The sequence below is a fragment of the Sabethes cyaneus genome, chromosome 2, assembly GCF_943734655.1.
Source record: "Sabethes cyaneus chromosome 2, idSabCyanKW18_F2, whole genome shotgun sequence".
In the NCBI taxonomy this organism is placed as follows: Eukaryota; Metazoa; Arthropoda; class Insecta; order Diptera; family Culicidae; genus Sabethes; species Sabethes cyaneus.
Genome location: NC_071354.1, coordinates 229,436,814 through 229,498,789, shown reverse-complemented (window position 1 = coordinate 229,498,789; position 61,976 = coordinate 229,436,814). Strand labels below are relative to the sequence as shown.

Here is a 61,976-nt window from a genome sequence, read left to right as displayed (position 1 = left end):
AAAATTTTTGGAAATTGAATAAGTTCACGAAATTTGAATAAAATAGGAGCACTTATAAATTTTGATAGATTCTTTTTTCAAGAAATTGCTGAGTAAGTTGTTCCTAATATGAGTAAGTGCAAGTGAAAGTAAGTTGTAAAAAGAAATAATATTCTTTAACATATACATTGCGTAGTAAAGGTCTGTTAAATGCCATATTGTTATAAAGTTACAAATCATGGTTTAACTAACGTATATTCTTCAATAAACTTGTTATGAGCAAAATGTTAGAATTATTCAATGCATTAATACTTTAATTTGTTAGGAAAATAGATCAGCATAAGCCGACATCACAGAAACGAAGCAAGCAGCATGTGAAGTCCGCAATTGATCTCAACTGGAACTTTTTCTCGTTTCTTCATATGGAAAAATGGGTCTGTATGCAGCGGAATTATCAGCAAATGTAAAAGATTTAAAATACAGTAGACTCTCAGAAAAGTTAACTCTCTGAAAAGTTAATTGTTCAGAAAAGTTAAGCGTATATCAGCTCTCATGCAACGCTCTAAAAAGTTAATTTTTGCCTTAACTTTTCTGAGAGTTTGAATTTATTGGTTGTCCAAGCGTTTCTTCACACACGTGTGTTTACCTTCTATCTTTATTTCTCATTTTTCGGCTTATTGTCACCTTTCCACAGTTTCATACAGAGTCGCATCATAACTGGGATTAAATTAAACTCTTGTATCGGACAGTTGCAACAATAGTTCAATACGGGCATATAGTTACTTCAGGATTTTTGGAAATATACTGGAAAAGCGCAAACTCAGATTGAATTTTAAATGCAAAAGGAACAGCAAGGAACTAAAAATTAGCGCGAACGCTTATTTTTAATCAAAACGTAGACTACGAAAAAACAAAAGTAAACTAGTGTAACCGACTGTTTTAAACTTAGTGAAAGGTATTATTTTATAAAAAAAACTATGAAACTATAATTTGATAAAGATATTGCTACATATTTCTTTCCATTACAACTTCCAGGTACATAAAAATATGTATCCTATATCCCGGAATGCATTTTTAGCTTTTGTATTCATCTCTACTCAGACTACTCAGACTACTCAGAAAAGTTAATAGTTCGGAAAAGTTAATCGACCGATTCCCCAATCGATTAACTTTTCCGAGAGTCTACTGTATTGAAACTGAAGACAAATAATTTTTTTATTTTAACTTTTATGGGCATTAATCAAAATTTAAATTCTACCAGACGATAGAGCTTTCAATTTCAAGAAACTCTTCCAAGGGTTCGATAAACTTAAGACCAAGTTTTCCCAGGCAAAACTATAGTGCGCACGTTTTTTTTTGGTTTTGGGCTATTGTGCGCGCGAGTAAACCGTGTTACAAAAGTTGGCGCGAGTGTTCGAGGGTTAATATCTTTTGACCGGCAAAACCAATTCTTATGAAATTTCGCAGATACATTCGCAGTGTCAAAACCTTTCGTTTGATACTAAAATAATTGAAACTTGCTACATTATCTTAACCAAAATTATTATAAATTATTGTTAATTTTGATGTGTTGTACACGATTGTCCATAAATTTCAAATTAAACGTCCAATCAAAAAACAAATCAATAGTGATCTATTAGGCTTATTGCCTCTCAAATGAGACTAATAGCACAAAAATCGGTTTAGCCATCTCTGAGAAACAGGCGATAATTATTACCTTGTCAAAACAGGTTTTTTAAGGTTAACTTTTAAACTACTTGCCTGTTCTCAATAAAACTTCTTGACAATTTTTATATTATAGCAAGAGCTTTCATTTGGTACTAAGATCATTGAAATCGGTTGTCTAGTTCCGGAGAAAATCGTGTCTGGTAGTTTTCACATTTTTACTCATAACTTTTAAACAAAAAGTCGGACCATGAAACAACACAATAGTGATACACTAGGCAATAGTACCTTTCAAACAAAAGTAAAATCGAACGAATCGGTTCAGCCATCTCCGAGAAACAGGCGATAGAAAATGAAGCGCACACACACACACACACACACACAGACATTGCTCAATTCGTCGAAGCTTATCGATTGGTATATGTGACTCGGCCCTCCGGGCCTCAGATCAACTTTGTGTTTTTCGACCAATTTTTAAACGTTTGTTATAGTATAACAAAGGTAAAAAGGTCGTATACCCAGTAAAGCAACCTATCTAAATCAAACTTTTACGAACATTCAAGCAAATACGGATCGGAATATTCGACTTCGACCTAGGTGACTGGGTCTGTCCAGTTAGCTTTGACGTACGTATCTTGGCTAGGCGGTGCTCCTAGAGTCAGTAGAACCGTTGCACTAGCCCCGCAATTGTCCTGTCCTCTGAGCCGTCTGTGAAGTCTGTCGATAAAGAAGGGTCAAGTCTTGAAGACGTTTATACTTAAGGCTCTGCTTTGATAGGCGACGAAACAAGAACGACGATATTTTTGAGCTGCAGATCGCTGAGTTTCGCAGGTAGCAACCAGGTGCTGCTCGAACAGCTTGAAACGCGCAAACTCTGCATCGTAGCTGTACAAAAAATCTGTAACAAATGAGAGAGGGATTAGAAGATCTGCGGCAGAAACGCCCAGTTTTATCAGAACGATGGTATTACCAACGAACTGGAAACGGGCTTTGCAGTGTTGGGCAGAATGCAGGATCTCGTGGTGGATTGGAAGGCGATCTACGCAAGCATGTGTCTATTGAGGATAAAGGGCATTTCTTCGATTACAGCATCATCAACGTGCATTGCCCGCACAAAGATAGGTCACATTCTACGCGTGGTTGGAGGCAACCTACGACAGCTGTTGATCAAGATCGTCGGTAGAGAAGAAATGTGTAGACCGGTGATAGAACCCTGCAGCCTCCCCACCGACACGAACTTCGCAGTTTCTCGTAGCCTGTTGATCCGTCACACCTTTTTCCCACGCGAAGATATCCCGAAAGCCACCTGGAGATCTCTTGGTGAACATACAATGATCCAGAATGACCACATGGTTGACAGGTGGAAGCAGTTTTCGACGAACCCGTCTATGGCGAAGAAGGAGGCGCAATGAAAGTTAACCTAGGAGTGCCCACCAAAGATAGTAATGCCCCATCTTCATGAAGTCAAACAAGAAATCGGATTGCTGAACACCAACAAAGCCGCTGGCAAGGACCAACCGAGACCGGAAAGCGCTTGGGTTATTTCTAAGATTTGGGAGGATGAGAAGCTACCGGAGGAATGGATGGAAGGAGTGTCAATCCTATCTATAAAACGGGTTATCGACTCGACAGCCACAACTATTGCTGTATAACACCGCCTACAAGGTACTCTCCCAGATTTTGTTACGCCTGTTGTCACGGATAGCACTTTTGCCATCCGACACGGAATGTTGTGCCCTCGGGCCCACACATAACATCTTTGCTGACTTCAAAGCAGCATACGACGCAGTCGATCGAGATCAACTATGGCAAATAATACACGAACACGGTTTCCCGGATAAACTATCGCGACAGATCAGAGTTACATTGGTCAGTTACACTCGGTCCGAGTGATGTGTTTCGTGCGCATCTCGGGGACACTCTCGAGTTCCTTTGAGACGCGGCGAGGGTTCAGACAAGGTGACGGCTTATCCTGCATACTGTTCAACAACCCTCTTGAGGGGGAGGGGGAGGGGGATTTGACGAGCAGGTGACTTTGATATCATAGCCAGGAACTTTGCGACGATGGAGGCACTCTATGCCAGACTGAAAGCGGAGTCTAGGAATAATAAAATAAATGCGTCGACGACCGAATACGTGAAAGGAATCGTCTCAAAGGAAACAAACGCATGCTTCCCACGGGCGGTAATCGTTGACGGCGACGAACTAGAAGTGGTAGATAAATTCGTGCATTTGGGATCGCTGGTGACCGCGGACAGCAACACTAGTAACATTGCATGCCGTTTCGATTGGATCTTTCAACAAACTACAAGTCGTGCTGTTCCCCAGTTCTCAGTACGTCGCCTCGAAAGGGAAATAATACTGATCATATTGGTGCAGATGCACACCCGTTTACCTAGTGATAAAGTATTTGGAATTAGCAAGTTTAACCGCTCATAATAACAAGAAGACTAGAATCATCCTATACCATTTGCAGCTGGCCATCCGCAACGACAAACTTTTGGAAAAGTTACATATAGCTAATACTATTAGTTACTAAACAAGACAACTTTTGTTGATTCGTGAATTGTGTTAAGCTGTTCGAAAATAATTTTAAATTCGTAACGCTTATTCCAACCAATTACGGAGCGAGTGTTTCTAGTTACATTGCACGCTTGCTCAAAATTGGTTTTAAATTTATGTTTTGCAATGATGCATAATTTGAGCTCCAACTCAGTACATTTCCTAAACAGTCCATTAAAATACCTCTCACTAGCCGCATCAATACTTAAAATCGGTCTAGTGCAGTGGTTCAAAAGGAAGGTAAAAATTGCGTTTTTGGGAACACCCAACTAAAACTAGGCCACCATATAAAAAATTACGGGTTTTATCATCGGAGTATTTTTTTCTGTGGAACAGCTAAATAGAATGTTTCATGGGCGAAATCAAACTCACTTTTTTACATCTATTGGTGGTTTTGAGTTAAAATGATAAAAGTGAATATTGTTAACGGCAGTTTGAAGAGAAACACTGCTGGATAATACTCAAAACCATCGTTTCACTTGAATTTATATAAATTGCGTTCGCGTTATTCGACAGATAGTAAACAAACCCCGGATGGATGTTAAATGGGTGAACTGCTTTCATTCGTGACAGCACCAGATTTGGATAAACAGTTAAAAATTAACCTGACTAAAAGATCATCAATCAGCTACCGTTCTCTGCGCCATGGTAGTTTTCTTACCATTGTGTATTTCGACGATTATAATACTTGACAGCAATACAATCAAAAGTATGTTAAAACTTGCAAGCAACTACGTGATGCAAAGCAGCAAACTAAACACCCAAAACCTATTTTAGGATAGGCAGTCGCTAATTTTTGAAAGTGGTTCCTCACCGTCAGCTCTGGAGATTTCTGATTTCATCCCTTTGTTCTGTCGGACCGGCGGGGGCACCGGGTAAGCTTTGAGAATTGCTACGTCACGCCAGATGCACGAATGTATTGTCAATCACGTTTTCATACAAGACTTCAGTTTCAAATAAATTCAAACAACGTACCGAAGCAATCGGTTAAAAGTAGGGGATGGTTGGGCCCTTCGCTATGACGGTTTACGTTCAGGACATCAAGTTGATCCAGGTTCAATGGTCCACCAGTAAAATCAGTTGAAGACTTTATCAAAATTGCTTATTGTTATCAACTTGGTCTAGCTTTCTCCAATCACTTTTTTTGTTCTAAAAGGTATCATCAGTTGCTTGATATTTATGCTGAAACTACACAGCAAAACAACTGGCAAACATTGCAGAAAAACACGGCATTTTACAGCGTTCGCCTTAGTCCTTAGCAACAATCGTGACAGCCGGAAAGTATTTTTTCTGCAATGGCGTAATACCCACAGGAAAAAACGAAAAGGTATTCCTTCGGTAAGCGCTTGGCGTCCACCGATTTATTTTTTACGATATCATTCGTCGTAAAGATTTTTGAAGATTCGTTTCTCCATTTGGGTTTTTTTCCTTTATATGGGGGTTCACTGGTGTCTTTAACAAAACGTAGTCTCATCCGACCGCAGTATCTAGGCGATGATGCAAGCCAGTTTTGCCATCCTAATTTTGTTTGTGTTACGGTAATTAATTGTGCGTCCGCAAGCGTTTCAAAAACGTAAATGGCTTCTTCTCTTGGGTAACATGTTACTTTTACTAACCTTATTTCTATAAACATTTCGTCTTTGTTGGTTGCAAAATTGAAAAACAATGGTAGCTTACTGTGGAAAGAAAAATGTCAATCTTATATAAATTTATACTAATGTGGGCGGCACAGGCAATGATTTAATTGCAGATTCAAATAATACCATTCATGCTTCGGAGGCACTGCACTAATATGAGGTTCACTTCTTCCAGTCAAGTACAAAGGTAAAATATCCAACCATTTTCTCTCAACTTTTCAGTAAAAATTTAATCCTATCAAACGGCTATGTATAAAAATTCTTATACACTTAAGATATGAGCATTGAATACATTCTGCTTTGTATTGGTACGTGAACTACGTGTGTGTGTCACTGTCTTGAAATACGAAAAAAATCTCACCAAATCTCACTTGAGTATTTACTTTTCATCGTTAAAATATCCTCTCTTCTCCTCGTTAATCTTAGAATTTCAACCCAGAATAATGAAAATACATTCAAAACCACTTTTTTCTTATTATGCAAACAAAAACGTGTCATATATATTATTATTACTTTCCGCCTAACTTCTACGTCGCGTGAAATGCGCTCGATCTGATGTTTACAATACTTACCTTCCTGTCCGTGCGTTCCGCACGGTCTCTCACGATATGATACAGTTTTTATTGTCTTTCTCGTAGGGATGATGGCTGTGGCTGTGCTGCAGCTGTTTCCGTTTCCGGGCACAGGCGAGCGAATTGTTTGGCATGTAGTGGATCCGGGTGCCGCCGTACGGCCGCCGCATCGGCAGCTCGTACACGTCGTCGTCGGCACTGGACGACGAGGACGAACAGGTCGAGCAGACGCTGCGCGAGTCCGAATCGTCACCGTCGCGGTTCGGTTCCCGGTGGTCCAGATCGGTTACCATTTCCGAGGGGCGACCGGCGCGCCTATGGCGCGGCGATCGACGGTTGCTGCTGCTGCTGCTGCCGGAGGCAACACCCGATTGGGATTGAGGTTCGTGGTGCCGATGATGGTCCCGATGGTAGGAAGCTCCGGAACTCGAATGGTGGTGCTCCGTTCGTTGGCTGTGATGATGATGATGGTGGTGGCTGCTGCTGCTGCTGTTGCTGCTGGATTTACGTTTCGATTTGGAGGAACGCGTCCGGGGACCGCCGGTCCGGGTGCAATAGCCTTTCGAGCGGGGCAACGAATCCTGAAAGTCGCCCTCAAAACGTACCTCTTTCTTAATAACTGGAATGGCGAGCGGAGAAGGGGAGATCATTAGGTTTTATACATAGCAACAATTACGGGGTTTCAACTATTCGAAAGGAACTGTGAACGGTTCTATTCTGTTAAATAGCCTAGATAATAGAGTGATTGTGCATGGTTATGGTTAAACTATTACGATATTAATTTTACGAGCTCCAATTTGAGGTAATCATTGAAACCGTTAACGTTTTCTATTTGTCAGCAAACCTTTTATTGTTATTTCTATTTGTCAACAAACGCTCTGGTGCTCGAGTCGAGAGAACGGTCTTGTTTCTGTTGTTAAACAGGTTACGGCCCTAAATCTTTGTGTATGCTATTATTATTGCCCTGATTATGGTTGAGAATGGACAGCATGAAACCGTGGTGGGGTTCAACCATAAAAACACAACCGGTTCAAAGTTCCGATTTCAATCAGCATGAATTGCGCTGCATGCTGGTATGTATGTACTTGTTAGCGAATAAAAAAATTTAATTTCTTGCCTTCAGTTGGGCGGACAATTTGATTGTTTTGTGGTTGTAAAAAAATGGTTCATCGATATTATATTTAAGTTAATCGTAGAGTGGCAGAAGTCGGTTGTAAAATAATCAGACTGCTTATATCAATAAAGTCAGTTGTTCGGGGGGAATTATGTAATTTCCCTGGTGCATTCAAATTTATTGCCGCGCATGTACGGTAACAACGTTAACGGTAAACAGATAATAAACTCGTTTCACAATTTTTACGGTCGGCTTTGTAATGTTTTAAACACAGAAGTAATAAAATCAATCTCGAATTACCTATTGGCGGCGGGGTCGGGAGTTCCACGATCGAGTGGGATGCATCGGAGGCATTCTGGATGCCATCGTCCGGATCTATTGCACTTGATTTGTCCAACGGGCTAATGTCGTCGTAGGCTGGCTGCGGGTGGTGGTAATGGGCGGGAGTTTGTTTTTGTTGTGGCTGCTGCTGCAGCAGTTGCTGGGTCAGTTCCGGCATCGAGGAGGTCAGGGCAGGGTTGGTTTTAGCTATGCTGGGTGCGATCGATAGCTGACCGTGGTGATCGGCTTGCCAGTTGTCCAAACTAAGGCTAAGATCGGTCAGATCCAGTGGCTGCCGGCTGCGGTCTTTGTTCAACAGTCGGGTCAGTTCGGGCGAGCATTGCGGAATTCTTCGATGGTTGGAATCGAACGGAGGTAACGAATCATGCTGCTGCGATTGGCTATGGTGGTCCACGAGGTCACTTGGTTCGTTGTAGGGAATCGTCCGACAGGAGACGGGCGAGGTAGCACCACTTCCGGTGTAGGTTTGTACATCGTTATCTGCTGAAAGGGAGAAATGCGTCTCGTTTAGTTCGGTCGCCGGAACCGAGCTGGAGACGTTGGTGGATAATTCCGTGTGCGAGTATTTGGCAGGACTGGAGCTGGGAGTGCTTCGTTCGCTGATGGGACTTTGCAGCGGTTCGGGTGACTTTGGCAAATGCGGTGGTGGCTGCTCGCAGCCATCGTCCAGCGGCCGATGACTGCTGCTCCGCAGGCGACTTCGCGTGGGCAGAACAGTGGGAACCGAACCGTCCGAGGGCGTGGGTGGCTCACCTTTACTGCATGCTATGGAGCAATAAATCTCCCCTCTACGAGGTAAAAATGGTCGTCCCAGCAGCGAGCATCGACAGGTACTGCAAGCAAAGCAATTGTCCGTTGCGTGCCAGTGCTGACCATCGTGGCTCATTTGACCCTGATCAACACCGATTGGCTCGCTACAGAAATCGCAGTATTCGGCAAACATGGCGTCGAAACAGTGCAGGCAGTATGGCTTGCCATCGCGCATAATGTACCTAAAAATAGACGATTCATTACCGATTGGTTACGGGCTGCTAGCAAGCAAGAACTTACCGTTGCCCACCGAGCTGCTTGTCGCATTCGAAGCAGGCAAAGTGTTTAATATGCCATGCTCGTCCCTCCGCCTCCGTACACTCATCGGCCAGAATAATCTACAAGATCAAAAACACACATTGAATTTTTTGAAATTCCCGTGGAAATAAAACCCGAAATTACCTCATCGCACGCCGAACACCGGGGCTTCAGCGTCTCCGCGTGATGTCTCCCGCAGTACAGCCGAGTTTCCCGGTGGAAATAGATCAAATCGACCAACAGTTCTTTGCAGACGGAGCAAACAAAACAAGCCGGATGCCAGCAGGTACCCGGATCGAACCGACTGGCGTAGACACCCATGTCGCCGGAGGAAACACATTCGCCGCACTGTGAATGGGAAAAAGGAAACATCGTCGTCAACTTGCGATGATGATGTGACAAAAACAACGCAACACTTACGCCATCGCAGATCTGATTCGTGGTGAGCTGCTTCACGGTACCCCTGCCGAGGGCCTCCCGCTTTCGCTGGGCCGAGAAAAGTTTCAGCTCCTTGCGCTCTTCATCGGTCAGTGAATGGCAGTATCGCACCTGCGCGGAAAAAAGAGAAAAAAAACAACAAAAACCGATCAGAAAATATTGACTTCTCCACGCGTTTGTTTGTTTGTTTGCTTTTCGCATCGCACGGTGGATGTTTTCTCCGGCTTAACGGGTGTGCCTCCCTGGAGGCACTCGAGCCAAGCCGAGAGAAGCAACGAATTTATTATTATTGTTATTATTATTATTATTTGCCTAACCGTTTCTTCACCTTACTTTGCTATGTAGTACACAAGTGGCGACATTGACCACATTGAATGCATTACATTCCGCGCCTGTCAAAATTCATCGACAACTCAAATCGCAGCATGCTGCGCATGCCCGCTTACCTCGTTATCGTGTGGAGGAAGCTGCTGGAGCAGCTGACGAACCCGGTGACGCTCACCGATGCTGTTGACGTAGGGAACCTTGTCCTCGGGGATGGCCGAGAAGTACAGATGGACCTGCGAAGAGAAAATAAAAAAAAGCATTGCGTGATTAGAAGGCGAAAAACCGGCCACGTTTTGTTAAAGCCGCTTGCGTTGCAAGCGGGCGGACATAAGATAACACCCGGTTGCCGCCGCCAGTGCGGTTAGGTAACCGATAGGTGTCGGCTTTGTCGCCAAACCGAACCGATCCTGGAGCTGGACTAGGCAACTGGTACCGGACTCCGTCCGATATATATGTGTGTTATGTAAATTATTATTAGAAACGGGAACACTCTAATGGACTTTGTTGGTCTGCTGCTATCATTGGAGGTTGCAGTTGCATCAGTTGCTGCGACCGCAAAAGTTGCGCACTTCCTGGTACGAACCGACCAACCAACCAACGGCACCGGGTGTAATGGAAATGTTATCAAAACACCACCGACCAGCCAGCGGTTTGTCATAAATTATGATTATTGTTAGTGACGGTAAAATACTCAACTCAGCTGGATTAACAGTTGCGTTGGTTCGAATGGAACCGATCACTGCACTCTGATGGGAAAGCCGCCTAGAAATGGAAGTGTAACTTAAACAGCGAAAAGGTTTATCGTTGCAAATCTCTATGCTATCAGATGATTCACGGATTTCCCGATGCGTTTATCATAGCCAATGTCCAGTAATAACCGGAAGCTTACTGCAGTTGGGTAAGTTGATATTGGTACAAAGTGTCTCAAAAGGCTTTTAGAGGAGAATTGAATCATCAACTAACAGGATATGTTATAAACGAAATAAGGAACCGAACTGTGCCGGCTATCGTGACGTGATTAATGAAATTTACATATTTGCTAAACATGTTTCAAGCGCTAATGCACAAATTAATCAAGCTTTGAGTGAAGTGCTTTCTGCTTTTTCGTTATTCATATTCAACTAACGCAAGTAGGCGGTGCTGCTTGCAAGCTGCCAAATTGATTTTCTACGGTTTAGCACACAATTTTGAATGCTTTGTAAAATATCGTAAAGCGCGGCGCACTGGGTGGTATTTTCATTGAATTTATTATCTCGCGGAAAAAAAAATCCGATTTAAATATTTTGGACACTCTGTTGGCTAACTTGAGCGGACATTTTGTTTTCTCTTCTCATCTGCTGCATCCCGAGTCACCTTTCTACTCTTCTTCAACTTCTGTTTGACAATTATTGTCCAATGTACCTTAATTGAGCGGAATCGAAGGCGGTTGATGGGATTGATGACCTTTTCTAAGGAATCCACCTCGTTGTCTCGATGCCATTCCGCGGTAATTGCCAAATCAGGCCAAAACTGTACAGATCTATTGTAAACTTCAACATGTCTTTTTCGCAAGAACGCAAGAACATGTCGTTTTCAGGCGCTACTGACATTTTGGAATCAAGTCTTGTTTGTCACGAAAACCTGAGTTTTTATCCGCAACTGCAAATACTTTGCTAGATCAAGAGGCTTTTTTGCGAATTTATCGGTAAAAACGAACATCACCTCGACCAGTGACTTTACAGCGCTTTTGCCTGGGAAGCTGTCCATAATCTATCTTCACGTACGTTTCGGCGACCACTTCGTTAGAACCTAACTGTGCATCTTCCGGATATGCCGTTTGGCCACTAGATTCTGCTTCAGTGTCTCATTTGGTGGTTTACTGGCGGTGCTCTGCAATTTCTTGGCGATATCATAATCCGACAGCCCTGAGTTTGCCGCAATCGTCCTTAAAACCTTCAAATGCTGCCATTACGACGCTTGCTATTGCCTTCACACGTTCCACACGGTCAATTTGGTTAACTTCAACTAGGGTTTATTTCTAATTCCCGTCGTAGTAAGTAAAGCCGTTCTAATTTTCGTCATTTGTTGAATGGATTTAATGAATACTCCAAAAGTTCTTGTGCTGATTTGACTAAAACACACTTACCTCCTATCCGTGAACTTTGAAATCACCGAAAAGCGATTATTAAAGCATATTATTGAAATTACGTTACTGACTTTATTTCTTGAATTCGTCGTACCGTTTTAAAATCCGTCCATCAAAATTTTTCATCGTCCGAACTAAAAATCACAACAGTGTTTACGAAGCTAACGCGCATGGATTTGTGTAGGACGGCATGACAAATGTTATTCTACAAAATTTCTGCAGGTCAGGCAAGTTAGTCGACATTTTCTTCTTCGTCGCACAAAAAAACTTAGGAAATTTGGCTGATAGGACTTCTTTAATGATAAAACGCATTTAAATAGATCTCAGCTCACTTTGATTGGTCTCGTATGATAGACAACAAACTAAAATATTAGGGAATAACTAGTTTTGCATTGTGTGTCATAAAAATGCTGATATTTTTAATAATTTGTGTTGGATAGGACGGGAATAGGCAATTACGACGAAGCAGCAACATACCCTACTTGGCGATTTGTGAATTTGACCATTCGTATTTTCAAATTGGGTGTCCAAAATGAATTTTCAGTTTGCGGGTTCTTTGAAACAAAATCAATCGTGACTAACGTTTCAACAATCGAAGAGAAAACAAATGTTTTCAAAACAAACTGCTGTGAAAATAAACAGTGCGTCCAGATATCAAATTACTCGAACTTTAGACAAATCAACTTATCGTACAATGTCGAATTTATTTTCATGCAATTTCTGCGAATTTATTCGTACTTCTACTTATTTAGGAATTTAGGAATTGGCATCACTCCATATAAACGTCCGTTTCCTTGGTAACGTACAACAACGACGGCCGTGGATTCGGAGTTGCAATCGAAACGAAGTGAAGTTTTTCCTATCAATTCAAGTGAATAGATTGGACAAAATCATTATAGGGTAAGGAACGAGTTAAGCAGTGTTACCTATTTTAATCAGTTGAACATAAATGATCCGAAAATGCACTTTTTTATTCATATTTTCAAAATCTTTTGATAGGATCATCTTCACAAATCACTTTACCATACATTTGATTCACACAAACACAATTTACTGGGTTTCCGACAAGAAATATGATGAATTAAAAATTGTTGTCCAAAAACGTACATTTTTCAGCTGCTCTTCAGCAATCGCCACCTCGCTACTAACGAATTCATCAAATTTTCAGCACTGATTACAACCACTCTGAAAGTCAAGCACTCAATTGTCACATACCATATTATTCAGTCTCTTTTTTTTTTTCTAGTATCTAAGGCTTTGTCACTAGCCAAAAGTTTTATTATTTTCTAACAAAACTGAAAACAAATTCTGAATTGACGGAACCTGTTCACCACTAGCAGCAGCTGCAGCACAACTGATAAACTATCGTGTTGCCAAGACACTGTTGCGGTTCTGGAAATAAGAATTTTAAGTTTGAAATTACCTGAAACCTCCTATGGTGAAAACGTGGTTCAATACTTTCAAGAGAAATGTATGTTCATAATTAATTTTTCTTTATTAAAAACAACACAAGACAGCTTTTTCAATAATTTTCGAAGATTTTCTCAGTGATTTAATAAAGCAACGATGTGTTTCAATGTTATTTGCTTTGACAACACTGTTCTGATCGTTTGTACTCGGATCGGTTGTACTGCTATATGTTTACCTCTTTTGTTCTCCCACCATCCTTATGAACAGCGAGTGAGACGTCAAACTCGCAGTTTCTCATAAGAACACCAGAGAATAAAAGAGACGACGAATACCGTTTGCCGAACGGTGCGGTGAGTGTATGCCCCGATAAACAATTTAGACAGATGGCATTTTACGCATATGTGCGATACGCTATGCCGATTACACATCAGATGCCGATTAGTAGGTCGCGGATAGGAACGCGAACTTACTGAATAGGGGGGAAAGTTCGAGGGATTTTTTAAGGGGACGTAAAAAAAATTCAGATTTCAGGATTGCTTAAAAAAGCACCTTGCGGGTGAAAATGGGTTCGGTCTCAAAGCGAAAAATCAAAAGTTTAGCTCAACAATAGTGTCTTCCAATGGTAACAGCTTGAAGAACTAAAGATAGCAAGAAGATTGGTATGCTGATATCCCCCACTTAGTCAACCCATCGCTTGTAATAAGGTAAAACAATCAGTGACCCGCTTAGACTGCTTAAAATTAGTTCTTTACCCTATGTAGCCAGTCGCTCAGTAACCTACGCTTGGAAAGTGTTACATTTTCATAGTTTTACTACCGAAATAATTTATACCTTCATTTTCAGTTTTTTTTTTGAAGAAAAATTGCTTCAAGATAGTGAAGAATTCCTGTATTTGCACGCTGAAGCTATAAAGCAACAGAGATTGTAGATTGGTTGGTAAGTGGCTGGATAATGCGTAAAACAAACCGAATAAACACAATGTGGTGAACTACCGTGGAATCATTTCCCTATGCGCCTGCTCCAAGATTTTTGTGGCAATTGTTTACGAACATCTGCTTTTTAAAGTGAAAAGCTAGACTTCCACCTCGCAACATGGATTTTATCTAGGAAGATCAGTGACAACTAATTTACGGAAGTTCACCTCGTTACGTCTACGCACCAGATAACCAGATCGACGCAATTTACATTGATCTGAAAGCAGCATTTGATTTTGTCAACTATTAAATTTTGCTAGCCAAGCTAGACAAATTGGAGGTCTCATCTAGCTTACTTTCGTGGCTAAGCAGTTACTTACGAAATCGCAATATTATCGTTAAACTGGGACCTTCTAATCGAAGTGGTTTCAGAACCGATCAGGAATACCTCAAGGTAGCATTTTGGGATAGCTATGTCACTCGACTGTTGCCTCTTGGAACGATGATGACGTGAAAATTTATTTGCAGATAGAGACAGACACAGATTGTTAGAGACTGTAAAAGATTGTTATCAGCTTTGCCGTAAAAACAACCAATAGTTTTTGGATATTGTATCAATGGTACACAAGTACAGTGCAGTGACAGTGTAACGGATCTAGGTGTCGTATTGGATAACGAAACGTCATTTAGACAGCGCTATATCTGTACCTTTGGTAAGGCGTGCCGTCAGCTTGGAACTATTTTCTGCATTGGCAGAGAATTTCGCGATCCAGGGTACTTTATGTACTCTTTATTGCTCTCTAGTTCACTCCATTCTTGAGACAAGCTGCGATGTTTGGAATCCGCATTATGACAACTGGATTATTCGTCCATACATGTTTTATTCAGATCCATACATCCATACATGTTTTATTCGCCAAATTGGTCGCATGCTGCCTTGGAGGAATCTCGATGCTCTGCTATCATACGAGGAACTTTGTTTGCTAGTTGGTGTGGCTCCCCTAGAGCAGCACCGAAAAGACATTACTGCCAAGACTGCTCATAAAATCCTTTCGGGCGCTTATGGCTGTCCTGCTGTTTTGTCACGATTGACTCTATACCGCCCTCTTGGGTCTCAACGGAGCCAATAGCTTCTACGGGTTCATTCGCACCCCACCAATTATGGCCTTCACGAACGAATACGGCAGTTGGTGTTGGAATATAACCGTCGTGTATACAGACTTGTTATAAACACCGTCCGGTGCGATACGGCTGCTATCCGTCCAGATTGGCACCGAAACGGGTACTTTTGATAATAGAACGCACTGGCGTTGCTACATATTGGCACGCTCCTTGAAAACACAAAAACCCGATCGAAGTGCTTAGTCTTCGGCGAAGCACCGGTGAGCACAGTACCACCGACGGCTTACATGATTTCGTTCTTTGCTTTCTTTGCTATTCGTTCATATTCGGTGTACGTGACTGAGTTATCAGGACGTTCGGGCTCCGTTCTCTAGTCGTGCTCTAGCAGGTGCCGGCTGGTGAAAGCTGGCACGGTTTCGCTCACAAACTAAAAGAAGCTATATAACTGCTTGGTGCGATACGGTAAAAATTTATGAACAATAGCGGGTGCCTTCCACAATGCCGTGTTTGTGCCTTTTCAGCTGCTGCTGCTTAGTAAAAATTATTGAATTTTTGGCCCGGAGCAGACCGGATCGTACCGAACACGCCCAAAACCGGGAGCGTATGACCTATGAACGGAGGGGAATGTTTTAGCACGGTTATCGGAGCGGTGCGTGCTTTCACAAGTCTGCGTGTATATAATTATAAAAGATGATGGGTTTTTATGACGCTTTGAGTATGAAGAGTTTTTACACGCAGCTTGAACGTGGAATATGGCAACTGCCCAAGATATGAAGTCAAAATCGTCATCGAACACCTCAACGCTCAGCTTGGCCAGGAGGAGAAATTTAGACCTGTTATTGGTAAGTTCAGCGCACACCTACTTACGAACGAAAACGGCCATCGACTCATTGACTTCGCCACCTTCAAAAATATGACCATAGGAAGTACCTACTTTCGGCGCAGCTTCCCATATCGGTACACCTGGAGATAACCACAACAGACAGACTCGCAAATTGACCACGTTTTGATTGATGGAAGGCACTTCTCGACGTATCATCGAAGTTTTTTTTCCTGCAGGAGAATGAACCACTGCGACAATTATTAGAGATCTATTGTGGTATACGTTAGTAACTATCGTGGCGCAAACATCGATTCTAACCACAACGTTTTGTTGGTTAAAGTGTGTCAAAGACTCCGTTGTTACCAACATTCGGTACCATTGCCCGGCACGGTACAATCTGGAAGGACTCAAGTTACCCGAGGTCGCTACTGAGTACGCGCAATGCGCTGAGGCTTCGCTGTCGGTTGAGGGAGAGCTAAATGAAGCCCCTCTCGAGGCCCTTGCTGGGATACCGTTAAGGCAGCCATCAACAGCGCAGCAGGAGGTGCCATTGGGTCCGCTGAGAGGAGTCGACGTAACGACTAGTTCGTCGAGGAATTTATTTATTTATTTATTTTTTATATATAATTCATCTGACCTTAAAATTGTCTACATGAATAAAACCTTATCCTAAATTAGCTCTACGCAATCTCTGTGTAAACAAGTAGGACGATACACCAAAGTTAAATAGTTCCTTTACATTAGAAAAGGTCCTGATACATCCAGTTATCGGTCGTTGTGATGCGCGAAAACTAATCTTGGAAAGCAAATTTAGGGAGTCGATTTCGCCATTGATAGTTTTTGCCACGAATATTGTTTGTTGCATCTTGCGTCGGTATTCAAGGGTGTCAAAGTCGAGTAAACGGCACCTATCTACGTAAGCAGGTAAGATATCAGGATGTTCCCAGGGCAAGTGTCGTAATGCTAGTCGGATAAATCTCCGCAGCACACGTTCAATCCGTAGATTCCATGTGAGCTGCTTAGGAAACCAAACAAGACTACAATTCTCCAGTAGTGAACGTACTAGGGCGCAGTACAATGATTTAAGACAGTGTGGATCCTTAAAGTTCCGACCAATTTTAAAGATGAAACCAAGTTGTCGAGATGCTTTGGAGATAATCAACTCACGATGTAGATTAAACATCAGTTTGGTGTCCAGCAAGACGCCGATGTCACTAACTCTGCGTAACTCAATACCATCGATAGCGTAACCAAAGGTGATCGGGTTTTTCATGCGGTGAAAACTCATCACTTTACATTTGGCTATGCTTACAATGAGCCAGTTCCGTTTACACCAGTCAGTGAATAAATCAAGCAAATCGGCGTACACTAACTTGCAGCCAACTCCCAGCAGTAACGCAATATCGTTAAAGAATAGCAAGAAAAGTAGAGGTCCCTTGTTACTTCCTTGAGGGACTCCAGATTTATTGGTAAACACCGATGAAACACTACTACCCAGTTTCACACGAAACAGCCTACCACTGAGGTATGAGTTCAGCCATTCAACCATCTGTTGGTAGGCACCAAGTCGAGACAGTTTCCGTAATAGTATTGCGTGGTCAATTCGATCGAAAGCTGCTTTCAAGTCAGTATAGATAACATCAACTTGCTTCTTGTCCTACATATGCGAGATACACATCGATGCAAACTTCAGCAAATTAGTGCAAACAGATCTACCAGGCATGAAACCGTGCTGCATCGTTGAAATATAGTTCTTAGTGCGCGACAGTATTACACCTCTCACAATTATCTCGAACAGTTTAGGAGGTGCGGAAAGGCCACCCAAGTAGCAAATTCAATTTTAAGATGCACTTGAAGAGGTTTCCAGCATTTGCTCCTTAAAACTGATCATAAAACTTTTAATTTTACAGAACTGCGATAAAACAGCCAGAAAACCCTTATAAAACTGGGGAGGCCCACACTAAAGAAGGTTCTCAAGAATATTTCCCAAGGTCCTTTTAAAACTTGCAATTCTTATCGATATCTATTTATAGTGATTTTCAAGAGTCGCTTAAAACTAAAAGAAAACCACCACAAGTGTTGATGATTTTATGGTTGTCTTCTCAAAGAACACTTGCAAGACAACATACACTTTTCACAGCCTTGAATGTTTTAAACCGACTAAGAGCTTTTCCAAAATGGATATAAATAATAAAAATGGTAATAAAAGCAGCTGCTAGGTTGCCATAATTGGGATTTTTTTTCGTGCTACGCTCAGTTTGTCGATGTTTTGTGACATGAAAGTTAGAAAATTTTAACGCGCTGGTTATGTTTGCTTGATTATTGAAAATTTAATAAATAAAAAAAATTCGATAATTTCATGAAGAAGCTGGTAACTACCAAATTTTTAACAAATTGCGGCAAAAAGCCTTTTACATGTCCAAACATTTATTTAACACTTACGGAATTGTAAAAAACCATATTTATAAACACCCATATGCAATTGGTTACAATTTCAAAAGTAATCAAAACAGCCCTGTTCGCCATTTTTTCAATGGTTTTATCTAAATCGACTAGAAAGCGCTTATTAGACTAACATTTCTTGTACAAGACAAAGAAAATTTATCCAAGAGGGCGATAAGTTGAGCTTCTTGAAGAAGACAAGTTACGCTTGAGTAAGAATTGTTTGAATTACTTCAGGGCACTAAGTTTTTTGCAAGATTGCCATTCTAGTATAAACAAAGAAAACGTCAACGAAGTGTCGATTTTACGATTTTACATTTTACAAATAAAAACACTGGCCAATAAAGTTTGAAAAATAGGAACAATTCTAGAGGATACCCGCACCGCCGCCGGCAAAACACAATCGAACCAAATTTATCCAATTCATACAAATCTACTAATGCATCATCGCCGGCACCGTCCTTCCCTTGCTTACCCTAACTAACACACCATAGTCAGTTGTTCCTGATATTTTCATTGTTTTGTGACTTCGCTGATCGTTTATATGAAAAAGTTTTCAAAACACTGGACAAATTTTTGCTTAATTATCATTTAAAAGATCCATATTTTTCCAATTTACTCTAGGTTCAAACGCCCATTTTGACAGATTAGTTGTTTACACTAGAATGGTCTTTCTTAAGAATATGATTTCTCTTTCAAGAATATACAGTTTTAAGAGAATGTTATGGCAGCATTGTTAAGATAAACCAATCTTACAGAAGAATGCCTTAAATTTTTGTCAAAACTATTTTTTAAGTATTAAGGAGCGTCGTTTTTGGGCAGAAATCAAGTTTCCTTTAAAACCGCTTATAAGGTGAATTACACTTATTCATAATGCAGTTTTATGGGTGTTTCTTCGAGTCTCCTTCAGACATTCTTCAGAAATGTTAACCAAATAAGATGAAATTCACTTGAGAAAAAACATTGTAAAACCTGATAGACTTTGCGATGCTCTGATAAAACTACTATAAGAAATGAATAAGACCAATTTGCTATTCGATTGTTACTTGGGCAGTGATTCCTCGATAATTCCTTACGGCTTGAGACGGTCGCCGGTCAAGAACAACAAGGTAGCTGGCAAACATGGCATCGCAATGGAGCTTATCAAGATAGGCCCGGCAAGGTCGGCACCCTGTCTGTACCGGTTGATAGTCAGGAACTGGGAAACAGAACAGCTACCGGAGGAGTTGGAGAAGGAGTAATATACCCAAAATACGAGAAGGGCGATAAGTTGGAATGTGAAAACTATCGAGCGATCACCATTCTCAACGCCGCCGCCTATGAAGTGCTTTCTTAGGCCATCTTTCGCCGTCCATCGCCGCTAGCAAGTAGATTCGTGGGCAGTTATCAAACCGGTTTTGTAGAAGGGCGATCGACAACGGACCAAATCTTCAGATCCTCCAAAAGTGTCGCGAGTACCACCAGCGATTTCAAGGCCGCGTACTATACTATCGACCGTGAAGATGTGTGCAAAATTATGGTCAAATACGGCTTTCCCGGGTTGATGACCTGACAACACTGATTAAGGCCACGTTGGATGGTGCTAGGTGCTGTGTGAGGAAATCGTGCGCATTATCAAGCCCGTTTGAAACACGCAGGGGACTAGAAGATGTTATGATACGTGCGGGTTTTAACATGCGGGACACGATCTTCAATAATTCAAGCTAATTTCTCTGTTTCGCTGACGATGTGGACATTGCCGGAAGTCGTGCTTACTACGGACTCCACAAGGCTCTAAGGTCTGGTAAGCTTCACTCCCGTACTAAATGTACCATGCACAAACCGTTAATAATGCCGGTAGTCCTCTACGGGAACTTGAAAGCACTGGCAGTCCTCGTGTGCTTAGCACCGTCTGTAGGGGTTATGTGAGAACGGTGTATGGAGGAGAAGAATGAACCACAAGCTGGCGCAACTTTTCGGCCAACCCAATACCTAGAAAGTTGCTAAAGCTGGAAGGGTACAATGGGCGGGACATGTGGCGAGAATGCTGGACAATAACCACGCTAAAATGGTGTTCGCCTCGAATCCGGTTGGTACCAGATGCAGAGGTGCGCAGCATGCTCGATGGTTAGACCAAGTGGAGCAAGACCTGGAAAGTTTGGGACAGTCGAGAAATTGGAGACGGGCAGCCATGGATCGAATTTGTTGGCGGAACATTGTAATGCAGGTAAAATCCAAATGGACATCGCACCAGTGTAAGTAAATAAGTACGATTGTAGATGGTAAGGATTATTATCTGTGCCTTCAAGGCTAGTACATACTGTATCGTATTGCCTACTTCTTTACGTTACTTGAACGGTCTACGAGTGACACAGCTAAGTAGGGGGAAGTCATGTATGGCCGGACAGGCCTCTATGCCCGGACAAATTGGATTTCCCAAAAACAAGGAATGATATAATTATTTGGAAAGAATAGGACAATAGTACCATTAACGTACTATTGTTTCATTCTTTTTCATTTTCTTGCTTGGTTTTCATGATGAATCTGAACGAGGCGATAATGCGGACTGATTCTGATCCTATGGATCCACCATATAAAGCTCAAAGAAAAGGCAAACAAAGCTTACAGGAAGAGGTACCCTTAAGGTTTAGGTGGGTCCTTGGAAGTACGCTCGAAGCGTTACAACCCTAGGCTTTGCTATGTATGACAAAGATATAGGTTGCGAAGCCAAACGAAGAGTTACCGCTGCGAATAGGGCTGTATTCGAGCTACGTAGCCAGCCTGAAGCCCTGTGGTTTTCAAACACGCATAGATCCAACGCTGTACAGTACACTGATTGATGCAGTGGCTTTTTGCAAGCAGGTTGCGACGAGTTGGACACGTAACCATACTGCTTGACGAAGGAGCCGCCAAAACTAGAACTTCGGCAGAGAAGTAACAAGAGGTAACGATCCGTGGCTGCACTAAAGTTGATTTAACTTTAAGCTGATGAAAGTTTATATGCCTATCTTGATTCCTGTTTTACTGGGTGTATCTTTACGTTGCTGGTTTTAAAAATAATCCTGAAGTACCTCAGGGTAGTATCTTGGGACCACTGCTTTACGCGAATGATGCTGAATGAGAATTGTAATCTACGGCCAAACTGTGGAGTCATTAGCACAGAAGCAGATCAAAACAAAAAAGATAGGCGAACCGAAAAACTACAAGCGTTGCGAAGGCCGGTATCACAGTCACAGCACACTTTCAAGATTTCAAGACTGTGTTCGATTCAGTCAAACGAAATGAGATGTACCAGGTAAAGCTTGAACATGGTTTTCTGACGAGATCAAATTCATGCGTACGAATAACGAATGGTTGTTTTTCTGTTGTTTATTGATCCGCTAGATCCACACTTCTTTTTTTTTTGTTAAGCTTTGGCAGTATCCTATCAGCATTTAAATATTTTCTCTACTGTTAGAGGTCAATATTTTAGTTGCCTTTGCATTTTCCCAGCAGGTAAGCAGGTGAAACTGACGACAAAATTATTATTGATTAAACATTAAAATACAAATTCATAAGACATAATGCGTGTTCCACCATGCAATGCACGAGACAATGATCCCCTTTGTTCGAACACATCTGCCAACGACGGCCCCAACAACAGAAAGTAATCTGTTGTCGACGCGCCTATTTACCATGCTCCCGATGCATTTTCCACGACAATGTTCAATCAACATCGTACTCCGTCGAAGTTACCGTAAAGGGACGCACCTTTGGCAAATGATGAAATTTAACTTGTTTGACCCTATTTAAGTTATCAAAATTATCAACAATGAAAATATCCATTCAATGCCTACCGCAACCGGAAATCCGTCCCAAACGGTACTGTCCCGCGCCCCGAAGACCCGATGGTGGTAGCAATTTGCATCCGGAATGGCGATACAGTTGTTCAACCTATAATTAAAATTCTTCAGACCCTGCTGTTATCATCTGCTCCAAGTTCCAAGCTACTGGAACTGACGATGGCTGACTGGCGATGTCGTCTTTGTCGTGTATCCCCCGGTGAGTAAGTGCAGCCGCCAAGGCAAACGGGTCCCTCCCTATTGTTACCCAGCTGCAGCAGGATGATGTCCACAGTGGCAGTGCAGAGGTGCCCCGTCGGTATCATCATCGCCACCATCATCGTGTCGTTGTCGTCTTCCTTACCTTCATCATCCAACACCGTGTGCGAGTGTAAGTTTCGAGTCAAGAGACTCACAACGAGTCATTAGCGGTCATTTTGCTTCAAACTGGTATTATAATTTGCGTTCCGTTGGCGTGGCGTGCGTTCGTCAACCGTGGCCAAGAGGTCCTCCTTGGTCCGTCCGACGACGACCAAGTGAATGGACCGACCATGTGAGATGCTTGCTTCTTTTTTCCCTTACTTTGTATCCCAAGGGAGGGAGGTCACTCTGCCAAGAGATAAGCTGCTGTTGCACACACGCAAGAGGTCCGCGCAGGGCACGAAATGCGTGTAATAGTTACAATTATGTCGCGGAATTTTTTATTGCATTTCTACCATATCGTAAAACCACGTTGCGTGGTTATGCACCAGATAGGCTTGTACCGATCGGTGTAGCTGTCTGCAAAGAGGCGGACAGGAAAGTGCTACTTTCAATACATGCACAAGAATTATGTTCCCGAAACGCTGGATGCTGGATGGATGCTCACACTATAAATTTTCCCGGATGTATCGCGTGAGAAATTTTTAATCGATAAGGCGAATAATAATCGAAGACTTGTTCTAGCAAGTAAGCAATGCTGGTCTGATGATATCAACAACGATGCGTTGAGTTGGTTCTACGCTGCCATATGCCGTTTAATCAGTAGTGGGCAAATTCTTCAGCAATAATTTTCTTTAACCACTCCAGCTTTATCGCCAGCAAGGGGACAGCTGCATGAATAATAAAATTATCATATTATTGCAGTGTGTGAAAGATGATTAAATGCAAGTTGCGATAGTGGAACAGATCGGAACACAGTCTGCGATGGACTCTGCATAAATTGCTGATAGACTACAACCTGTTGATGTGAGATGGAGCTGATAAAACTTTATGCACAAGTTAGTGTTTTGTCTGAAAGTCAAGTCGGACTGGTGATTATCTGACTTTAAGATATTTGCAAATAGAAGTTGAACAAACAGCACTACAGCGCCAAGGCTGTTGACGTCAATTGAAGTTGCTCAATACGTTTTAGTGCTCTAGAATTATACGTACGAAGATACGGTTTATAGAACATTAAGAGCTGGAACGATTAAAAATGATTTTCAAAATGGTCACTGTCATGCGTTACATTTCAAAAGTTCCATCAGATTTTCCGCCGCTGCTTATTTGATGCAGAACGCCAAATTTTCCGAAGCTGTTTCGCATTTCCAACTGTCTTCTGACTATTCTTCAGGTTCTGCTTAACGATTGTCCAATATTTTTTCTGAATTGTTCTAGGCAGAACGGATGGCAGTTTCCAACATACCACCAAAATGAGAACTTGTACGATGTTGCCTCCCAGTTGACCTCGGGGTATGATGCTGGCCTAATAAGCCAGTCGTCGTATGTTCGAATCTCGGCTGGGAAAGGCTGTTAGAGTCAATAGGATCGTAGCAAATGGCCCTGGAGTTGTCCTGTACTCTAACAGCTGGCTGCGAAGTCTGTTGTATAAAAATAGAAGGTCAAGTTTCGATAACGGATTGTAGCACCTAGGCTTTGCTTTCTTACGATGTGACTATGATGTGAATTAGGTGGCAAAATCTTGTGCAGAAATTCATACAGACATTGGTTGGACCGATCTAGTTGCCCGCCGATGCGGACACGAATCGTCTCGCTCAAAACCTAGGCGTTACTGACAAAAACGTGACGAGGCAAATAGGAGCTAATTTTCCTGTAAGCGACGACGGTACATCTGCCTTGGCATGAATCAGCTCAATTAGGCTACCTGGGAAACAATTTTCGAGTAAAGTTTTCCAAAACTGCTGTCAATTAACTAAATCATACGCTGCCTTAAAGTGTGTGAGCAGGCTGGACTCTATCGAAATGAAATTTCGTTAATGTTGAAATTTATAGCTGGTTTGCTGTAAGTTAATTAACCTTAAAACTGCTGAGGGCAATGTCTGTAGTTATATAATTTATCTGTATAGACGGGACACACAGAATAAGTGTTTGGTCCAGTCTATACAGTTAATAATTAGTTCTTACGATTATTTCCGACTCCTTCTTTGGTTTTTCGTCTTTAATTTTCCGTTGTTTGGTTTTTGTCTTTTAACTTTAGTTTTTCATCTTTTTTTCGTGTTTTTGTTGCTTCTCGGGACTCGTGCCATTCTTTCGTTGCCCTGTTAGTTGTCAATTAGTTGACTGTCGTTCTTTCGTCGTCTTTCTGTTGTGTGTTTTTCGTTTCTTTAATAATTTTTTATTTTGTTTTACTGCTATTTTTGGCATTTTTCGTCGTCTGTTTATGTTATTTCCGTTGTACTTTTGTCGTCTTTCATCGTCTTTACATCATCACTTTTACCTTTTTTTCACCACTGTTTAATCATCTGCTCATCGCATCGCAAAGCAAAGACAACGAACTGTACACTATTTTTTCGGTTTCTTTTCTAAAAAATTTAAATCATCGTCTTTTCATCGCGGTTTTGTTGTTTTTTTTTGCATGCTTAACCAGCTTTGACAGCTTTTCAATTGGATTTGAAATTAGGGCTGAAATTGGATTTAGAATTGGACGCAAATTGGAATTCAAATTGTACTGGAAATTGAACTTGAAATCGAAGTTTATTGATTGACTTAAAATTGAGCATACAATTGAAATTAAATTTGACTCGAAATTATACTTGAATTAGGATATGAACGCGATATATGACTCACAGAAAGTAACAGCAAAAAAACAATTCGTAGTTTTAACTTAAAATAAGGATTGACATAAATCGTCTCATTGTCTCACATGTTTTTCCACTCTTTGTTTCGTTTTTGCTCTCACTTTTTCTTTCCATTTTTCCTTTTTTTCTCGTTTTTCTCTTTTGCTGTCTCATGTTTTATGTGGTTTTCATTTCACTTCTTTTTTTGAAATTTTCTTTCTTTCTTCTTTTTTTGCTTTTTTCGTTTCCAGTTGTTGTATTTTTCTAACTTTTTTTGTATTCTTTTTTTTTCATTTTACGTCTACTTCTGTTTCGTTTTTCTTCTATGAAATGCACGGTTTTTTCTTCCTTTAGGTTACGTTTATTCTGTTTCTGGGTCTCATTTTCTCTGTCCTATCCGATTTTTCTTTTTATCTCCCGTTTTTCACCTTTTTCTCTCTTGTTTTACCTTTTTCTTTGGTCCGTTTTTCTTGTTTTTTTGTCCTACTTTCCTATGTCATTACGATTTTGTCCCATTTTTTTCTTATATATTCCTTTTGACCTGTTTCTCTCGTTGTCCTTGTTTGAGTCTCTCTCTCTCTATCTCGCTAGCCTTCTTTTCCACTTTCTTCCGCTTTTTCTCATTCTTAGGTCCGATTTTCCTCTTTCACAGCCTCGTTTTTTTTATTTTCTGTCCCATTGTTTCCAATTTTTTCATTGTTCCTCATATTATGTCCTGTTTGTCCTCTTTGCTGTCACTTTCTGTTTCTTGCCTTATCTCGTTTCTCTTTCCTTTTCATTTCTTTTCTCCATTTTCTTTTTATCTATTCTTTTTTCCCAATTTTCCCATTTTCTTATTTTCTCCTTTTCTTAAATACTTGTAATGGCCTAAATTTGATGTGAAAAAACTGTTCCAGTTTCAAGTCCGATTGCAAATCCGGTTAGAAATTAAATTTCAAGTTTAGTTTCAAGAATAAAATTATTCTGAATAATAGCTGGTACTAACCAAGAGACAAAATTCGACAAAATGCACAGAAAATGAGACAGGAAAAAAGAAAAAAGTAGAAAACAGAAAAAGCTGAAGCAAAACACAAGTTGATTGGACAGAAACGAATGAAGAACGGAAGAAAAAATAAGGAAAAACCTATAAAGAGAACGAAGAAAACGAGAATAAACTGGACAGAAAAGAAGCAACGTGACAAAAAAGAAGTAAACAAAAGGAGAAAATTAAAAGGAGAAAATACAGAAAAATGAAAACGAAACGACAAAAAAAGAGAAAAATCTAGATAGAAAAAGACAAAAAATGGGGAGAACAAATGAAAACGGAAGACTTTAAGGATAAAATAGTAAACAAAAACTGAACGATACAGAAAAGGAGGAAAAGTAGGGCTTCATAAGAGGAAGAACGGAACAGACGGAAACAAGAAATAGACAAAAGACGAAAGCTGGGACCGTAAAAAAGTAAAACAAGTGCAAAGTCCAACAGCAAATGAAAAAAAAACGAGACAGGGAAGGAGATAAAACGGACCTGAAAACAAGGAAAAATGGAAGAAAACGACGAAAAACGGAACAGATAATAATCAATAACTCAAAAAAAAGGGCGAAAAATGGACAGAAAATTCAAAAGAAACGGAACAGAAACAGGAAAAGCGAACAAAAAAGGAGATAAAAAGAGGAAAAAAGAGAAAAAAAAGAATTCGGAACAAAAAGTAAGGGAAATAAAAAGTGAAAAGAAGAATGCCGAAAAAGAAAAAAGAAAATCGATAGAGAAAACGAGACAAACGGGATATCAAACGAGGTATAAAAGAAGAAATATGGGTTCTTTTCTCCCACCTCCCTTTTTTTTATTTTTCGTCTACTTTTCCTTTTTTTGATTAGTTTTTCTTTTTTCTCCCGTTTTCGTCTTTTTCTCTCTGTCTTGCGTTTTTTTTCACCATTACTTAGCTTAAAATTGGTCTTCAAATCGGAAATAAATAGGGTAAATAAACCAGAAATTACCACTTTTGTAGGCAGAAAACAAGAAAACTGAAATTCATTGCCATATAGTTCCATATCTATGATTAGTGTTTAAACTACATTAATCAGAAACAGTTTTGCTACGTTTGCAGTATAAACATTAAAAACAAATCCCAACCCCGCAGAAATCATGAATTTGGAATTGGAATTAAGCTCAAATTAGGCTTAAAATCAAACTATTCTTACGTCATTAATTCACTTATCGTAAAAATAGTGACAAATTAAATTAAAAAGTATGGATTTGTTGGTTACAGAAATTATTTTGTTGCACCAGTCTAGGCACGCTAGTGGTCGTATGCCCCAAATCTTATATGAAGGGTCGAAAGGGAACTAGTCGGTTAGCAACATCACTTACACAGGCATACAAAGAAATCTATACCTATAAAGAAGGATTTCTGTCTGTCTGTCCTGTGTTCCTTATAGAATCAAAAACTACTGAACCAATCGGCGTGAAAATTCGCATGTAGAGGTTTTTGGGGCCAGGAAAGGTTTTAGTGATGGTTAGAGACCCCTCCCCCCACTAAGAGGGGGGGCTCCCATACAAATGAAACACAAATTTCTGCATAACTCGACAACTAATCAAGCAAATAGAACCAAATTTGGCATGTGGGTGTTTTCGGTGACAAGAATTTATTCTAGGGTAATTTGAGACCCCTCCCCTCTTTATAAGGGGAATTATAACTCCTCTCCCCTTTAAGAGGGGGGGGTTTCCATACAAATTTCCTCATAACTCGAGAACTAATCAAGCAAATGGAACCAAATTTGGCATGTGAAAGTTTTCGAGGGCAAGAAAATTTTCTATGTTGAATTAGGACCCCTCCTCACTTTAAGAGGGGGGGCTCCTGTACAAATGAAATACCAATTTCCTCATAACTCGAGAACTAATCAAGCAAATGGAACCAAATCTGGCATGTAGGTGTTTTTGGAGGCAAGAATTTTTTCTATGATGAATAAGAACCTCTCCCCACTTTAGGAGGGGGGGCTCCTATACAAATGAAATACAAATTTCCTCATAACTCGAGAACTAATCAAGCAAATAGAACCAAATTTGGCATGTGGGTGTTTTCGGTGACAAGAATTTATTCTATGGTAAATTGAGACCCCTCCCTCTTTATAAGGGGAATTGTAGCTCCTCTCCCCTTTAAGAGGGGGGGCTTCCATACAAATTTCATCATAACTCGAGAACTAATCAAGCAAATGGAACCAAATTTGGCATGTGAAGGTTTTCAAGGGCAAGAAAATTTTGTATGGTGAATTAGGACCCCTCCCCACTCTAAGAGGGGGGGCTCCTGTACAAATGAAATACAAATTTCCTCCTAACTCGAGAACTAATCAAGCAAATAGAACAACATTTGGCATGTGGGTGTTTTTTTTGGTGACAAGAATTTATTCTATGGTGAATTGAGACCCCTCCCCTCTTTATAAGAGGAATTATAACTCCTCTCCCCTTTAAGAGGGGGGGCTTTCATACAAATTTCCTCATAACTCGAGAACTAATCAAGCAAATGCAACCAAATTTGGCATGTGAAGGTTTTCGAGAGCAAGAAAATTTTCTATGGTGAATTAGGACCCCTCCCCACTTTAAGAGGAGGGGCTCCTGTACAAATGAAATACAAATTTCCTCATAACTCGAGAACTAATCAAGCGAATTGAACCAAATTTGGCATATGTGTGTTTTTGGAGACAATTTTTTTTTCAATGATGAATTGGGACCCCTCCCCACTTTAGGAGGGGGGGTCCTATACAAACGAAATACAAATTTCCTTATAACTCGAGAGCTAATCCAGCAAATGGAACCAAATTTGGCATGTGGAGGTTTTTGGAGGCAAAAATATTTTCTACGGTGAATTAGGATCCTTCCACACTTCAAGAAGGGGGGCTTCTACACAAATGAAATACAAATTTCCTCATAATCCGAGAACTAATCAAGCAAATGGAACCATATTTGGCATGTGGGTGTTTTTGGAGGCAACCATTTTTCCCATTATGAATTAGGACTTCTTACCTTTTTAGGAGGGGGGAAGCTCCCATTCAAACGAAATACAAATTTGCTCATAACTTTAGAACTAATCAACCAAATGGAACCAAATTTGACATGTGGGGGGTTTTGGAGGCAGGAATTTTTTTATGATGGTTTGAGACCCCTTATCCCTGTGGTAGGGGGATAAGGACTCTCATACAAATAAAACAGAAATTTTTGCGAAACTCAAAAACTAATCCAACTCGAGAAAATCGAGACTCTTCCATAAAACATTAATCAATAACAAGACCACAAAAACTATCTATAGTAACACTAGATCATTCAGGACGAGCCGGTCGCGAGTGTTGCCGGTGACCCGCCGTCGGAAGCGCCGCCCACTGGGGGGCTTGCAAAACTCGAGATAGTGACAAAGATCATCCGAGATTCATGATTTATGTACAACACAGGTTAATTTGTGGCAATACGAAGTTTGTCGGGTCAGCTAGTAATAAATAACAAAAAACAAAAAGTGAAAACCAATCCAAAATCAAAATAAGACAATAAGAGAAATATTATGCCGAATTACTAGTCTATGGTATCCTTTATATTCTATCAGTAAAGAAAATACAAGTCGTAACACAAGTCGCGCAGAAAGCGACCGATATCAACCGGTTGCTTGCAGTTTCCTTGACTTGTAGTTCTGTAAGTAGAGGGGGGGGGGAGATGTAGTGCCCCTATCCCGCGCATCCTCATTGAAAGTATGGGAAAACTTTCCCATACTTAGGGATTCTTTTATTGTATATAATTTTACTATATTACTTATTTCTTCCTAGAAGCAGCACCATCTAGGACTGGCAAATATTTATTTTTTACAGATCAAAACCAACTTGAAACTGACAACTGCGCAAGCTACTCTACTTGCTGCTCGTGTGCACTCATGTGAACGGCACAGCCCCCAGGCACTGCTTATTAATCAATACCCACACACAGAAATAGAGCAAAAAATTGCACACCCGCTATTATTTTAATTACCGGTGGCAATCCAGTGGCGATAAAGTTCCAAAGATCGCCGGAAGTGCGTATTATCTAAACATCTCGAACCTTTCGCAGTGGAGGCACGCCATAGCAAGCGTAAGCGGCAAAATTATGCACATTCCTACGGCAAAAGTCGCCCCTAGCCAAATGGTGGCAGGTAGGTAGTAGGTTGTTTGCACAAACGGCAGCACCGGGCAGCCGTGTCGTTATCACACCGTGCTATCAACCTGTCCACTGGCTGGCTGGTTGGCTAAACCGAGCAGTCAACGCGATAAACATGTTCTCCTGCACACCGTTTGCAGGCACCCGCCTCTCGGAAGCTGTCGTTGTATAATTAAAGTGGAATTTCTGCCCGGGTAATTGTCGTACGATCGTATGTTAAAAGTAATGGCAAGACGATCGGTTCGGTTCGGTTCGGTTCGAGACACCAATAATATTTTCATATTTGGGTTGCAGATGCACTCGCACTCACCTGATCTGGGCGTAGTCCTGGGGGAACCCAAGTGTACTCTTCCAGGGCACAGCCGCTGTCATCGTCGGACTGCGAATAATTGTGTCCTCCACCAACTACCACACCTCCTCCTACTCCTCCTGCTCCTCCGGCGCCATTTCCACCGCCGGGATGCTGCTGGTTTGGTGGAAAATTCGGTGGAAATGTTTGCTGCTGCTGCTGTTGGTGATGCGAGCCACCTCGCGGTGAGTGATGATATAACGCAGGTGCAGCTGGTTGATGTTGGAACGGTCCACCGTGTTGCGGCAGATGCGGCAGGTGCTGCTGTGGCGCATGTATAGTTTGGCTGGACAAGGCGTGGGCACTATAAATTGAACGCGATCCTCCACCGGTATCCTGTGGCTGTTGTTGCTGCTGTTGCTGTTGCTGCTGCAGATGAAGTAGATGCGGTTGCGGTGGGTGTGGTTGAAGCGGTGGGAGGAAATCACCTACCGAAGGGGAGGACAGCGTTGCCACATTGGAAGTTACCGGAGGAGGTGGAGGCGGAAGATGCTGCTGTTGCTGTAGCGATTTGTGGTAGGCGGCTTGCGGACTCAGTGGAACACGGTTCACTACGTCGTACTCGAAGGAAGGTTTTTGGTACGGGTACGACATTGGTCCGGCCAGCGGTGGGGGGATCCTGCGGGAAGGAGAGCAAAATATAAAAACGCGTTAGAGAAATTGATTAACAGGTGGAGATAATCTAATAGATTTCAACGCTTGGAACTAATTGGCTGCAAATACCCGGTCGGTCGGGATGACTTTCAAAAATCGGCCTCTGACTGCCCCTGACTGACTGACTGAATGCACGGCAAAAAGCAGCCATTCAATTGGATGGAATCATACATTGCATTGGTTTCGCAAAGTGCTGGTTTTCTCCCCGCTGTGAGTATGGCCGTTTTTTACGAACCTCTCCCCATGTTAGGGTGGCGAAGATTTATGCTACGATCAGCCATGTTACAGGAACAAACACCGTTCGGGGATGCCATTTCTCGGTTACCCTATGCTCGCCTAACCTGCAGGCAGCCAGCAAACGCTAAAGGGGCACTTATGGGAAGGTTACTCTTCATACCGCTTGCGGCACGGCGGCCTAGCCGTGCGAATGTACAATCATAGAGACTAGACTGACCTACAAAGCCCCAGCGAACACCAAGTGAACCAAGCGGAGTAGGTACGTACGTGCTCACGACGAAAGGAAACCTGAGAAATTATCGTGGCACCGAAAAGGCCTCATCAGCATTATCAGAGTCAGCCAGTAATTAGGTTAAACTTGATCTCGCAATCACGAAAGCAAAAGAAGTAAAAAAAAATTATAATAGCGGAGCCAAAACCGAAGCCAATTCAGCTGGGCCCCGGCGCGGCGTCAAGCGTGCCTAAAGTTGATTGGTGGTATTACGCTCTCATCCAAACCAAAAAATAAAATGCAAAAAAAATAACAGGCATAAAATTTGAATTGCATCGTATCTGATTCGCAAGAGAGAGAGAGAGAGAGAGAAAAAGCGAAAGTAGGTACCGACCTTAGTGTGAAGATGGTTAGGTAATGCCCGCCAGAATCGATCCCATTATTGGGTCACAGAAAATATATGTTGCTGTTATTTGTTGTACTTTATGAGGCGAAAGTGAGCCAAATGGCGGAAGATGGGATAAAACCTTTCTAAACATTCATCAAAAGTTTGAAATTTTCGAAAATTATTGAAAAGAAAAGATAAAAGAGATATATGCATTTTTTTATTGCTTAAATCTGTTTTAATGGCCTTTTCCAGGCAAACTGGCAAAGGCCTGGTAAAGTTACAGGCATTTCAGCCGTTGCTGGCTTTTTCTTGAAAGGAATTTCAGATTTCGAAAGAAAACTCATCATCCTATTATGCGAAAGTGGCAAGCTATGAGAGCCACTGGAAAATAAATTTCTCATTAGTTGATTTCATCAGATATACCAACCGCGTCAAACTTAGATAAAACGTAAAAAAAACTTATGTGACGAAAACGATAGAGAAAAGCCACCCGCAGCAATCATCATATTGAAGTCATTTTTGAGTTATAAGAGACAGAAATCTTCGTTCTTATCGCCTTTGCTTTATTTTTGAATCATATTTTTGGCTGTTTTGAGTCACTTTTGTTAATTTCTTGTATATTATTTGTACCATTTTTGTGTTGTTTTGGTGTTATTCTTGTGTCATTGTTATGTAACATTTTTGCCGTATATCATTTTACTGTCTTTCTTTTTTTCTTTCTTTCTTCCGTCCCTCCTTTCTTCTTTCCTCCTTTCCTTCCTTCCTGCCTTCCTTTCTTCGGTCCTTCCATCCTTCCTGCCTTCCTTCTTGCCTTCGTTCCTTCCTTCCTGCCTTCCTTCCTTCCTTCCTTTCTGACTTCCTTCTTTCATCCCTTCCTTCCTTCCTTCCTTCCTTCCTTCCTTTCTTACTTCTTTCCTTCTTTCTTTCCTTCTTTTCTTCCTTCCTTCCCTCCTTTGTTCCTTCCTCCTTTCCTTTCTTCCTTCCTTCCTTTCTTCCGTCCTTTCATCCTTCCTGCCTTCCTTCTTTCCTTCTTTACTTCCTGCCTTCCTTCCTTCCTTCCTTTCACCCTTCCTTTTTTTACCTTGATTTATTCCTTCCTTCCTTTCTCCAATTTCCATCAAACTACTCCAATTGCCTTATATTTTTACCAGAAAAAAATTGGATTGTTCGTTCTGCGATTAAATTGGTCGACTTCAAAATATACATTACCAAAAAGTATGTGGTTCCAGTTGACACATGCTAAAATTATGTGCTAGGACTGACGGATCGAGATAGTAGCATTCATTTTAATAAAATCATGTTTTTTTTTACGTAGGATTACGTCTGGATATTGAGGAATGTTACAAAGAAATTTTAACGCTTAAAAACGAGTTATTTTATTTTCTTCTGAAAGAAAATCACATCATAAAAAGCTATTTGAAGTTTCGCTACAGTGAATCCACTTTCATGCCTCGATGGTTGTAGCTCTAAGCCACAAGCAAGCAAACCAACCGGATCACGAACTGGGTTGGATAGCAACCAAATACCGAGCTTGCTTGCTTGCTGCTTTCGCGTCAATTTTCATCCTTGAGATGTTATTGCATTAACAGACAAAATATTTTTTGCATTTTTGTGTTTTTAGAAGGGGTAAACCCATTTTTATTCTTCATGATTTTACTGCTCAGACAGCACCTGAAATCCTGCTGATTTGCAATTTATCTGTATAAATTTTCTTGTCCATTTTCGTTTCCGTTTGATGAAATAGACCATTTTGCGCCAATAAAGTTTTAGATAATGTTCCAGTATTTCTAGAGTTAGGACAACGTATTATGGTTGAAAAAGCAAAAATTCAAGACAAAAATCAATATCTCGAAAACTATTTGCTCTACAGATTTCATGAATGCAGAAGATTTTGTTTACAAAAAGAGACCTATCTTTTGGTATTATTAGCTTTTGCTCGTTTTAAAAATTTTCAACTTTTTATTCTTGTTATTTAGAGCAATATTTTTTACTACAAAGTTGTACATTATTTATTTTGCAGAAACTTTGCTGAAGAAACAAAAATTGTATCTCGCCTGTATAGCGCTATATAACGATTTTTCTAGACTGTGTCAGGGTTGGTCTTAAAAAATCAGTTTTTTTGTTCTAACATTTTTATTTGAAAACAAATTAAGAAGCTGTGCTGGGATGACTTTCAAGGCGTAAAATGATGCAAATTTTGAAGCTATTAGGTAGTTACTATCTATTGCCTGAAGGAAGTTATACAAGTTTTTGTTTCAAAATATTACAGTTTTCCACGACATCTTCCGTTGGTACATAATTTTAAAATGCGTGGTTTAAAATTACGTGTCTGAACGTGTCTGTAGAAAAACACATTTAAAAAATGAGCATTTTTACATTTATATGACGGATTTCACGCCAACTCGTCTATGGGGTTTGCAGCTCCCTTTCAGATGTCAATGAAACTTTGTGTGTGTAAAGAATTTATGTAAATAAGCAATTTTGCGTACCTAGTTTTTCCAAAATAGGTCTAGACTAGTTTTTGGAAAGTGCCCAATTTTTTCTCTCTATTTTTTTTATAAAAAATGTAACTTGAAAACTATAGGACCTACAAAAAAATGATCTATGAGTGAGTTTTAGAAAATATTCAGAATTTTCGCAAAAAATACTGAAAAAATAAAAAAAAAATCTTAAAAATCAGAGGGGTTGTGTACAAGACACGACCGCATATATAGGTGACGCAGGACTACGTAAGTCTCTTTGTAGTGATTGTGGCATGTATTCATGCTTGTAATCATTCGATTCTTCATGTATACATGCTATATGCGTTGTATGTAACATTTATCAAAGTAGTAACATTGCATACGTTCAATTCTCAAAAGATTGTGCATTTGAAAACAATTTAACAAAATCAAGAACACAAACTATTGCTTTCCTGCTACCTTACTGAAATTAATGATTGTTTTTATTATCCATGGTTTCCCACGTCGAAGGGATTTTACCAATTCAATCCTATTTTATCAACAGCACATCTTTTCACTACACTTCTAATGAAACGGCAAGCATGCGTATTCATACAGAGTCGTATTATAACCGAACACTACAGCTGTGGCACATTTTTCCAACACAGATATCAAGTTCGCCGAAGTTTAATCGTCTCGCAGTAAAGAATTTGCGATCTGTTGGGACAACGAGCTTGTGTCATTTTTTCGGGCACACTTCACTAACACAGACATCAAATTGGACTAGGTTTAATCTCGTTCGTAAGAAATTTTTTCTCACGAGGGGCTTTGATACTCTCTCTGGCGTACTTCCCAAGCAAGGACATCAAAATGGTCTAGGTTTAACGGCAGTGTTAAGAAATCTTGTTGAAATGAGGAAACTTTGACAGTTGCTTTGGCTTACTTCCCAAGCACAGATGTCAAATTGGTATAGGTTTAGATCATCGTAAAGAATCTTCCAACCAATCACGAAGCGAGAATTCTGGTAAAACATAGGTTCATTATTTTCAATTTTTCAATAGTTCAACATCAAGAATCCATACTTATCTTCTTTTGGGTCAATTCTTAGAAGATTTTCCGATCGATTGGTGTAAGAATATTGAAAATCGATCGGAAAACCGCTGAGCTATTAGCGCTCAAAACCTTTCATTTTTCGTGACGCTCGCATTTTTCGATTTTTTGGAATGACACCCTATCTCAAAACTTGCCGTAAGACGTAGTCCTACGTCAAAAAGTATATTAAAAACTAAAAATCTGGTTTCAAAAATTGGCCATCTCAGAAATAGATGAAATGTTTTTTTCGGAACAAGATAATTATGTGCGATGCTGGTCGAATAAGCTAGTCTTCGTATGTTCCAATCTCGGCTAGGCGGTGCTGCTAGAAGATACAAGTCAGTAGGATTGTTGCAGTAGCACCGTAATTGTCCTGTACTCTAACAGCCGGTTAAGCAGTCTGTCGATAAAGAATTGTCAAGTCTTAGAAAGCCATTTTGTATGTGATTTTGTTAAAGCGAGCATACTTAATTGGTTTCGAACACACTAGCATGAGCTCTCGGATTCCCTTATTCTTATTTTGTCATGGCCCGCGACGAGTTTTTGCGAGTGTTTTAGCTATCAACCACGGTCGCCGCGCTCACACATCATGGCAACCCGCGTGTGAACCGAGGGCGTAAAATGAAGGAGAAAAAAATAAATAAAGCAACATTTGTAGCACGAGCTGTTGGTTTTGTGAGCGGCCAGTGCAAAACGACGCTACTACAAGGTCATGTGCTCGCGAGTGTCTTGTACTTGTCTTGTCTTGTATAAGTAGAAAGTATGCACCCAACAATCGCGCATGTTTGTCGTACGTTTGCGTCAGTGGAGTAAGCGTTGGATGCTATGCTGCTCGCGCACGGGTCGACATCGTTTGCTTCTCGCTCGATTTGCAACATTGGTTTGGAGTGTAGATCTTAGTCCGACATTCGGTTTTTTTTGGAGACAACCGATCAGAAAATGAAACGAGCTGAACTTATAACAATTTACATGAGGCCGAACGGAGTTGAGGCCGAATGACACAAGGGGCCATTCAGATACCACGTGGACACAAAAATGCCAATTTTTAACACCCCCTTCCCCCTCCGTGGACAAGCGTGGACATCGACTCAACCCCCACCCCCCTCCATTGTTTGTCCACGTGGACATTTTTTTTTCTTATGTGAAATTCTATACTCAATTCTGTTTTTATTTGCGTTATTCTGTAATTTAAAAAAATTAAGAAAAAAGCTTACGAAAAAGCAAGCTAAACTAGGCATGTTATCTAGATCTAGTTCTTCTATCCATGCTAATCTTGTCCACTGCAAATAAATGATGGACTACAGGAAAGCCTGTTCCAGCTTGACCTTCGCTTGAAGATTCGTCTGCTTCAACCCCTGTCCAACCAGAGTACCTTAGCTTGGTCGCTGACTTTAACACATCACAAGACCTCTCCGTTGTGGTTCAAGAAATTTTAAGAAGGTATTTTTCAAATACACTGTCAATGGATTTTCTTTTTCGTGGCGAGGTGCATTTGATTGTAAGGCAAAGTACAATACACGTCGTGACCTAATTTTAATTAATTCTAAAGGCACAAATTGAAATTCTATTTATTGCAAAAAATGTCGCTTGTCCACGTGGACATTTTCTATACCCCCTCCCCCCCCTTCCGTGGACAAGCGTGGACATTCACGTACCCCCCACCCCCCTCTAAGTTGTCCACGTGGTATATGGATGGCCCCCAAGACCAAATGGACGCAAAACTGAACCAAAGGTGTCTGTTTGCAAATTAACTGCTTCTTTAGTTTGAAAGAGAAAAGAAAGCAGCTCCACCATTTAACGGTTTAGAAGAGATAAGTCGATGCGAAGACCAGTGGAAACTAACCAGAGGTTTGTAGACCTAGCAACATGAATAAATTAATACAGATGCAATTTCCTTTCAAGGAATGGGAAAAAAAAAGTGAGAAGTGAGTAGTGAGACGCGTGAAGTGAAAACTAAGTAGTGGTTAGTGAGAAGCGAGCAAGGAAAAGTCAGTAGTAGGTAGTGAGAAGTGAACAGAGAAAAATGTAGTGAAAAATGAATGCAGTGTTGTTCGATTTATATCAGCTCCTTCATGAATTTCCTAACAGTAAACTGATATAATCAGTAAACAAGTTTTAAGCTTGAAATGTGTCAAGTTTAATAATAGTCATATCATCTATCTATTTACATTGCATAAGGGCGATTTTCAAAGGTTTTAAAATACACTAAAATAAGTAAATTTGTTGAAATCAGTAACTCTCTGTCTTTTTTGGTTAATTAATTTTAATGATTTGTTTGAAAATAGCGCCTATAAATCAATTTTTGCCAGGATGTTAAAGTACACTTTTTTTGTAGAATGTTTATTGTTAATATGGATAATTGATGAGTTATATCCTGTGCTCGTAAAAATTGACAGTCCCGCATGAAACGGGAAAGTAGAACGCATTCAGCGCATACAGTTTTCCCATTGGTAGAATTCTTTTATCTGTCAGCCCATGGACATGACTACTGAACTGCTGACAGTGTTTGTCTAGCTTAGTTTTCTACAACAACACGGTTGCAGGTTGGTAATGCTGAATTCATTTCAACTGTACTAGAAGCGGAAAAGGATGAGCAGTATATTGCATCGATTCAGGCGTATTGCATACATTGAATATGAGAATTCATAGAGGGCATAGAGGTCTGTCCGGCCATACAGGTCTTCCCCCTAATATTTACGCATAAAAGGCACAATTTTAGAAGGTTAGTGTCTTTGAAGAAGTATACTAATAAAATATAGCGCATCTTTTTGCACTATTAGTATGACCGTGAATCTACCTATTAGGGTGATGCAAACTTTTATTGTTTGATTGGCCCAAAAAAAATTTTTGTTTTCAGAAAACTTGTAGGACATACTAAAATGAGCAACTGTGCTGGATATAGTAACTATCCTTCTCTCACTGGTTGCAAAATATAAAGGTTCGTTTAAAAAGACTATTTAAAAATCAATTCTGCTCAATAACTTTGTACACGGTTGTTTTAGTACTTTCAAATGTTCTACAAAGTTGTTCTGTTTATTAAAATACACATTTTCTCTGAAGACAGTTTTTTCGCTAGGATGCACATTTAATGAGTTTTAAAATATCTTAGAAACAAAATTCGCACAATTCAAATTTTTGCTTTTCAATTTCATAGCAAAGTAAAGCAAAGTCTAGGTGCTACATTGACCTTCTGTCTTTATACGACAGACTTCGCAGCCTCTCCCAGCCGAAATTCGAACAAAAGGCGACTGGCTTATTAGGCCAGCGTCATACCTCGAAGCCAACTGGGAGGCTAAAGGAACATAGCAAAGTACTATATTTCATTTACAAAAACCCAAAAACTTCCACCAACAGCACTCTGCAGGAACGCCGGAAAAAAATCAATTGTAAAGTGTATTGATTTTTGAGAAAATTCTTTATAGTTCGCTGATAAAAAGAGATAGAGAGTTACTGTATTTAACAAAGGTGTCTATTTTATTATTTTTTTCTTTTTTGTAATTTTTACAAGGCATTGGATGTTTACTATGATGAATATTACTGCATGTCGTAGGCAAAAGGCAACGTAATCAAAAAAAAAGTTACTTTTATCTGATTGAAATTCAGTGATAATTTAAGGTCCTGCTCACAGAATATGGTGGTCATCTGCAGTAAAACGTTTAAAGCGTGGTTTTGTTTGTAAAACGATGAGCCACTTCAGTTCCTCATCATGATTATGTGAGTAATGGGAAGTGAGTAGTCGGAAATGAGAGGTAAGAAGTGAGAAATGAAGTGAAAAGTGAAAAAGGCGAAGTGAGATGTGAGATGTGAGTAGTGAAAAGTATGAAGTGAAAAGCTAAAAGTGAGAAGTGATCAGTAAGAGGCGAGAAGTGACTAGTGAGATATGAAGTGAAAAGTGAGAAGTGGGAAGTGAGAAATAAAAAGTGACGAGTGAGAAATGAGAAGTGACAAATGAAAGTGAGTTGTGAGCAGTGAGAAATGCGTAGTGAGAAGTGTGAAATAAACAGTGAATTGTGAGTAAAATGAAGGCAGTTTACAAACTTTGGGTTTGTTGGTTGGACAGTTAGCTCTGCAAAGCGAAATGCGGTTCCGGCTCCTTAGAGATTTTTGTTCGCAGTGGAATAATTTGTTCCGTCAAAGGTGACCAAATTGTAGTATTTGGTCCTGGATGTTTGAAACGGCAAGCTTTGGATCCTAACATAACCAATAACAGTATTCCGGAATGTCCAGATTGGTTCAAAATACATCCAAATATCCGTCTATGAGGTTGTCTCGAAAAACCCTGTGAATTGACATTCAAATTTGCCCTGCCCCAAGTTTTTGAAACAGAAGTTTGAATAAAGTTCTATTTTGTGGCATAGAACAGTTGCCCAAATCGGATGAGATCACCACATTTACAATATTTCATCACCCTCCAAGAGTTACGATTATTGCATTGGTCCAATTTGTCCTCTGGTTCACTAACGTGGGTTCTATCCAATTTATTTACCTTATTATTTTTTTCCAGTCATGATGTAATATAAACTTACATCAGGAGCAACCATTCCATTGAATTACCACGAATGGAAACTTGCTTACAGTTTTTTACAGAAAAAAAACTAGTTGCTTTAGGTAGTTGGTACATTTGTCGTCCTACGTCTGACAACTAGACAGATTGAACCGGGGGGCATCAGTCAGTAGAGTCACACGGAAAAGATTGATGACCAACAAAATGGCACATTTGGCAGCACTAATTGAGTGATTAGTGACGATGATGTTTTGTCGGAGCTTTCTTGCTTGTGTTTCTCTATTATTCAAGGTTAACTGGCCGAAATTGATGGTTTCGATGTAGGTGAGCTTGCTGCTTGCCAAGAGAGCGGTTGTTTTGTGGGTCTACGAAAAAAAATTGGAGCGTGTTCACTCTGGAACCGGTAATTATTTTTTGGCTAATCGAGGTTTTTGAATACATTAATTTCGAAGGGGTTGTTCTGTTTCTGTTCGGGGCCCGATACAACACCGCCTTTGATTTGGGGATTTTGATTCACATAAATAAGGTAAAAGTTTTATTGGGCGTTATATTTCTAGTTTTATGTCGGTTTTAGGATTAGAAAACAAAATTTACGACCCAAGTTAAAAGACACTCAATTTGCCTCACCAGCGAGCGGTGGTGGTAGCAAAACAGTTCAACCAGTTTTCCCACAACATTTAAACCAATTTCCCCAATCAGCCTCATTGGTTCAACTTTACAATCCTTTTCGGTTCGGTTTCACATTCATCTATGATAGTAATTTTGCTGTCTGGAACGGAACCAGTTCTGTTTCCACGGGCAGGCATAACTCTAATCAAACCATCTGTTTTTATGCTAATATGCGCACACTCTTTCTCTCTTCGGAACATCGTCGTCGTCGTCGTTGGACGTGTGAAATTGGAACAGCGGCCGTAAATTACTGCGGGGAATGATTTCGTTCGCCAAGTGAATTGTTTCTTCGAAACGGCCGGCAGCCGGGTGCCGCATTTAGGCCACCTAATTGGTATCTAGCTGTGGAATTTGGAACCTTTTGTGGCCGCAGCAGGGGGGAATGCAACTACTGTTTTCGGCGACAGCGACCGTCAAATGTCCATCACAAACGATCGACAACAGTCGCCCGGAGATGCCGGAAAGTGGTGGGAAAATGACGCCCGGGGTCTCAATTACAAGAACAAAGATGAAGCATCTCTCATCTCTGGTGGTGATGCCGGTGTCGGTGGCGACGAACAGCAGTTTTGTTTCGGAAATTACAACCTGCTGCGACATCTCTAATGACGGATGATGAACGAGTTAGCCGCTTTCTCCCCAGCTTTCAGGGGGCGCTGAAAGTTTCAACCTTAATTGCTAATACCATACATTCGGCGTCGAGTTTTTTGTGATTGAAGCACTTGAAAAACACAAAAGGTAAACTGAACGCGCGATAGTAGATCGTTACGCAATGCAAGCGGCACAAAACGAGGGGGATGATCGCGTTTTCCTCTCAAGAGTTAAGATCTTTGATGGATCGTCTTTACGGCCGACGCGACCGGGCGGGCGGGTGTAGCAGCTCGGCGGGAGCATTATTATGCGTGACGGTTGCCGCCGGCGATAAGATCAAGTTTACTGTTTACTGGGTGTTACCCAAGCTGGAAGGTACCAGCCTGCCCCAACGTAAATTTGTGGTTCGTGTATCCTATAAAGTGTGGTATTACGCGAAATTAATGGTATAAAAAACAACGTGGCATTAGTGATTTGCAACTTTTGGCTAAATATGGTGGACATAGAATTATCACGTCATAGTGTAGGTAGTAATCGGCTTGTTGAAAATGGAAATTTGGTGTTTACGTTGGAATGATTATAGCTTTTGACTCCTACACATAAGATTTCACGGTGCTAATGAATTCCATCTTAGTGGTTCCTTTGCTGAACGAAACTTCCAGAACATTTAGAGTAATGTGATGCCGCGTTCAATGCCCGTTCGACACTTGCTGCATTTGACGTTTGACAAATCGACTGCATTTTTGTGAGTGCTGCAAAAGGGGGATTATATGATTATATCTAACTTGGCGAGGGTTCGTAGCTGGAAGGTGACAGAGTCCGCATTGACGAGCGACTGGTTCTGGGTTCGAATCAAGGCTATTCGGAGTCAAATGACTTAAGTATAGATTAATTCTCAAACCCTTCAATCACTCTTCTTCCTCCATGCTGAACCCTACCAACTCTACCCCGTTGGAGTTTCTTGACAGTACAAAACGATTCCACTTGTGATTTACAGCAGGATTTACGATTTTGTGATTTCGCTACTACTTGAATGAGTTCTATGTCAGCCAAAACAAGACCAAATTTTGATATGAGTTATTCTATTTCCAATAACACATTTTGATACTATTTTGCTCTTCGCTCCTGCTCGGGAGTGCAAACATATGCGTGGTTACGTGATTTTGCCAATATCAGCAGCTTATTGTATCAATTTTTATTGTTTATCAATTGTTAACATTTATATTTGGAACATTTTCTTCAAAAATAAAGTCTTGTTTGACATTTTACTTAAGTTTAAACAAAGAGAATTTTATAAACATTAGCTTTTGTGGGTTTTAGATACTAGAAATCATCGCCGTAAGCGGCCTGTATTGTGTGGGCTTATTTAGTCACAGAAGTTAGTCAAAACAGGGTAAGTTTTTTAATTATATAAAAAAAGTTAAAATACTTTTCGTTGAGAGGGCTAATGAGAGACGATAACATTGTTTCATGTTTGATTGGAACTACTTGATGACATTTGTCCAGACTTTACCTTCATAGGGCTTTAATATTTACTATTTCTCATACTCACTCTTACTCATAGTTACTTTTATTCATACTTATTCTTACTCACTCTTAATAATTCTCATTCTTACTCATAATCACTTTTACTCATACTTCAAACTCCACACTCCATACTTCATACTGCATACTTACAGAGACTATGGGTTACAGACGCGACGAAACACTCAAAATCCGCTAAACTTTGAATCAAAACGGAGAGTTACCTTTATTTGTGATGGTACTCTCCGCTGTGATTCAAAATTTAGCGGTTTTTGAGTGACTCGTCGCCTCTGTAACCTATAGTCTCTGTACTCATACTCTATACTCCAGACTCATATTCTTTCTCATATTCAAAGTCTTTCTCATACTCATAGTCTTTTTCATATTTATAATCATTCTCATGCTCACACTCGTGGTTTCGTGGTGATAAATTGGTTCTTCAGGTACAGGTGACATGAAAACAGAATAGACCCAATAGTTAAAAGCTGTAACCTGCCGTGATATGGCCACCTATTCAGTCTATTATTCGCTTCCCCAAATCTCTGAAGCAAGTGACTTAAGCGCCACCTCGTGAGAGGGTCACTTGCCACGTACAGGCTTACCCGGACAGAAACACCGCCTCAGGGCGGGTCAGTTTAATAAATTCAAAAGGGGGGAAAACAAAACAGCAGACGCAATCCGCCAAGGTACTCAGTCTACGAACGATACCTCTAAGTCCTCAAAAGTTCACTAAAAAATCCCTGAATCAAAATCCGAAACTACAGGAGCAAACCGATTTAATAACCCTGATGCTGATTTAATGCTACAAAGCATGCCGAAAATACCATCCAATGCCCTAGTTATTTTCATTCTTCTTTCATTTCAAGTAACAATTCTAAAGCCACTTGGTTTTATTTGAAATTTATAAAGGTTTTATTGCGGTAATAATCGTTACCCCCGGTTTTATTATTATATTTAACCTACGAATGCTCATGGAAGATAGCAATGTTCCAACACCTGATCTCCAAAAAGTCAAACGAGAAACGAGGTTGCTGAAGAAGACCAACAAAGGTGCCGATAAGGGCCACCTACCAGCAGAACTTTATTAACATGGCCAAGAAAGGCTGGAACGACCATACCGTTTGTTATTTCCTAGATTTGGGAGGAGGAGACGCTACCGGAGGAATGGTTGGAAGGAGTGGTTTGTTAGAGGTGGAGAAGTGTTTGGTGAGGAAGAATGGTAAACTGGATGATATTGCGAAACTTCGATGTGAGATCAAAAATATATTGCGTAGTTCAAATACTGAGTGGGACTCTAACTCACACTCTTTCGGTTTGCGCCCAAATGTTTTTGACAATTAAACTATCAGTACACGACCCCGGACATCTAGTTTCGATCATTCCAGTCTAACCATTCGTACGCGCATACCATACGCTCCACCCGCCGACGGTAATTGTTTTTATATGATCGCTCTTTCTGCTTCTACCACGGAGAAGATAGACTATAACGGCGGTTATACAACGTGGCTTCGTCTCACATCTTTATTGATTGCAAAGCAGCATACGATACAATCAATCGAGACGCGGCTTTTTGGACAAACTGACGCAACTGATCAGAGCTACATTGGATCGAGTGATTCATTTCTTGCGTTTCTCGAAGACTCTCTCGAGTCCCAGCGAGACGCCGCTAGGGTTGAGACAAGATGACGGCTTATTCTGCATGCTGTACAACACCGCTCTTGAGGGGCTGATCTGACAAGCGGGTTTCGACACGAGAGGCACGATTTTACCAAAGATAGCCAGCTCCTAGGCTTCGTAGATGGCTCTTTTAACATAGTCAGGAACTTTGCGACGGCGGATGTAATCTACGCCAGACAGAAAGCGAAGTATAGGAGGATTCGGCTAAAAATAAATGCGTCGAAAACCAAATACATGAAAGCAGGTATGGTTCGATCACTTTCGATTTAAGTTTGATTCATTTGACAGTACCGTTTTAGCCGAGCAAAATTTTACAAAGTTATGTATGGGACATTAGTAGAACTAATTATTATCTACAATTTTGCTTTCTGTTTTACTTGTCTTTAACTCTGTCGCGGTCCAACGTAAACCATTTTCATTAAAGGTAGAGGAGCGTTTGGCGAGGAAAAATGGTAGACTGGATGATACTGCGAAACCTCGATGTGTGGTCAAAAATATATTGCGTGATTCAATTACTGATTGAGACTCTAACCCACACTCTCCCGGTTTGCGCCCAAATGTTTTGACAATTAAACTATCAGTATACGACACCCTACATTAGATAATCTCACATCATCCCTTTCAAAATTTACTACGGCAAGAGAAGCCACCCAATAATACCCAATACCCAAAAATGTTTAAATTTCAGCTGCAGTATATAATAAGAAGCCACTTGTCTTAGTTGATCACTAATTACACAAAATAGTTCCAGTCTGGCCGAATTACACTTACACTTCTAACCATTCGTTCTCACACATATGCGCTCCACCCGCCGACGGTAATGATTTTTACGATTGCTCTTTCTGCTTCTACCACATCGAAGATAGACTATTATCGACTGCATTGTGGTAGAAGCTTGGCAGTCTGGTGCCGATTGTCACGATCAGCACGCTGGTGGTTGTTTACTGATAGTTTAATTGCCAAAACACTTGGGCGCAAACCGAGAGCGTGTGGCTTAGAGTGCCACTCAGTAATTGAACTATGCAATATATTAGTCTACCATTGTTCCTCGCCAAACGCTCCTCCACCTTTAATAAAAAATACAATTTTATTGAATACAGTTTCACTGTATTTTTTTGTAGTTACGGTGGTATAATGCTAGTAGCTCATTAGTAACTACGTAAACGTTTACGTGGACAATTCTTCAACATATGCACTTAGCTTCCATATTCCTTGACTTAAAGAAATCCGGATTGGCAAAAACGAGCCGTGGTCTTTGGACCAAACCAACAAACATTTTTGTTGAATAACTGCTTATCAAGCACTTGTTTATTGGATATTAGCTGTATAATGGTTGAATAAACTGCTCTTCAAATAAAATGTTTGTTGGAGAGAGCAGTGGTTGGTACAGGCGAGTGAAAAGGTCTGAAAAGGAAAGAGGTGGGAAGCATGGTTTGTTTTCCATTATAGGGATACTCAGAGAGAGACAGATATCTATGTAGTTGCGGGTCAAAAGAGGGGAGCTGACTATATAGGGAGTCGACCAGGAGGGCCTGAGTGCCCGATCTATACGTATGTTACGCCATAACTCCGAAACACTTGAACCGTTTTCAATCAAACTTGGTGATACATGCTCCTGGGATGATAGTCATAAAGGTATTGACAAAAAGGGGGGCTCTCTCTGTTAAAAGAGCAAAGTCAAAATAAGAAACGAAATGTTTTGTTTCTCTTTCATTGCAGGGATTTCGTGAGAGAAAACGAAAGCTTAAGTGGCTGGAGAGCTAGACAACTGGGGGAGGGGCGTCTAAGTGGGAAAAAACCTTTGAACCTTTGAATGGTGTGGCTGAAAAACATATGGAGAGCGGCCTCTTACATGAGAGCTCCTCGAGCAAAAAATACAGGTACCTGACACAAGATGGGAGGTCCAAATCTTTAAAATATATACAGTGTGACATATATATGTTCGAACAAAAATCATTTTATGCTTGCGATGACACATACAATTAATATAATCAAACTAAGACCATGTGTGTGTCATCATGACTTAAGTCTTACTTGACGTAGTTTCATTTTCGTATTGTGTCTCGTTCGGTGTACACGTACCACTGTTCGAGGTACGGTCGTTGATAATAAATAAATTCCGAAACGGTGTTATTTTTTGTGACCTCAAAAAACCTCGGCATAAAAAGAGGATTTGTGTACCATATAGTAAAAAGATTTGCCGAGACGGTATCTTTTGAGAACCGTAAAAAAACGGAGGAAAACGAAGCGTTAGAACTGCATAGGTCAAAAAGGTTGTTCGAGAGCGAATTCGTCGCAGTTGTGACCGGTCCACACGGAAAATGGCAGATGAGCTGAATATCAACAGGGAATCACTTCGTCGAATTTTTAAAACGGATCTGGATGTGAAAGCATTTAAAAAACATAAAATCTATGGATTAACGGAAGAAACAAAACAAAAATGGCAGAAAAGATGCAAACTGCTGCTGCGTCGGCTCACTGATTCCAAAGTGATCTTTTCTGATAAGAAGTTGTTTGTTATTCAAACCCCGCATCATGCTTAAAATGATCAGTTGTGGTCCGTTTCGATCATCGACATTCCAAAGCATAAACGGAATGTACCACGTTACCAAAATTCATCAGCGGTCATGGTATGAGGAGGCATTTCAAAGAAAGGGAAACTTTCTTTTGTTTTTATTGAAAAGGGTGTGAAAATTAATGCAAAATACTATCTAGAAATGGTCTTAGTACAATTTGATTTGATGTTTTACGATTGGGGAATGTGTGGTGAAGAATCTGCAGTAAATTTCCGAATTGATAACAGCTCTACAAGTGGCTAGGAGATAAGACAAGGATCTGAAAAGAAGGGGTATAAATTGATAAGGAGGGGGGCTATGTTTCTCTATCTTTATCGGTACATAAGGAGGGGACGTGTAAATGAGGAAAAAGGGTTTTGTTTCTTACATTATGGGAATTACCATTATAATAACAGGAATTCAAGTGACTGCGGGATGAAAAGGCCCCGAGTAAGATCGTGCATCCAGCTAGTTTAAAATAATAGGTGATAATTGTTGGAGTTGCTTTAACTCAGAAGTCGGAACGAGTGGTCGTTGGTTCGATTCTTAGTCGAATCAGACCATTCGATGCTAAAGTGACTTTATTCTCAGGTCCCTCATTACCTTTCCTTCGTGCTGAATTCTATTCCAGTAAGAATTTGTCGCCCGAGGTCGGACAGATGCCAGCATAAAGTTGGCATACGTCGAACGACAACAGTGCAAAAAGTCATTCTTTTATAGTTAAATTTATTTTGATTTAGAAACACGTTCCTTGTGTAGAGTAAAATATATAGAAGGTAGGACCCTTCTGTATTAAAATTTAAATTTCATGCAATACATTAAACAGTTTCAGCATACTGGGTATTTGATTTAAAAATCAGGACAGCTGAAAATAACATTGATTGGTTACAAACATTAAATTAACATATTTTCCAAGAATTAAAGCTAATTGAAAACTTTAAACAGATACAAAATATTTCGGCATTGAAATAATCGCTGCGCCTGCATCCGTCGGTTTTTCATGCCAGTGTTTTTCTAAATCATGTTACTGTGTCATCAATAGTGGTCGTCAAAAGAAACATAGGAAATTTATTCTCAGTGCCCAATTAAAGTGTACAAACCATGCTAATTCGTTCATGCATAAAAAGCAGTAAAATCGTCGAATCACAGAACAACCACAAAAATAAATCACACAATAAATTACTCGATTGAATGATTGTGCAAACAAAACACGCTTCCCGTTCGACCCTCCCGAACCGACCATCTCGAATGTTTCTCGCGCCTAATAGGGAACCGGTGCGGTGCGGTGGTGTTCTCGGTCGTCCCCATCACCGAACCGGACACCATCGCAACAACCGCATCGCAGTTTTCCCGTTTCTGTTTGTTCCCATGCTGGTCCCGGAAAAGAAAAACAACTTTGGATAGGTTTGTCAATATGTACTCACTTGTTGCTCCCGGAGCGTCCGAGAATGTCCGGACACGGCGATAGGCTCGGCGGACTGGGACTGCCCACATGACTGCCGGTTTGTTGTTCCCCCGCCGACGCCGACGCCGTCGGTTGCCGTTGCCATTCCGGGCTGGGCAATCCCCCCACCACCACCGCCGCCGGTGGCGGTTGTGGCGACGATGACGATGATGAATTGGGGGCAATTTGCGCCGGACTCCCACAGGCACTCACAATGGGAGATGAATTGGTCAGCCCCGGGGGCGTTACCGCCGGTTCTACGACATGTCCCCCGCCGGGCAGAGGCTTGTCAGAGTTCAAAAGCCTTAGCTCTTCATTGCTGAGATGGAAATTTCGTCTCATACCACGGTTTGATTGCTGCTGCTGCTGCTGCAGCAGAAGATGATGATTCGACTCGTCCGGTTGGCTGGTTGCGGCGTCGATGTTAATTCCACTGTCTGACCTTTGCTCATCTTCGCTGACCCCCAGAAGGAAAGAATCATCCAGAACAGTTACACGCTTCTTGGCCGACGCAGCCGGACGATCGGAATCGGCATCCTTCCGTTGACTTGCCCGACTGCCGTTGATCAGAATTGGCCTATGCTGTTTAGTGGGAAAGATGATGGCCGCCTTCCCCGATGGTCCGTTGCCGTTACTTTGTTGTGTGGCATGTGCCAACCGCTCCGATGCGGCTTTTGCATAGATCTGTCGATAGTACTTCTCCTGGTTGCCGTACAAGAAGCAAACCTTCCACCACTGTCTGCCAGCTTGCACCTGGCTGCCGGCTGGTTTAGCCACCGTCACCGTCTCATTTGCACTCATATTCTACACTTTTCTTCTCACTCCACGGGCACGCTGGCGTGGACAAACAATGTCCCATTAAGGCGCCCACCTTGTTATCGCTTCGGTCGCTAGCCTAGCTGTTGTAGCTGCAAGTGTCGGACGACGATTTTAATTAGAGTCCAAGTGATATAAAATTAAACTAAAGCGAGCCGAGGCTCAATTTGTTCGGTGCCATCCGCGGCCGTGGCCGCGGTTGTTGTTGAACATAGATTCGAATAAATCGTTGCATTTAATGTTATGCGCTCATCGTCGTCAGTCGTTGCCGATCCTACCGTTTGCTGTCTCTGGCCGCTGCCGCTGCTTTCAGGTTCGGGTTTGGTTGGTTTCAAATGTGTTTGCTTCGTAGTAAGTGGGTACTAGGAGAGGGGAAGGAAATTCCAGCTGTGGATTTTACAACTGCTAACTAAATATTCGAAATGCTATCTCGAAACAAGTCGGCCGATTACCGCCGTCTTACCACTTATTTTATCTACCGTCCGTCGGTGTGAAGTTGGGATCAAGCGAAGGTGCGAGTATGTGAGTATGCTCATTGGGATACATTTTACGACTACAAACAAATTTGAATAGTAAAATTGAACTTTTGTTACAGGAGGTCTATATTTGTGCAGTTTTAGTTTCCGAATTGATCATTTTGTTTCGCAATGTTGACTTTTTAAATATTTCTAACGATGCAATACAATTTGCCCAGCATCAAATCTGGGTTCGAGGCTCAAGACTATCGAACTTATGGTTTTACAATTATTACCTAATTTTGATAGATTTAATGCAAGCTCTGTTTTGATATATTGTCGGTCAAGTTTATTAGATCTGTAAAGCTTCCAACAGTTTGCATAGTCAATATTTAATAAAGCAAAGCCTAGGTGCTACATTCCGTTATCGAAACTTGACTTTCTGTTTTTATACGACAGACTTCGCAGCCAGCTGTTAGAGTGCAGGACAATTGCAGTGTCAGTTGCTACGATCCTATTGACTCTAGCAGCCTCTCCCAGTCGAGATTCGAACATACGACGACTGGCTTTTATTAAGACAGCGGCATACCTCCAAGCCAACTGGGACGTCAATATTTAATAAACAACACAAAACTACATGTTGGGTATTTACGTCTTCCAAACTCGCTGTTTATAGTCTAGTAGCAGTAGCCCCTTAGCAGTAGGTAAACTGCCTTCAGTTAATGTTTTTCGAATCATTGCCAAATCCGCCAATCCGATCTCAAATCAGTAGCTCATCGTAGCCACGACGCAATACATTTTTTTTCACTACTCTTCTAATGTAAAGGCAATATGCGCATATATACAGAATTGTTACATCCGAATACTGGCAGCTGTAGCGTTCTTCCTGAACGAAAAATGCGACCTCTTGATATAAGGAGATTTTGTCATTTTTTTCTAAAAACTCGTTAAAACTTTGGTGATGTCTGTTTTAACTAATCACGAAGCGAGGATTTCCAGTTGGACAAAACTTTATTAACCATAGTTTATTTGAGGTACATTATTTTCAATGTTCCAATAATGTAACCTCAAGAATCAATACTTTTAACCGGACTAGCCCTAGCCCTAGCCCTAGCCCTAGCCCTAGCCCTAGCCCTAGCCCTAGCCCTAGCCCTAGCCCCAGCCCTAGCCCTAGCCCTAGCCCTAGCCCTAGCCCTAGCCCTAGCCCTAGCCCTAGCCCTAGCCCTAGCCCTAGCCCTAGCCCTAGCCCTAGCCCTAGCCCTAGCCCTAGCCCTAGCCCTAGCCCTAGCCCTAGCCCTAGCCCTAGCCCTAGCCCTAGCCCTAGCCCTAGCCCTAGCCCTAGCCCTAGCCCTAGCCCTAGCCCTAGCCCTAGCCCTAGCCCTAGCCCTAGCCCTAGCCCTAGCCCTAGCCCTAGCCCTAGCCCTAGCCCTAGCCCTAGCCCTAGCCCTAGCCCTAGCCCTAGCCCTAGCCCTAGCCCTAGCCCTAGCCCTAGCCCTAGCCCTAGCCCTAGCCCTAGCCCTAGCCCTAGCCCTAGCCCTAGCCCTAGCCCTAGCCCTAGCCCTAGCCCTAGCCCTAGCCCTAGCCCTAGCCCTAGCCCTAGCCCTAGCCCTAGCCCTAGCCCTAGCCCTAGCCCTAGCCCTAGCCCTAGCCCTAGCCCTAGCCCTAGCCCTAGCCCTAGCCCTAGCCCTAGCCCTAGCCCTAGCCCTAGCCCTAGCCCTAGCCCTAGCCCTAGCCCTAGCCCTAGCCCTAGCCCTAGCCCTAGCCCTAGCCCTAGCCCTAGCCCTAGCCCTAGCCCTAGCCCTAGCCCTAGCCCTAGCCCTCAAATAGGATTTCAAAATGGGCTTAAAATTGGATATCTAATTGGACCTCAAATGGTTTAAAAATTGAACTAAAATTGGACTTTAAATTAGACTTGGACCCAAACTTCAAATTGGGCCTACAATATTACCTTGAGGACTTCAAAATGGACTTTAAACTGGACTTGAAATCGGATTTGGATTTCAAATTGATTCAACTTCAAACTGGATTTTAAAATGGACTTGGATTTCAATGGGGTCTTCAACTTAGACTGAATGAATTGAATTTCAAATTGGATTGCAAATTGAACTCTACATGGGACTTCGAATGGGACTAGAAATTGGGCTTGGACTTGGACTTGGACTTGGACTTGCACTTGCACTTGGACTTGGACTTGGACTTGGACTTGGACTTGGACATCGACCTGGACTTGCACTTGGAGTTGGACTTGCACTTGGAGTTGGACTTGCACTTGCACTTGTACATTGGGCTTAGAGTTGGACTTGAATTTGTATACAAGACTTAGACTTAGACTTGGACATGGACATGGACATGGACATGGACATGGACTTGGTCTTGGTCTTGGACCTGAACTTGGACTTGGATTTGGACTTGGACTAGGACTTGGACTTGGACTTGGACTTGGACTTAGACTTGGACTTGGACTTGGACTTGGACTTGGACTTGGACTTGGACTTGGACTTGGACTTGGACTTGGACTTGGACTTGGACTTGGACTTGGACTTGGACTTGGACTTGGACTTGGACTTGGACTTGGACTTGGACTTGGACTTGGACTTGGACTTGGACTTGGACTTGGACTTGGACTTGGACTTGGACTTGGACTTGGACTTGGACTTGGACTTGGACTTGGACTTGGACTTGGACTTGGACTTGGACTTGGACATGGACATGGACTTGGACATGGACATGGACATGGATTTGGACTCGGACTTGCATTTGGACTTGCACTTGTACATTGGACTTGGACTTGGACATGGACTTGCACTTGGACTTGAAATTGAACTTGAACTTGAACTTGCTTATTTATTTCTTACTTCTTATTTAAAACTTTCAGGAGTTTTTGCGAGTGTGTATTTTGCTATTGCGACCGAGCAGTAGTTACCGAACGCTCGCAAGGAACACACTCTAGCCCACGCGTGTAAGCAAGGGCGTAATATGGCTGTTGGTAGCTAATGAGTTGTTGGTTTCCTGAGCGGATTATGCAGAAAGATGCTACAAAGTTGTGCGCTCACGAGCGCGCGGGTAGCAGAATGTATGCACACTGCGGTTATTTGACGTACGCTTGCGTCAGTGGAGTAAGCGTTGGATGCTATGTTTCTCATACTCGCTTACGTAGGAGCGGGCATTGTTTACTTCTCACTCGATTTGCAACATTGCGAGGAATTGGACTTTCACTTTGACTATGACTTGGAGTTGGACTTAGACTTAAACTTAGATTTGTACCTAAACTTCAAATTGGACCTCAAATAGAACTTCAAAATGAAATTAAAATTGGTCTTCGGATTGGACTTAGACTTAGAATTCAAATTGTATCTGAACTTGGACTTCAATTTGGACTTTACATTAAGCTTGGATCTATTCTTCAAATTGAAGCTCAAGCTGAACTCCAAATTGGACCTTTAATAGAACCTGGAAATAAATTTAAAATTTGACTTGAAATTCGACATCAGAATGGACTTAAACTTGAATGTGGACTTGGATTCGGACTTGGACTTTAGCTTTGACTTAGTCCAAGTCCAAGTCTAACATGAACTTATATTTGGAGTTGGATTTGGACTTATACTTTAAATTGGACCTCAAGTAGGACTTCAAAATGGACCTCAAATTGAACTTCAAAATGAACTTAAAATTTGACTCAAACATGGACTTCAAACTGGACTTGAACTTGGATTTAAAATTGTACTTCAAATTAGACTTGGACTTAAACTTCAAATTGGACTTCAAAATTAACTTTAAATTGGACTTGAAATTGGACTTGAAATAAGACTTGTTCTTGGATTTAAAATTGGACTTGACCTTGGACTTGGACTTGACTTCAGATAGAAATTGAACTTGGCCTTGGACTAAAATTGAACACCAAATTAGACTTCAACCTGGACTTTGATTAGGATTTGGACTTTAAACCAGCCTTGGATTTAAATTTCAAATTGGACCTCAAATAGTAACGTCAAAATGGATAAAAAATTTGACTTTAAATTGGACTTGAACTAGAACTTAGACTTCAAGTTGGGCTTACAAATTGGACCTCAAATAGGACTTCAAAACAGACTTAAAATTAGACTTGGATTTGGACATCAAATTATACTTCAATTTGAGCTTCAAATAGGATTTCAAAATGAACTTAAAATTGGACTTCCAATTGGATCTCCAATTGAACTTAGAAATTGGCCTCAAATAGGACGTCAAAATGGACTTTAAATTGGACTTGAAATTGGTTTTGGACTTAAACTTGGGCTTCAACTTGAACTTTAAATTTGACTTGAACTTGGATTTAGGCTTCAAATTGGACTTTGAATCAAACTTCGAATTGGGCTTCAAATTATATTGTAAATTGGACTTAAAAAAAGCAAAGTCTTAAACGTCTTTTTAAGAAATAACTCTTCTGTATCGATTCTATTATCTCTATCTAGTAGCATCGCCCAGCTCAGATTCGTACATACGACGACTAGCTAGTTAGACTCGAAGCTAGTTGGGTCGTGAAATTGGTGTTTTCGTAAACCGCGAATTGGACGTTAAATTTAGCTTAAAACTGGACCTCAAATCGATTTTAAAATTGGTCTTAACATTGGATTTGGAAGGAACTATTTTATACAATTGTTTTGCATAAAAAAATGGTGAATGGAAATAAGAAAAAACAAATTGAGAAAGTGTGAACCGAATTAAACACCAGTAAGGTGAACAAAATATACTGTCCAGAGAAAATAGAAAGAAAATAAAGATAACGTCCGAAATTGACGCAAATTTTTATTAAAGAGAAGAAAAACTCCTAACAACGATGAGTAAAAAATAGGAAAAATATAATTCGATAACACTGCGTTAAAATATAAACAAGTGCGCTGCGCAATAAAATCAATGCAAACATAATAAAATTTTAGTTTTTGATAAAGGAAGCATTCAAATAAGACTTTCACAAAATACATACCAAATTTTGTTGCAACAAAATGTTTAAAAACATTTAAATACAAACTAAAACTAAAACTAAAACTAAACTAAAAGAGTATTGCAAGCCTGTTTGCCCGTATACAAATTCCCGTGCCAAATTGTCAAACCTTGCGTGAAATTAAACTATGGGTGAAACGTTTTTTTGCCAAGTTAGCGCCGTAATATCAGCAACTTCCTAGTTGCGAATTAAATTCTCAATGTAAACAACTCCGAGCCGGTAGTTTTAAATTAAATTCGCAGCAATTCGACATAAAAGTGTCATCAAAGTTGGTCAGATGCTATTCAGGCGTTCGCGTTTCAGAACTCACGGGAACACAAGTCACCCGTTCTTGCGTGCCGCCCGCCAGCAGGGCTAGACTAATTAGACTGTCAAAGAGCTTGACAGCATGCATTCTGTTGACAAAATAAAGCAGGAAAAAAGTGGTTTACGTTGAGAAGATAATTTTCAAAAGAGCAAAATTAAATCGATTCTTCTTCTGTAATTTGCAGTAAAACGCTGAGGACTGACATGATTTCCAAAGTATGTCAAGCTTGGATAAAATTAAGATACCGATCTACCAAATTAATTGGGGAAAACTTAGAGAAAAGGATTGATGATCAACAATAAAGAGGGAAAACAGGTACGTCAATTAAAATTTTCCGAAACAATTGAGAAAATAAGTGGCAAAACAATTAAAACAGGTTGAAATGCCGCAGTTAACAAAGGCAAAATCATTAAGGACAGCGACGCAAAATTAGACCAAGAACAGAGTGAAATAAACAAAGCACATAAATAAAACTAACTCACAACCACAGACCACATTGTGTTGCAATGAAATGTTAAACTGTCACGTTAAGCAATGAATGAAAATAGGGTTATATCGAAACAATTCGTGCAGACCGGGTAATTGGAGCAATTCACTCAGTTACAATTCAGAGAATACGGTTGCTGTATTCCAATCAAAATAGTAAACAGTAAACAGTCAATCGATTGAAAGTTACAGTTGTATTAATAAAAAAAACTGTTTAAATTGCGCACCCTTTATTGGCCGGAATTTCAGTGGAGTTTCAGCATAGGAACTCACGGGAACAACCCGCGGCTATTGTTGCGCTCTATTTTGCTCAAGCACTCACCACCGTACGGTCGGGCCCATGACAGTCAACTTTTAATTATGTAAAAATAATCAACTTCTTAGCTGGGTTCCACAGCTTAAACAAATGCTCCCTTCGGATTGTGGTGACGATCCGATCGGGTCGGGCGAACGGTGTAGGACGAAACGCAGAGTAACACACAACACGAGTCGAGTGCGCGCGGCTTCTTAATAACAGGGAAACCTGTTACCTCACCAGCAGGCACCACAACATTGTGGACATACCGCAACAACACCGACTGCACTGTTTTAATTCCTCACGGTTGGATTCGGAATGATCCTTTAAAAACCGACGGCAGGCTGCACACTTGAACGATGCAGAGCAGGACTGAAAATTTTAATGGACTGTGCGTGTGCTTAGTGGAAGCCTAGTGCCACGGTTGAATGCTTCAGATATTTTTTTCCTTTTTCTACGGTGCATTTGTTTTAGGACCATAAAAATGTAGATGATCCGTGGAACGGTTTAAACAACATAGTCGTTGTCGTCGTTTGTACAATTGTCGGGAAAATTACGGCTGTGTGAATGGTTCACATAAAATGGACAGGTATTTAAAAAGTCGACTGCAACTAAACCGTGACGTTAGTCGAGACGACGTTTGAATGTGCTGATTATGTTGATTGGAGAGCATTTTGGGCAATTGAAATTAGCATTAAAGTTTTTTTTCTATTGCTTTACGGGTAATAAAAGTGCAATCATCTGCGATATTGCAGCAATCAGCAACAAACGCGCCGGAGTTGGGTACGAAAAAACTTCACATGAATGAGGAGACATCGTCCATTGTTGTCAGGAAATTTTGTGAGCGTTTAAATTAGTCAAGTGCAAGCTGCGTAATCACCGGTAGGTACAATTCTGCAATGAAAAGTGAGCTTAAAACGGTTCACATATCCTCAAGTGTGAGTGTGCCCTCATTTCGGACAAAAGCCGCTGAAGGAGTTTTGGGGTAACAACTGGCCACCTCCTCCCATCTATGCTTCTCTCGGATCCACTAACGGTTCGGGTCGGATCATGTCCCCCAGTCAAAAAACGTGTGGCCATTTTCGTTTTAATTGCTTTATGATCACCCGGCTGGTCGGTCGGTCGGTTGGTTCCTCAATAAAAAACGGTCGTAACAGCTTCGGTTTTTTTTCTGCGCCCTCGGACCAGCACTTCAAAAAAAAAACTTTCATTTCTGGTTCGTTTTTATTTTCATATCGGGCCGTCGAGTTTTGATCTCGGTTTGTGGAAACCGAGAATGTTGCAAGTTTCTTCCGATCCGGCAGGGTGTAGATGCCACTCCGTTGGTACAGGTGTTGAACTCATTACTTGTTTAATGAGACTTCTCGGAATGGGTGATATGAAACCGTGAATGAGCGGTGCCTATTTCAAAAGGAAAAGAGAATGGCTCATCTGCACGCTTTGCACGCTTGCACGCCACATCGGAACGGTTTCTTTCGTTCAAACAAAGAGTTTTAAGTCAACTTGCGAATTGGTTTAGTCAAAGCAGAAATTTTATTCCCTTTCCGTCGATCATAACCGGGCACAATGCAACAATTCTACGGTCAAGTAACGAAACAAGCCTTTCAGTGTGCGATCTAGAAATTTTCACAGCGATTGCACCATGCTCATTCGAGGATGAAATCGCTTTCGTTAAGCATCTTCTGAAAGCCAGAGTCTGGCGGAGCATCGCGCGCTTAGCTCCAGCAAGGAGGCTTATTTGAACCTGTCGGTACGGCAGGGGAGAGAAACATAGCCTTTTTATGGCTTTGAATGCCGTACATACGTACGTACGGCGCAGATTCCAAGAAACCTGACTGCCTTGGCCAACGAACCATGCAAGGGCGCATGGGAGAAGAAACGATTAACGTTTTTTTTTGTATTCCAATTAGTCGGATCGAAAATTTGTGCTAATCAATTTCGAACGCATCACCACCATCCATCGCATCGGCGGCGCGTACGGTAGCGCGAAGACTATCCGGGGCACCATCATACGTGGCATGGCAGGCAGAAAACCATAGTTTCCCACCGCAATCAAGCATTGCGCGGGTAACACACAGCACAGCACTCGCTCGCGTTCGCTTTAATGACTGTCATTTTCCCAGTATGCTCGTGTGTTTTAGCGTCGGTCGGTCGGTCGAGATCTGATGTCGCTGCCTCGTTGCCTGAAAGGTGCGGAACCCAGTGCGGGTTTCCGTCCCAAGAACCGTCTCGGGTTGCTTGTTGCACAATGACAAATGTTTTCGACTGAACCGAACTTCATTAGCTCAGATCCGTACCGAGTCAGAGGACAGTTGAATGCAAAATTGTCGTCGGCACCGATTAATGAGCTGAATTTGGGAACCAAACGCTTGCTCGCAGAGGTCTGTCGTGCAAAGGAAATCGAATGGAATCAGTCAGTCAGACCGAGTGCAGAAGCTTCGGTGAGAATGAGATTGAAATTAGTTTTCTATTGGTGTCCCGATGTCTTGGGCTGTATAATTTTCACATTAAGTTTCATGTTGAGTCACAAAAAAGTTGCTTCAGTGGTGGAAAGTACTAATAATTATCACCTTAATTCTGTATTACTTTTTCGTGCCAATTCCACTTTTATTGTTCTGCCAAAACTTTAAATGTGATCCATAAGATTTGAAGAGATTTATTTCAATGAAAATAAAATAAAATTCTACACTAAAAAAGCATTTTAAAAACTGATATTCATTTTTATCAGAAAAAACTGCCTCAAAATTGGACAAAATTTTATTTTAAACTGATATTTAAGTAGTCTACAGTTCTCCGTACTCGCAGCAAAGGTATATTGAAGAAAAAACTCCAACTCTTTCATGGAAAGAAAAAATACTGAAGTCGCTTTTTACGCGGTTTTTTATACGCGGTTTTTTTACGCGACTATTTTTACGCGGTTTTCGGAATTTACGCGGTTTTTTTACGCGGTTTTCGGAATTTACGCGGTTTTTTAAGCGGTTTTCGGAATTTATGCGGATGTGCTCAAAACGTCTATTTTTTCACGTAGTGCTGAAATCCACAAAGTTTTTTTTTTACGCGAAATTTTGGTTTTTTTACGCGGTTTTCGGAATTTAAGCGGTTTTTTTACGCGGTTTTGATTTACGCGGGACGTATCCTGCGCGTAAAAAACGACTTGAGTGTAAATTGTTACGAGCTCGAGTGGTGCTAGATCTTAATATTTATCCGTAGTCCTACGGATTTGGGAAATTTTCTACAAAAATTACGAATAATAAGTATAACTTTATTCTTTAATAGTCGATATGAAAGTTTCTTATTAAGTTTTTCTGGGAGAAAGAAACGAACGGAATAGTAAAAATGGGTTTACTACAATAAGGCGTGGTACACAAATTACGTAACGCAAAAATTCTGGATTTTGAACCCCCTCCCTCCTCCATGTAACGATAAGTAACGCTTGGCATAACCCCCCCAATAAATTACGTAACGTTGACCAAACCCCCCCCCCCCCCCTTGACATTAAAAAAAATACATAAATCGTATATTTTTTTATTTTAACGAATTGAAGAAAATCATATTAAAAACAACAATCAGGCACTGATCCATGTTGAGGTCAATTGGTTTTCAACCATAATATTGTGTCGCCAGCACTAAATTGAACTTCCGAAAAAAAAAACGGCAAATGATTTTTCTGCCGGTACGGTACGTACATTAACGCTAGTGTCGGAGGTAGTGCGCTGTATAGCAAATGAGACGTGCTACACAGCACAGCGCACTACTTCCGACACTAGGTTTAATGCACGGTACGGAAAAAAATTGTTGCCGTTTTTTCGGAAGTCCAATTTTGTCCTGGTTGCACAATACATTCGGAAATGTAGTAGGAACGTCTTCATCAGCTACAAACTATAATTTTGAATTTGAATCTCCATCAGTCTAAACCAATTCACTATTTCACGCCATCAACTCGTCCTTTCTTCGTTTTGCAGATATTTTTTGGTATTCATAATTTTGTTACGTAACTGTTCTTCTGACTCCCCCTCCCCCCTATGTAACAAAAAGTAACGCAAACTCGACCCCCTCCCCTCCCCTCCAAGCGTTACGTAATTTGTGCACGAAGCCTAAGTAGTGAACTAAAAAGAGTTTTGCGATAAGTCAATACAAACTTGCATTTTTGGGAGAAGGATAGATAGGGTAAAGAACTAGTTTTAAGCAATCTAAGCGGGTCACTGATTGTTTTACCTTATTACAAGCGATGGGTTGACTAAGTGGGGGATATCAGCATGGGAAACTGCGAGTTTGACGTCTCACTCGCTGTTCATAAGGATGGTGGGAAAACAAAAGAGGTAAACATATAGCAGTACAAACGATCCGACTCAGAACAGTGTTGTCAAAGCAAATAACATTGAAACACATCGTTGCTTTATTAAATCACTGAGAAAATCTTCGAAAATTATTGAAAAAGCTGTCTTTTGTGTTGTTTTTAATAAAGAAAAATTAATTATGAACATACATTTCTCTTGAAAGTATTGAACCACGTTTTCACCACAGGAGGTTTCAGGTAATTTCAAACTTAAAATTCTTATTTCCAGAACCGAAACAGTGTCTTGGCAACATGATAGTTCATCAGTTGTGCTGCAGCTGCTGCTAGTGGTGAACAGGTTCTGTCAATTCAGAATTTGTTTTCAGTTTGGTTAGAAAATAATAAAACTTTTGGCTAGTGACAAAGCCTTAGATAATAGAAAAAAAGAGACTGAATAATATGGTATGTGACAATTGAGTGCTTGACTTTCAGAGTGGTTGTAATCAGTGCTGAAAATGGTGGCGATTGCTGAAGAGCAGCTGAAAAATGTACATTTTTGGACAACAATTTTTAATTCATCATATTTCTTGTCGGAAACCCAGTAAATTGTGTTTGTGTGAATCAAATGTATGGTTAAGTGATTTGTGAAGATGATCCTATCAAAAGATTTTGAATAAAAAAGTGCATTTTCGGATCATTTATGTTCAACTGATTAAAATAGGTAACACTGCTTAACTCGTTCCTTACCCTATTCAACTCTTTCAGGCTTTTGCTAGGTGGCCGTAGTATATTCTCGTTAATAGTAATACAGAAATTTTTCTGGTTAAAGTCCGCGTTAGTTAATACTTCTTCGCTCATTTTGACACATTTTTCCTAATATGATTTCTGTAGCGCGATAGAGCTTAAAATCCCGTTTGCTTTGCTGTTAAGCAAATACACAACAAAAAAGCGATGAAAAGATGATAAATATACGAAGAAAAGTCAGCCAAGAGACGCCGACAAGATGGCCTTAAAGACAACGACAATGCGATAAACAAAATGGCGGAAGAGTGATGATTTGGCCATCTTAAAACACGATGAAAAGTTGACAAAAAAACGACGAAAGACGACAAAAAATTCTCAATGCATTGTTTCCACGAATTCTCAACTTCCCAAACACAAACTACACGCGCATACATAAACTGGCCACTATGAATTGGGATTGTGCTCCAGAATAAGGAGGCAGGCGTTCAGCCAACACAGATCAGGATTGGATAGCACCAAAACGAAGAGCTTGCGCTATGATCATTGTCAGTGCAAGTAAACATACGCTTAATGTGGAGTTATTTGTGTTCTAGTAAACTCTGAAAAGACGACAGATGAGTAGTAAAAATCTGTCGAAGACATTTAAATTCTTAACACAAAAGACAAGCGGCGAGACAATATTATAAATAACGGAAGGCGACAAAAATACGGCGGAAATAACATGAAGATACGATAAAAGGACGATGAAAAGAC

General features: G+C 40.8%; 1 protein-coding gene across 1 annotated transcript; it reads right to left on the bottom strand.

Moving 5' to 3' along the window:
• Positions 1-6,444: 6,444 nt before the first annotated feature.
• Positions 6,445-49,664, bottom strand: LOC128736731 (protein prickle-like). Its single transcript, XM_053831217.1, has 8 exons — positions 48,844-49,664; positions 30,841-31,498; positions 9,824-9,937; positions 9,360-9,488; positions 9,084-9,287; positions 8,922-9,019; positions 7,830-8,863; positions 6,445-7,034 (listed from the first exon to the last, which is right to left on the bottom strand). The coding sequence occupies exons 1-8, from the start codon at positions 49,662-49,664 to the stop codon at positions 6,445-6,447; spliced, it is 3,648 nt and encodes a 1,215-aa protein (XP_053687192.1).
• Between the last annotated feature and the right edge of the window lie 12,312 nt (positions 49,665-61,976).

Bases quoted from the DNA above. Each gene is read 5' to 3' on its own strand.
- LOC128736731 (XM_053831217.1), bottom strand. From the start codon at position 49,664: ATGAGTGCAAATGAGACGGTGACGGTGGCTAAACCAGCCGGCAGCCAG. The intron at 31,499-48,843 runs GTGAGTACATAT...TCCTTCCCGCAG, and splicing joins GGACGCTCCGGGAGCAACAA to GATCCCCCCACCGCTGGCCG. The intron at 9,288-9,359 runs GTAAGTGTTGCG...TCCCATTCACAG, and splicing joins CGAATCAGATCTGCGATGGC to TGCGGCGAATGTGTTTCCTC.